This window comes from Oncorhynchus clarkii, chromosome 1 (genome assembly GCF_045791955.1).
Source record: "Oncorhynchus clarkii lewisi isolate Uvic-CL-2024 chromosome 1, UVic_Ocla_1.0, whole genome shotgun sequence".
Classification (NCBI taxonomy): Eukaryota; Metazoa; Chordata; class Actinopteri; order Salmoniformes; family Salmonidae; genus Oncorhynchus; species Oncorhynchus clarkii.
In genome coordinates, this window is record NC_092147.1 from 49,919,156 (window position 1) to 49,991,244 (window position 72,089).

General features: G+C 42.8%; 3 protein-coding genes across 3 annotated transcripts; 2 read left to right on the plus strand and 1 right to left on the minus strand.

The window, feature by feature from the left end:
* The first annotated feature begins 12,166 nt into the window (after positions 1-12,166).
* LOC139416510 (fibroblast growth factor 3-like) lies at positions 12,167-13,709 on the plus strand. The gene is made up of 3 exons (XM_071165208.1): positions 12,167-12,434; positions 12,807-12,910; positions 13,178-13,709. The coding sequence occupies exons 1-3, from the start codon at positions 12,167-12,169 to the stop codon at positions 13,550-13,552; spliced, it is 747 nt and encodes a 248-aa protein (XP_071021309.1). The 3' UTR covers positions 13,553-13,709.
* Positions 13,710-17,944: 4,235 nt separating this feature from the next.
* On the plus strand, positions 17,945-19,839 carry LOC139416517 (fibroblast growth factor 4B-like). The gene is made up of 3 exons (XM_071165220.1): positions 17,945-18,245; positions 19,177-19,280; positions 19,663-19,839. The coding sequence occupies exons 1-3, from the start codon at positions 17,945-17,947 to the stop codon at positions 19,837-19,839; spliced, it is 582 nt and encodes a 193-aa protein (XP_071021321.1).
* A 25,388-nt stretch (positions 19,840-45,227) lies between these two features.
* LOC139408449 (G1/S-specific cyclin-D1-like) lies at positions 45,228-56,834 on the minus strand. Its single transcript, XM_071152365.1, has 5 exons — positions 56,301-56,834; positions 55,050-55,265; positions 54,500-54,659; positions 51,836-51,984; positions 45,228-47,644 (listed from the first exon to the last, which is right to left on the minus strand). The coding sequence occupies exons 1-5, from the start codon at positions 56,496-56,498 to the stop codon at positions 47,489-47,491; spliced, it is 879 nt and encodes a 292-aa protein (XP_071008466.1). The 5' UTR covers positions 56,499-56,834; the 3' UTR covers positions 45,228-47,488.
* Positions 56,835-72,089: the final 15,255 nt, after the last annotated feature.

The following is a 72,089-nucleotide window of genomic DNA, read 5'->3' on the forward strand; positions in this document are numbered from 1 at the left end:
CAACATGAGTATAACATTTAATAGGTGTTAAAGCCCCCCCCTGAATATCTTTATGAAGATTCCCAGTACACCGTAGATAGTGTTCTTTGTAGGATAGGATGTTTCATTGTATTGCAATAGCTTTGCAGGCTGTCTTTGTTGTGAGGGGAAAATGGCTCAAGATGGAGCCATACTGGATGGCCGTCGTTTTACAAGCTCCAACCCAACTTTGCCCTTTTGTGATAATTATTTGGTTTATTATTTCTTTAGTTTCATGGAATGTATACGCATTTTTTTTTTTTATAACCGACAACAACCGTTGAACATTAGATCGGAAGTTGCCCCAGTTCTACTTAGGCTTTGACTCATCTGCCCGGGGCTCTCTCTGCAATTCCGACCCAATTTCTTTGGCCTACCCAAGAGGAAACGCTGGCATTATAGAGGCAAGAGAGGGGGGATCCTGGTGAGATTAAGGCGGAGGGAAAACCGGCCACCTCTTCCTTCCATTCACTTGATAATAAGATGGATGACCGCTGATCGCAGATGTGCTACCAACGGGACTCTCGGGAACTGCAATATTCTTTGCTTTTCAGAAACACGGCTCTCGGACAAGATACCCCCCCACGGCTATCCAACTCGAAAGATTGTCCGTTCACCGGGCGGACGGGGGGGGGGGGGTGTTGCCTCTTCATCAACTCCAACTGGTGTGCTAATTCCAGCTCGGTGGAAGTGTCAACCCACTGTTCACCTGTCTTGTAATACCTGATGATCAAATGCCGACCCTTCTACCTCCAGCTGTTATTGTGACCGGTGTATACATTCCACCTCAGGACAGTAAAAATAAGAAGCAGGTGCCTAAAAACTGTACAAGGCTACAAACAAGCAGGAAAACCTACACCCAGAGGCTGCCTTCTGGTTGCCAACTTCCATCAACACCTCTCCTTCATCACTAGGGGCGATAAAGTTCTAGACCACTGCTATTCTACCCACAAGCAAGCATGCAAGGCTCTCCCTCGTCCGCCGTTAGGTTAATCAGATCATGACTTCGTTCACTTGCTTCCTGTTTAAAAGCAGAAGCTGAAACAGGAAGTACCTGTGATTCGCTCAGTTGAGAAATGGTTATTCAGAGGTTATTCTACAGGATTGCTTTGCTCGTGCTGATTGGTATATGTTTCAAGACTCCGCTGATAACATTGACGAGCTAACCACCTCCGTCACCGGCTTCATTAGACAATGCATAGGCAACGTTGTACCCTCGGTGACGGTTCGCTGCTTCCCCAATCAAAAGCCCTTGATTAACACAGAGGATGGCACTAAAGTAAAGAACAAGGCTACCGCACACAGAGCTATCTTAGACAACCCTGATGCCACAGCCAAGGACAGGAATAAGTACAATAAGTCCTGCTATGACCTACGCAGAGTCATCAAACGAGCAAAAGGACAATATAGGGATAAGGTGGAATCATATTACACAGGCTCCAATGGCAGCCGCATGTGGTAGGGACTATAGTCCATTACTGATCACAAAGGAAGGCCCAACCGTGATCTGTCCAACGATGCCTCTCTGCCAGACGAAGTCAAGTCATTTTATGCACGCTTTGACAACAACAACATCGAGCCTGGGGTGTGAGGACTGTCACCGACCAAGAGGATTGAATGATCTCGCTCTCTGAGGTCAACGTGAGAAGAGATTTTAATCAGGTCAACACACGCAAGGCAACTGCAGTATTCCAGGGCGAGTTCTCAGAGCATGCGCAGAACAGCTGGCATGCATATTTTCACCCTCTCCTTGTCCCAGTCTGTAATCCCCACGTTTTAAGATGACCACAATCATTCCTTTTCCTAAGAACTCAAAGTCTTCATGCCACAATGACTACCGCCCTGTAGCACTCACTTCTGTAATCATGAAGTGCTTTTAGAGGCTGGTTATGGCACACATTAACTCCGCCATCCCAGCCACCCTAGACCCACTGCAATTTGCATACCGCCCCAACAGATCATAGACAACGCAATCTCAATTCCTCTCCACACTGCCCTCACCCACCTAGATAAGAGGAATACCTATGTGAGAATGCTGTTCATTGATTACAGCTCAGCGTTCAACACCATTGTCCCCTCCAATCTCGCTATCAAGCTCAGGACTCAAGGTCTGAACACCTCCCTCTGCAACTGGATCCTGGACTTCCTGACAGGTCGACCCCAGGTGGTGAGGGTAGGCAACATCACCTCTGCCACGCTGACACATAACATAGGGGTCGCTCAGGGGTGTGTGCTTAGTCCCCTCCTGTACTCCTTGTTCACCCACGACTGCATGGCCATGCACGACTCCAACACCACCATCACGTTCGCTGACAATACGTGGGTGGTAAGCCTGATCACCGGCGACAATGAGTCAGCCTGAAGGGAGGAGGTAAGTGACCAGGCAGTGTGGTGCCGGACCAACAACCTCTCCCTCAACGTCAGCAAGACCAAAGAGCTGATTGGGACTTACAGGAAATGGGGGGGGGGGGGGGGGGGGGGGGGGGGAGCAGGTAGACAGCGTCAAGTTCCTCTGTCTCCAAATCTCTAAAGACTTAGAATTGCCCAAACATACACACGCAGTCGTGAAGAAGGTGGGATAGTGCCAGGCTGAAAATGTTTGGCATGGGCCCTCAAAACCTCAAAAGGTTCTACAGCACTACCATTGACAGCACATTGACTGACTGGTCACTGCTTGGTATGGCAATAGCACCGCCCTCGATTGCTTGGCGCTACAGGAGGTTGCGTGGACAGCCCAGTACATCACTGGGGCAGAGCTACTTGCCATCCAGGACCTCTGTATCAGCTGGTGTAAAAAGAAGGCCCCAAAAATTGTTAAGGACTCCAGCCACCCAGTCCATAGACTATTATCTCTGCTGCCACACGGCAAGAGGTATCGGTTCATCAAGTCTGACAAGCTCTTGAACGCCTTCTATCCCCAAGCAATACGACTGATAAATAGTTCACAAAATAGCTACATGGACTATCTGAGTTAACATCGTATCTTTATGGACCTTTAATTTCAATGTTTGCACTGTCTCTATGCACACTCACAGGGCCCTTCACACTCACACACACTGTCACTCCAACACACACACAAACACGCCATAATTTGCCCACTTGCTCATAATATGCACATACATGTATACTGACTCTACACACCTGCACACCCACTGACATACAAGCTGCTTTCTACTCTGTGTATCTTACATCCTGTTGCCTAGTCCCCTTTACCCCTCTACATACGGTATCTACCTCCATCACTCCAGTATTCCTGCACATTGTACATATGGTATTGGAACTGACTTTAAAAAATGATTTCCTGTATGTAGTATGCTTACTTACTTACTTGATTGTGTATTCCATATTTCTTATTCTTATTTCTCATGTGTTTTCTTCTAGGGATACATTGATATTGATTACTGCATTGTTGGGTTTTGAGTTTGCAAGGAAGGCATTTCACTGTACGTGTGCACGTGACATTAAAACTTGAAAGTTGAAATCTAAAATGTGTGCGCTGTTAGTGTAATGAGTAATAAATAACACGAGTGGATAAACATCTGTCAGTGGATACAGGGTGCCTGGGGCTTCCTGCACACTTTATCACACACAGGGAGAGAGAGAGAGAGAGAGAGAGAGAGAGAGAGAGAGAGAGAGAGAGAGGTCTGCTTCTGAAGAGTAAGCCAAGAACCAAACCAATAACACATTAAGACTGCGTGTACAGGGACGTCTCTCTCTGTTTTCCTCTCTCTCACTCCCTCTCTCTCCATAGCAATGGCAGACACTAGGAAGCAGTTCTGGAATATTTGAGATGCAACTAGTGTTAAAGGGATAGCTCACACAATTCATTAACGTGCCTCGTATTATGGACACCTAGAAAGTAGTCTTCCCCGAAGAATCAGCAATCCAATATTTTGTGTTTTTTTTGTTGCTAAGCCACATGTTGGCTACCTGGACTATTTGCATTGTGTGCCCCCCCCCACCCCTCTTTTACACTGCTGCTACTCTCTGTTTATCATATATGCATAGTCACTTTAATTATACGTTCATGGACATACTACCTCAATTGGGCCGACCAACCAGTGCTCCTGACCAACCGGGCTATCTGCATTGTGTCCCACCCACCACCCGCCAACCCCTCTTTTACGCTACTGCTACTCTCTGTTCATCATATATGCATAGTCACTTTAACCATATCTACATGTACATACTACCTCAATCAGCCCGACTAACCGGTGGCTGTATGTAGCCTCACTACTTTTATAGCCTCACTACTGGTATAGCCTCGCTACTGTATATAGCCTTGCTACTGTTATTGTTCACTGTCTTTTTACTGTTGTTTTTATTTCGTTACTTACCTATTGTTCACCTAATACCTTCTTTGCGCTATTGGTTAGAGCCTGTAAGTAAACATTTCACTGTAAGGTCTACTGCACCTGTTGTTTTTGGCGCACGTGACAAATAAACGTTGATTTGATTTGATGTTAGCTGGAGAGTCACTGAATATAAATCAATGGAAGTAGTAAAAAAAAAAAAAAACGTTTGATTACACTCCAAATATCAAGCCTAAATCCCAAACAGATTGAATTGAGCAGCTGGGAGAATCTTGGGTCGTTGAACTGAAGCCACACGACAAGTGATGAAGTCCAAGAGCAAACAATGTCCTCAAAGGTCGCCACCCACAAGTGTTCACGAAGGTGACTGCAGTGAAGATTTAGATGAAGTGATCTGTTTTCAGTCCTCAACATTCCTTGGTACGAAACGTGCCAGAATAAAAGGTCATGAGGGAGCAGACAGTAAACTACAGTCGTATGTACGGGAGTATGAAGCAGCATGTTGAGTATGAAATGTGCCATCTCACAAGAAAACCCAAGTGATTTAACAGCTGGATTTCGACAAAGAGTACTGTCTCTATTGCCCTGGCAAGAAAGGGCAGCAATCCAAAAGACTCCCTACGCCGCTGTTGACACATTCTAAATATGGTTCGAATTATTCTCTATCGTTGTTTATGTTCGTTTTCTGTGCCAACCATTTGTGGAATCCGAGGCAGAGTGAAATAAAACCATAATACTTCCAACCTGCAGAATGGTAGACCTTAGCACACTGTTGTGAAATGTGGCTTCCTTTGAAAGCTGTGAACGATTTCTGGCATGCGTACTTGCATTCAACCTCCTCTTCTTTCAGTGTAGCCAAGAGGGTCATTCTCTCGCTTACAGCTGCTGAAGCAGAGGGACTGTGTGAGGCATATTGTTCAAACTATTATGTAGGTGGCTGTTGTAAAACCAACCAGAAACCATTGTAGGTGGCTCAGTATAGAAATCCCTGTAGGTGGCTCAGTATAGAAATCCCTGTAGGTGGCTCAGTATTCTCAGCAGACTGAAAGAGCAGACCAACTGGGCACACCACGTCATCTCAATGGATAATTGGATAATTGGGATAATTGTGGATAATTGTGTAATATTTGGTTGAGACGTTGACCAATGAGACTACAATGAAACCTACATTCCAAAAGTTAGTTTCATTTCCAATGTGTTATCACTATGCTTTTCAACCATTCGAAAGCACAGCAAAGTTCAAATGGGAATACAATGTCAGACAGTTTGTATATTTATACAGCAGATTGACGTTTATTCACAGTGCTTCTTCTAATGACCTGGATTGGAGTTGAGATTACATTCGAAATCCATGGTTCAAGTGATCAATGCTGTTCGAGATTCTGCACAGCCTATTACAGCAATTGTAAAGGTCTCCACAGACCTGCAACAACCTATGCATGCTATCTTGAACATGCACGCTTTATATGATCACGTAAGAATAAATGTATAGTTACAGTAATCTCAAAATGTGCCCATGGATGTGTTACTCATTTTAAAGTTGAATGTCACATAGTTTGTAACATTACGCTACGTTACACTATTTACTGTATTACCAAAAGTAATATTCAATTATGTTCGGTTAACAACACAACCAAATAACAACATTTAAAGGAGATGAATCTACAGCTTGGATAGTTCTGTGCCACTAGCTTCATTTCCATTCTTTAACTTAGTTTATTTTGTTAAAGGATGGGAGAATTGAATCCAGACAAATGTAATTTGTTACAGTAATATTCCTAAAGTTCTCTGACAAATGATATATTCCTGGCTTGTGTGGATATTTGACTATATGCTGGTTATTTAGAGTCGAGACTAGGGTGTTGCTCCTGCCCTGACACACTGAAGAAGGGAAGGAGTTGGGCTGGAGGGTCGTAGATGCAGCTGCTCCTCTCTTTCTGCCTCTCTCTCCTGCACATAGGCTATCAGCCATAATCAAAATTAAGACATCAATGGGAAGCTATAAAATGCTTTAAAAATATCAGTGAATGGGGTAATTAAGATTGGGCAGGGCTCTGTAGTAAGTATGAACACCGGATCTCTATTGAGCTGATAAGTAGAGCCTCTCCATACTTAGGATGCATCCCAAATAGCGCCCGATTCCCTATACAGTGCACTACTTGTTACCAGAGCCCATATGGAGTAGGGTTCCATTTGGGACACGCCCTTAGACTATGGAGACAAAGGCAGTGTCTTTGTAAAGCTGGAGTGGATGATAATGTACTGTGTATGCAGTACTTAAGCCTGCTTGGTTGGCATGTGAATTAATACTGTTTGAACATTGAGTGATCTTAATTGCATTGAGAATGGAGGGGTTCGGTGCACTACGTACCAATTAAGTCTATGGGGGGGGGTGCCGGGTGGGGAGGTACTTTGCCCCCGAGGGCCACTGTGGAGGCAATAGTTATCCCGACTGTATCATGGCTATGCTATGTTTACGGATGACTTCAAGAGACAAAAATCAAGGAGGTATAATACCATGTATGAGTAGTGAACCTGATGACAAACCCCCTTTCAGTCATACTCATATCTGTGATATCAAAGATCCCTCCTGAAATGATTTATATTGCATTGCTGCGATTTGTGAGACAATCTGTTTGAATTCTCACTTCCAAAACCATTATAATGTTCTGATAATACTGTAGGGACACCAGGATGTGTCATCATTTCTCCTTTCCAGATGACGTTCAGAGAGAGGAGCCAACCAACCGGTTGAGAGAACGCAGAGCATCAAAATGTAACACTTCCTTAATTACAGATTAGAAAGCATCTGGTTCATTGAACAACGTTCTGCTTCTTATTTAATGTCAGTCCTCCCCCCATGCTGGGTGCATGCTCCTGCATTCTCCCTGCAGCTCAGATCAGATCTGCCTGAAGGAGCAGACCAGATGGATATGATCATTTACCACATCCAAATCAACCGCCTCTATATGAGCTGTGTACGTGCGGGTTTGTTGATTGTTTCACAACTTTTTTTCCAAAGCAGAGGTGTTAGTCTATAAGCAACAAAGATTCATATTGATAATCTTTATAAATATATGGATCATCAAATCATATTAAAATGTATATAAATGGAAGCATTTTATGTAAGATATACTAAAAGTTTGATCCAGGGTCAAAGGCCAAATATCCATGAATAATTTGTCATAATCAATAGACCTGAAGATGATCAAGATGAACGAAGCTAAACTTCTCAGGCAACAAATAGCTCATCGACCATTTCAGAGTCATTTATCTAAAATCAAATCCAATCAAATTGTGTTTGTCACACGTGAATACAACAGGTCTTACCGTGAAATGCTTACTTACAAGCCCTTAACCAACAACGCAGTTCAAGAAATAGAGTTCAGAAAATATTTACGAAATAAACGAAAGTAAAAAATTATATAAAAGTAACTCAATAAAATAACAATAACGAGGCCATATACCGGGGGTACTGGTACCGAGTCAATGTGCGGGGCTGCAGGTTAGTCGAGGTAAGTTGTACATGTAGGTAGGAGTGAAGTGACTATGCATAGATAATAAACAGCGAGTAGCAGCAGTGTAAAAACAAAGGGGGGTCAAGGGGGTCAATGTAAATAGTCTGTGTGGCCATTTGATTAATTGTTCAACAGTCTCATGGCTTGGTGGTAGAAGCTGTTAAGGAGCCTTTTGGTCCTAGACTTGGCGCTCTGGTACCGCTTGCCATGCGATAGCAGAGAGAACAGTCTATGACTTGGGAGACTGGAGTCTTTGACAATTTTTAGGGCCGTCCTCTGACACCGCCTAGTATATAGGTCCTGGATGGCAGGAAGCTTGGCCTAAGTGATGTACTGGGCTACACTTGTATAGTTTCCTGCTCCTTAAGATAATTGTCACTGTGCCCTGGGGGTGTTGGGCATTTTCAGCTAGATAACCTGCAAGGTCGATGATCTGCCTGTATGTGCATTGCATGGGTTTATTTGTTAAGTCATTAGCCTACTATTTTTGTTAATAGGGGTGTTATTCTCTGAGACAATATAGGGAATCATTTGATATAATTTTTTTTGTTGATATTGGGATCATCTCTATTTTGGACAAAGTTGATGACTACGCAAGATGTATACCAATCATTCGATCCAGGGCCAAGGGCCAAAGCTCTATAACAAGCTAACAACATTTAACCCTTTAACCCTGGAGGTGTTGTGTTTCCACAGCCTGCCTGCAGTTTATATTCATACATAGACCCGTTCAGAACCATTTATCTCAGGTGATTTCCTACTCCGAGTGATAATTGTTGCGGTGCCCTGAGGGTGGTAAGTATTTTCAGCTAGCTAATCTGTGAGGTCGGCGATCTCTATCAACAAGTGTTTATCTCTTGCAATCTGGAACCCGTTAAAACAATTCGACTCGACGTAAACACTTTTGACTTCTCTCTCAAGATTAATCTCCAATGACAGACTTCAGTAAAGGAGACAAATATTGTTTTGTCCGTCATCCAGACTGACCGGATGAATAACAAAGAAAATGACAAAGAAATGACATTACTCTCTTTCAAAGACAGACAACCCCTATACAGTCCTAGCTCAATAGCCAGATGGGCTTACAACTCTATAGCCTTCCAACCCTACAGCCTCACAACTTTCCAACCCTGAAGCCCAACAGCCCTGATTCTCTACAACCCTAACCGGGCCCTCAGATCAAAAATACTTCAAAGTGCCTCATCTAACTATACTCTCAGTCCCACCACATCAGACAGACACAGTCACCAGCAAAAACATGAGACGATAGTCCGTTTTTAAGGCCTATGAGCTAAACAGTGGAACAAACTACACAACAGATTTCCCTGGTAAACAGTGTGGCCAACAGGCATTCTATAAAGGGCCGGGCAAATTATTGACACCATCCAGTGAGTACGCTCTGTGCAATATGCCATGGATCTATGGCTTTATGAGCAAGCGCCCCACTCTCACATAACGCCTAGGGCATGATGTATATCTAGCTTAACGATGGGGTGCTAATTATCAAGATTGTGACCACAACGCTGTCGAGATGGAAGCAATTTTAGCAGGAGTAATTTGCGGGTTCAAATCTTGGCTTCAGCAAACTTCAATATCTTACGGTGAACTAGGATCGTGTGAGAAAGAATGGAGAGAACATGGAGTCCCAATCTTCTGTCTAACGTCCAAGTGAGGTGAATGGACAGTAACAATGAGCCTTAGAGAAACAGGCCAGTAAGCAGAGGGTTGCCGGTTCAAGTCCCAGTGCTGACTGGACATATTTGGTGGGAGTGAGCTGCTAACCGAATCTGCCATCAGTATAAATCTGACTATATCAGGTGCCACCAACTACCATTGTGCCCTTAAGCAAAGCACTTAACTTGCTTCAGGGGCGTTGCTCTGTGGCTGATCATGTGTTGCCTTATCCTGGTGACCAGGGACAATCTTAGTAACACTGGCTTGTGTAGCAGATGGGGATCTGTGAAACTCAATCGTCACCCTGAACTGTCTCCACTTGCGATGCTTGATAGATAGCTTTTTCGCGGAGCGACTGGTTCAGACTCTTCAGGAGGGTGGTCAGATGTGTTTGAGAAGCAGAGATCCTGTGTTCAAGCCTCAGTATGACCCGAATCAGGAGGAAGCGGTACTCACCAAGAAAGCAGCGTGACGTCCTTTACACTTGCAGTCAATATCGCATCAGTGGTGTATATTCATGCGCGCCGAGGGAAGTCAGGCTTCCCACAAAAGAATGCAAGAAAACAAACAATAATAACATAAATCATGTATCGTCCATCTCTCCGGGTTTCATCATTTTCCTTCAATTCGCAAGAGGGTGAATGTATCTCACAGGAGAAAGCATCCGAGCGAGAGGAACAGCGCCCCCTGTCTCTCTACGTGTAGGCCATCTATCTGATACTGTCTGGTCCAAAAAAGTACGACATTGTTGCCACCTGTAGCGTTGAATGCAAGGGAAGCCAGCGAGTATTTTGCCACCTCTGACAAAAAAAAAAGTATTACAAATTTGCCGATCTGCGTTGAGTTAAACTGAGCGAGCTCAACTGTGAATGGTCCTAGCGGGGAAAATAAAAGTGTCATGGGAAGCCAGCTTGGATTTGGCATTACTCCTATCAAATCACTCTTATCAAATTGCTTTGATGGGCATACATCATTAACAGAAACAACTTGAATTGTTGCACCTCGTTGTTGTTGTTGTCCTCCGGTGGCTAGCTAGCTAAAATTGTCCCTTTACGAAATTAACCAAGGACACAGATTGGAATTTGGACTTGTGGTTTTACTTAATTCTCCATACTGGCCAATGATTATAATAGCAATTCTGATCCAACCATTAATTCATACATTGTCCTGCCCCTTTCCTGAGAGGATTTAAGTTCAATATGTACAGTAGCTGGATGTACAGTAGCAGACAAACGTTAACTAGGGTTTCTAGTGAGCAAGCATTTTTAGAAAGGTAGCCTAGGACACATACAAATATAGGTGTGTACTGTATGTACTGTATGGCATAGTGGTAGACGTTTCCTCAACATGAAAGCAAGGAGGATGGCATTGGCGGTTCTCTACAAGTAGGCTGGATCAACATGTTTTCTACTTGCAGGAACGCGCGCGCACGCATGCACACACGCAAGGAGAAATCAGAACCATGGACAGCCACGTCATATTTAGTTTATATTGATAGGACTAAATTAGTTTCACTGTATCAGACTAAGCAGAGGTGATTTGGTGATGCCGAAATGTGGAAGTTGCTGGAATAGTTCAGGCAGCTGCTGTTTTCTTTGCAACTTGCTATGGTTCTAAATCAATAGTTGTTTGGTGGTCCGAAAATGTCGGAAACAACTGTCTGGTACATGCAATATGCATCGTGGACTTCACCGGAGAGAGGCTGCTATTCGGTTTTGAGATAAACCAAAGGTGTGGTTGAATTTATTCTGCCACTGTCTTATTATTGTCTCTGACTTTAGGCCTATATATCATGGTCGCAAGGTATATTAATTAACAGCAAACAACGCTGGCTTCCCCAGTGATTTTAACCACGCACCGTTACTGTATGGCATAACCCATAACTCTACTCTATACATCCAACTCTTCGAAATATACATTTGTTATTCAGTCAGATGTATTTTGACACTGAAAAACACGCAGACAGACATCAGTCATAACATTTACCAATATCATGTTAGGGGTCTAGCCTATGCATTCGTTGTATGAATACTTGATGTAACAATATGTATGTATATATGTTGTATTACTATGTCTGCCCTCTAAATAACGTTTTAATGTCTAGCTGTTTAGAATTTCAAACAATTTCTGCTATCTTCGCAGCCGATGTCCTCGTTTAAGCTTATTCTCACCAAGTGGCCAAGAATGGAATTGACCAGGGGAATATTTATGTCGAAACCCAGTGTCTAATTTGGGAATGTCTAATTGGCATTTTGGATCCATCAAAAGTAAAGCTGAGAGGAGAGCCCTGCCCTTAGATGGCTGGCTCGCCCTTTGTGATGCGGCTTTCAGCAATGAGCCTCTGTGTGTAATGTCATGTAATTTTATCCATCCATAGCCTAGCATACTGCACACACAGCTCACACAAAACGGTACCTTGCCTTGAATGATGATAATTTGATTTTTGCGCGCAACTTGGGCATTCTCTCTTGCGCGCTATATTTGTCACGAGAGGCTGTTTCAATTAAAAGTAGATGTTTGAAAAGTACCCATTTTTTCGGGGTGGATTAATCAATGGACCTAATAAGACTTCGATGGAAACTATTGATTCCGATTTTGGCACTCATGGAAAAGGACTAAAATACTATTTTCGGCCATGCCATAATGGTTATAATACTGGTTTTGTTATTGTTGAATTTGATGCATCCCAGTCACCAAAAGCCCCGTTATTCTATGACGCTTAGGACATCTACTCCACAGCATCAGAGCTTTAACCCGAGGCAGCGCAGGGATGCTGCGGGGCGTGGGGGAGTGTACGAGCACCTTGGGGGAGCACCGAGACACAGAAAGTTGTACTGTGCCACAAAGTATCACTTACAAATACATCCCAACGGGAGAATAGACGGGACCCTGGAGGAGAATAACCCTTTCAGTGAGTACAATATAACTTACTCTCGTATATTTATGCCTTGTTAAATGCTATGCATGTGAAGTTTATGTTCAGCCACTATATAGGTTATAGCCGAATAAGAATAGCCTATACAGAAACACTTTTAAAGTAGGCCTGGATATATCATGTAAACAAGAACACTTCTTACCAATTGCGCACGTTATTATGCTGTTGGTTTTTCTGCCCGTCACGAATGCATTGGTAAATTGGAGTGATCAGAAGGCAACTTCAAAAAGTGAAGACAGAAGCATGGTTGTAGAGACACTACAACTCTACATTATAATAGCATTGTTATTACATTGCCATGGCGTTTGGTGTCGCAGGAAATGAGAATGAATACCTTTTTCCGTCCAGGCATATTGGAGATAGCAGCAGTGGATGTGGGAGTGGTGGTGATTAAAGGACTGTTCTCTGATAGATATCTGGCCATGAACGAAAAAGGAGGACTATATGCATCGGTAAATGTGGCATGATCGCTGAGGTCTTTCTCTGTCTGTCTGTCTGTCTGTCTGTCTGTCTGTCTGTCTGTCTGTCTGTCTGTCTGTCTGTCTGTCTGCCTCTCTCTCTCTCTCTCTCTCTCTCTCTCTCTCTCTCTCTCTCTCTCTCTCTCTCTCTAATAATTGGATAATTGACTACCATTCATGTTCAGTCTCATTTTAATATAACATCTTCATAAAGCTTTCGTTGTAATGCATTTGGTTTCAACTAAATGTCTCTTTTCTCAGGCTGCCTTCAACCAGGAGTGTGAGTTCATGGAGCGGATCCATGAGTTAGGCTACAACACGTACGCCTCTCGCAACTACCAGACAACCCCTCCCTCCAGCTCAACAGGAAGCAGCAGCAGGCGAAGGGCGAGCGCTGAGAGGCTCTGGTACGTGTCAATCAATGGAAAGGGTCGGCCAAAGCGTGGCCTGAAGACTCGCAGGACAGAGAAGGCCTCCCTCTTCCTGCCCAGGGTCCTTGGCCACAAGGACCATGACATGGTTCACCTGTTGTTCAACAGTAGTCTCGGGTACAGACAGACTGCCCTCAGACTTGCAGGAAAGGCAGGGCCACGGAGACAGAGACATGTTTCCATATCCAGGCAGTTTGATGACTAGTCTGACTCATGTCATTCCACACTGCCCAAAGCCTGACTACCTACCTGGTGACTGAGAGATACCAGCACGCCTTTCCCTCCTTTAAACTGGCATAATGATACTGTTGGAATAATGTACAACCTTATATAGAGATTGCATGCATCATACTGTCTTGTGAATAAAGTGGTCAATGTCTTGAATGTATCTTTGTACTGTTATTGTTAACTCACACTATCGGAAATACATGCAGTTAATGTCCTGTGTAATTATTCTTGAGGACCATTCCATACAAAGATGTCTGGAAGGATGCATGTGGATTACTCAATAATATGTTGTACAAAAAGCACTTTGGTCTAATAATTGTCCTCTGTAGCTCAGTTAGTAGCTTTTGATGCATTCAACGCCAGGATTGTGGGTTCGATCCCAGCTGGGACCACCTATATGAATGCAGGCATGACTGTAAGTCACTTTGGATGAAATCATCTGCAAAATTATGTATATACAGTATATATATATTGTGCATTCGGAAAGTAATCAGCCCCCTTTTCCACATTTTGTTAAGTTACAGCCTTTTTAAAAAATGTATGAAATTAAAAAAAATTGCATTAATCTACACACAACACCCCCTAATGACAAAGCAAAATCGCTTTTTATAATCTTTTGTCAATTTAAAAAAACAGAAATACCTTATTTTATTTAAATAACTATTCAGACCCTTTGCTTTGAGACTCGAAATTTAGCTCAGGTGCATCCTGTTTCCATTGATCATCCTTTAGATGATTCTACAACTTGATTGGAGTCCGCCTGTGGTAAATTCAATTGAATGGACATGATTTGGTAAGGCACACACCTGTCTATATAAGGTCCCACAGTTGACAGTGCATTTCAGAGCAAAAACCAAGCCATGAGGTTGAAGGAATTGTCCGTAGAGCTCCGAGACAGGATTGTGTAGAGGCACAGATCTGGGGAAGGGTACCAAAAAATGTCTGCAGCATTGAAGGTTCCCAAGAACACAGTGGCCTCCATCATTCTTAAATAGAAGAAGTTAAATAGAAGAAGAACCATCAAGACTCTTCCTAGAGCTGGCCATCTGGCCAAACTGAGCAATCGGGGGAGAAGGGCCTTGGTCAGGGAGGTGACCAAGAACCCGATGGTCAAGAACCTCAGTTCCTCTGTGGTAATGGGAGAACCTTCCAGTAGGACAACCATCGCTGCAGCACTCCATCAATCAGGCCTTTATGGTAGAGTGGCCAGACAGAAGCCACTCATTAGTAAAAGGCACATGACAGCTCGCTTGGAGTTTACCAAAAGGCACCTAAAGGACTCAGACCATGAGAAAGAAGATTCTCTGGTTTGATGAAATCAAGATTGAACTCTTTGGCCTGAATGCCAAGGGCAAAGTACAGAGAGAACCTTGATGAGAACCTGCTCCAGAGTGCTCAGGACCTCAGATTGGGGTGAAGGTTCACCTTCCAACAGGACAAAGGCCCTAAGCTCACAGCCAAGACAACACAGGAGTAGCTTTGGGACAAGCAACTGAATGTCCTTGAGTGGCCTAGCCAGAGCCCGGATTTGAACCCGAAGATCTCTGGAGAGACCTGAAAATAGCTGTGCAGCGACGCTCCCCATACAACCTGAAAACCTTGAGAGGATCTGCAGAGAAGAAAGGGAGAATCTCAGAGAATACAGGTGTACCAAACTTGTAGCATCATACCCAAGAGGACTTGAGTCTATAATCGCTTCCAAATGTAAACGTGATATTTCAGTATTTATAAAAAAAAGTGCTAAAATGTATAAAAACTTGTTTTTGTTTTGCCATTATGGTGTATTGTGTGTAGATTGATGAGGAAAGAAAAACAATTTAAGATATTTGAATAAGGCTGTAACCCAACAAAATGTGGGAAAAGTAAAGGGGTCTGAATACTTTCCAAATGCACTGTGTATAGACTGCCATTGTGTTGTTAATTTATTTATTTGCCTCCATTACTTGTTATATCATAAACACGTTTTCTGTGTCTTTTTGTATATTGTTTTTTTAGTCTATGAAACTCAAGTTTCAATATTAATTATTCAGTCTCCCGATGTATTTTAGCCTACATTTTTGAAGAATTCTCTTTAAAAAAATTGTAAATATATCTATAAAACAATTGAATAATAAAGACTGCCAGACTGAAAGTGTTGGGATATGCAGTGTTGAGATTTTTCTGAACACAGGGCTACAGTCAGTCAGTTATCAGTTATCAGTTATCATTGCGTTTCATTGGCATGTGGTCTGTGTGATTTCGGAGTTAAGCATAGGATTGGTTCTGTTCTGTTCCTTTGTCGACACTGCACTCTAGAGGCAGCAAGTCAAACATCTTCTCTCTCTTCAGAGGTTCTGTACCCAAGAAATTACATTCCATGAGAGCAACATTACTTTTATCTAAATCTATTGTTCCCCAATGACAACAAAAACATAAAGGTAATTTGTTGTTGTTGTTGTAATGATACAGCAAGAAAGTTGTAGGGCCTGTTAATCTGTTAATCTCAGTAAAGTATTCTCACTTACAAAATGTAACAAGGACGTCACTGATGCAGCACCCTGGCCAGCACAGTGAGGTGATGATAACGCAAAACCACGTGACTGAAATGCAGCACCTTGGAGAGCGGCTGAGAACAGGTGGTCTGGCCTACATGAGAAAACTCTGACGATACTATCAGAAATTCAATAGCCTATCTTAAATTATTATTGCGATATTGGCTCTTCATTGATACAAAAGATGGGTAGACTACTGTCAACAAACGCTATAGAATATTTATGATAATGTATTAATTTTAGTCTACTTGAGAGTGTAGAAGTTAGATTTTATTTAAAAACATATATATAAGTATTCAACTTTCAGCCCCAAATAATAACGATTATTTTGAATCTATTGAATAAAAAATGTAATATTTTGAAACATCAAATGAAAGAAGACGTCTATAATTTGAGATTATTTGCCACACAAATTCCCGAAATGGTTAGTTTTAGGTATAATTTAACAACAATTAGCCGCGTTGTTTCCACCAGTAATTCCCCAGTTCGAAAGAAAATAATAAACTTGTGAGCAGGTGCAAAAGTCGTTGCTCCGTGCGTGTCACTTGATACCTCTATGTCATCTCGGTTGGTGGTTGTGTATTACACTGGCTAAGTGACAATAGGCTTTTCATGGTGTGGATGGTCACACATGGGGTTCAAATCTCGAGTGAACCTTTGATATGGGTGTTTTACGCATGGGTACTTCACTCACCGTGGGCCAGAAGTTCAGTCTAATAACGGACATTTTCAACATCCTATGCGTAACGGCTTAGTAGCCTACATTGTACATAAGTGCTTGGTACAGTCTACAGATATTACATTGTGTTAGGTTGATCAGATAGGCAAAAGAGAACTGTATCCGATTAATTTATATAGCTCATCTTCATGGAACAGTAGGAGTTGGGTTGATAAGGCCACTAACTGTTTTAAGATGAAACGTATTTTTGCCTTGCATCAACATATTACACGTTTTGTTGATATTGTAATCTTGAGATACTTGCACCATGTTATATTGTGTCTGATGATTATATGCTGTGCAAGAGAAGCCCGTCCAATATTTTCGGTAGTCAAAAAGTAGAAATTCGTATTAAGAAAGCGGTTGAATTACTTATGGATTCACTTATAGAACTGTCCCCTGTGTAACAGTCTGTTGGCGTTTCAGCTTCCTTTTCTACATCCTGCAATACATTATTTTATTTAATTTATTTTATTTCAGTCGATATTGGATGGTTTTAGACAAAGATCTCATGCGTAATCCTCCCTGTCGCCTGGACACATCTTGAGGAGTCTGAGAAGTTTGCGCGGCGTCAAGACACAATAGACTAAATAAAGGATGAGCAAAACACGTTGTAGAGGCTACATGTGTCAGCTCACACTAAAATTACAGTGGCAACTACTGCGTTCATTGAGATGTTGTGCATGGTGCGCCCTGCCACTCGAGATCAGAGCGCACAAGGGGAGGTGGTTTTCTGAGTGGCTTTGCGTCGGAGGTAACTAGCGTGCATGTGGATTGAGTTGAGAGCAACCTTTTGTTACAGTAGGTGGCGTGTGATGTCATTTCGGGGCACATATAAGTATCATCAGGAGAGGGACATGGCTATGTCTTGCAACACGACTGACAATTCACAACTCGATCTAAAAGCATCTCGGAATAGAGTAATTCAGCAGAGCCATTGAAGTAGCCTACAGAAAATACTTCATGCCGACTCAAAAATAAGTTCACTGGAAGCTCAGTCAGTCCCACAGTCTCCACAACTTTTCCGTCAACCTGTGAGCACCACGGACAGGGGAAAGAGGGGTTTGGGCAAAATTGTAAAACAAATTCAAACACGTGAGACCGCACTGACCACACAAGGATGTCTGTCCACGTGTCCTGGCTACCAGTACCGCTGCTGGTGTGGGGACTGGTCTGCAGCTCAGTGCGCACTGCCCCGTTAGCGGGTATGCAGAACGGCGCTCTTGAGCGGCATTGGGAAACGCTCTACTCTCGATCACTGGCTCGGAACCCATGGGAAAAGAGAGAAATCACCCGGGATGGTGAATATCTTATGGGCATCAAAAGACTTAGGCGTCTCTATTGCAACGTCGGCATTGGGTTTCATATTCAAGTTTTACCAGACGGAAAGATAACTGGAATACATAACGAAAATAGATACAGTAAGTTTAGTTTAATACTTTTATTTAAACCAGCATCTTTGGGCACACGTGTTGGACGCCCCTCTCTTATACTGGAAAACTGTTAGTGCCATGTGCCACCACTTTAGAACTTCATATTGTGAGTTTGGGTTGTGTGAATGGGCACCATGCCAACTTCAACATAATATTGTGTTTAGATTAGGCCACTAGTCAATTGACGTCACGTGTTAGTATTTTCGTCCGATGGCCATGAGGACAGAGGAAGGAGTGTTTTAGCCAAGTAAGATTTCGTCTTCTTTGGGCAACATTGAAAATCGTTTGCGGCTCTGTTTCAACGACAAACAACAAACAAGGCTTTAGTACATGTTTCTGAAGAGTCCAAATAAATCACGGATAGTACAAGATCTGGGGGTTTGGACTTGACGATAACTGTTGGCTACCAGTATATTGGGGTGCAATTGGGTTAATTATTCTTTACTGACTGTCCAGTATAAAGTCAGGACAATTTTCGACTTTTTTTTTCTTCCTACCTAACACATTAGTATTGTATTTTGATACATACATTTGATACATTCCTCCAAGAGAATAACAAAGACTAGACAACATTATTATTATTATTATTATTTTGATCTTATGTAAACCGTAGACATAACAGTTCGAAGTTTTCTCAGAACTTCAAACTGCCGAGAACTCATACTGGGAACTTTAGTGAGGGGAAGTCTATATCATATGTAGCCTAGTTGTCATCTAATGCCAAGGGAGAAATGCACCAATTTCCTTGCAGGGTGTTTTAGTAACAGTTTGAAAATAGATCTAAATAGATCTGTGTCTACTACAGACTTCCTTATCTACTGGATCTATTTTACAAGACTGGCATAAACAATGGATTATACACAACTTTGCTATGGTGTACAGAATAAACCATTCAGTAATATTCTTTATCTCATTTCAGGTCTCCTTGAGATATCACCTGTGGAGAGAGGGATTGTGACCATCTTTGGAGTCCGAAGTGGTCTGTTTCTAGCCATGAACAGCAAAGGGAAGCTCTATGGCTCTGTAAGTGTACATGATGTGTGTTCTGGGACGTATTTCTGGGTCACAACATACTTTATTGCATGAAAGGTCTCCACAGCAAAATGACTGTCAATGTCTTGGCGGGCCTTTACGTGTTTGTAGCTTATGAACTTCATTATAAGCTACATCACAGGTGCATTCAAAATAACCTTTCCTTTCCTTAGAGTCCATGTACAGTATATGGTATTTCAAAGTAAAGTTGAATTGGGCCACAAAATCCCTAAGTGTTGAGATTGATCTGTGTGATTTGGGTCATTTGCCAACAGAGGTTCGACATCAGCTTCCATATGGCCTGCTGTTCATTGCGTTATTTTATTGTCTCTTAACGTAGACCGTAACCTCTCCTCTCTCATCCTTTCTCTAGGGTCATTACAATGACGAGTGCAAGTTCAAGGAAAGCCTCTTGGCAAATAACTACAACGCGTATGAATCTGCAGCCCACCCAGGGATGTATATTGGACTGAGTAAGACTGGCAAAACCAAAAAAGGAAACCGGGTAACACCAGCAATGACAGTGACACACTTCTTACCGAGGATCTGAATGATTCCAGACAGACTGTGCCTTCAACAGAGGGCAGAGGAGAGAGAGAGGAAACAATGCACTTTCAAATGGTTTTTCTAGAGTGAGATATTTAAATAGTTTATTTATGATTCTTGAGACTTTTTATATTTTGGGAAAGTGGAATTACCTAGAAAGGGAACATGAAAAAAATGACAATAGTTTTTTCATTTTTTATTTTTTAAATCTATTGAATGTGCGCTGCTATAAGTGTCTTGAGAGGAGTACATTTTCTTTTTAAACGTCAAATGGATTTTGCACTGTTTTTAAGTTATTGTTGTGCGGCAATGGTTGTGCAGTACGTGTCTTACTTGTGTTACTTTGAAAGAAGTTGCTGGCCCAAGTTTGTCAGAGTTGTCTCTCGGCATCAAAAAGATAGACAATGACGGCAAAGGTCCAAACCATTCAAAGTTAATTACAGGTCCCATGATTAGTCATTTATTGGCCGATACAATGACAATTGGGACTTACAAAAACTCAACAACACAGAAATGGGTTTCTGCATTGAATTTGTCGTGTGGTCTTGGTCAGAGTTGTGTGTGTTATGGCAGTATTTCTACGTAAGAAAGACCACTTGTTATTTTTCCATTCCTAATTGATTTAGTTTTTTACTACCTCAGTGTGGACGTGCAAGCTCTAGGGATTGTGTTGTTGTTTGTTCTGTGTCTTCTACAGTATGTTGTTCTGTCATGTTTCTGAGCGTGACATATGACGTTGCCACACTTCTGTGTTTTACAAGTTACAACTTAACCTACACTGTATACCACCGATAAGGTGAACTGGAGGAATTGAGAGGAACCCATTCAGAGAGAGGGAATCTGAGGTTAGAAGGCACATCTATAGTGTTAAAAGTAACTCTGGTCTAGGGTTGAACTATATTTTTAGTTGTATGCATGTATGGTAAAAAACTCTTTCATAAATAGTACATGCAGCACACAAATGACTGGACGGTACTTGATTATCAGTAATTTATGACAATTCCACTTTCTTATGTTTTCTGTATTTCAAATATATGTATTGTTGTACTCAATGCCTGATATGTGGTTTTGTAAATCCTTGTGAATTGACTTCCCTTGCAGTTGTCAATAGTAAGAACCCATATTAGCTTTGGGAGTATGTTGCTATTTCAGTTTTTTTTATTCATGCAAACTAAACCAAGAAGAATGTCCTTTCTTGCTGGCACAAAGGATGCAGAAAATGAACAAAAACTGAATACTAGATGTGTTTCTTACTGTGTTCATTCATATGATCCCTTGTGACCTCCTGCAATCAGTTCAACATTATATTATGTTCTCTGTTATGCGTTTCATGTGTATAAAAACTATGTCTGTAGTTTTATACAGGTCCTGTTCAACTTTGTGGTGTATGTGCTGTGCACATTATCAAAAAACGTAAAGAAAGTCAATAAATGATGTTCTGCAGCATAGACTATGTAGTGTGGATTGCTTTCTTCCAGAAAGGAGTTCATTGAAAAGTGGAAACGTCTTGATCAACATCAATCTACAACAGACGTGTCTGTGAATAATGCCCCAATTTCTTATTAGCGCCTATATAAAATATAAACATATCACAGATCATTTGTCCACACTCATGACCCACAGCACTTTGAGAAATGTAGAAAGCCTTTTCAAGTACTGATTGGTGCAATACATAGCCTGGGGGACATAGGCCTATCACACGGTCCCATAACAAGGAAGTGTTATGCAGTGTGCTCTTCTGAATGGTGACTCACACGTATACAGTTCTGACTTCAAACTATGACGCTTCAGTCAGTTTCACTAAATAATGGGGTTCCCCAACTGTGACCATCTTGCAATGCATTTTCAAAACAGACCAAAACAATTGAGACGTGAAAGATGAATAACGATGCTTTTAAACTATCCTACCTCGCATGTGATTTCCATGCATTTTCAGACCTGCAAAATAACATTAATTTAACCTAGAAATTCAGATTGAATTCAGATCTGTTTCACGCTTGTTTCACTCATTGAAACCACAGTGAAACATAGCAGGGTTGATTTCCAAGCTAACTTTCACTGACACTTGAACTCAATATCAACGGCAAATCCACACTGGAGGTCACCATGCAGGGTGCGGAGGTCGCCATGCAGATCACTGAGACAATGGGGTAATTTGTATGCTTGGATTTAACATGTTAAAAGCCTGTTGCATTCACACCTCTCTAAAGTGGTAATGCTGCTGAAATCTCATCGGTAAATTGGCTATGCTAATAGGGATAAACACGACTAGATTGTTTTCCTTGTGGCAGGCTGAGACAGTGTGAATGGAGGACAAAGCATTCGTCAATATGAGAGTGTGATTTCAATGAATGAATGCATGTACAGTAGGACAGTAGAGCACCAGTCCCGCCTCCCTCTTTGGGCCCGCTCAGCTTCTATACATACTCTACTTGATTAATCCTCCACTCACTATGTAGTCATAGCTACATTCATAAGGTTACACAGTGACCAGCTCATGTAAATTAGCCTTCTGACAGTTTACCATGCACCATCTACAATGGCCCTAAGCCTTTAGTACATTCAGAAGATCACAGAGAGAAGTGTCCAATCCCGACACAAGCATTTTGGGCGTCTTCTCTTTTCCACCATAAAGATGACAGTACACTGGTACCTTCCCAGCCCAGATGAGAGACCACTAAAAACGGTGTCATTTCTGCACCAATCGTACTGCCATCATCAACACCAACATTTGCACATCACTAGGGTGCTACTTCTACATTGAACAATTCACCTCGAGGGTCTGTTTTATACCCTATAATCCTTTCATGTCCTTTAGATGCACAGAGGTCTCAGCAAACTCCAGACAATCCAGGAAACTAGCAACAATGTGTGTGTTAACAGAAAGTGTATTGATTGTAATTGATTGGTGGTTAAATTGATGGCCTTGGTAAACAAGATGCAGCATGGCTTGGGCAACGGCTGGTAGTTGCTAGTAGCTATTTTCACATGATTTTGTCCCTCTCTCTTTTTCAGTGCTAATGCACACACACTGGCTGGGAGGCTAGCAGCAGGGAACAGACAGCCAGGCCTACACATTGACAGCAGGCAGTTGTGAAAGGGCATGTATAATGCAACCGTCCTTTCGCCTCTGTGTCTGAGAGCTCAGGTGTAAAAGGGGGAGGTCCTAAATGCTTACTCCTTTGATTCGAGTCTAATGTGCTGCCGTCAAAGGGAACACGGAATGGTAATTCCTGAATGCAGTAGTGAACTAATTGCTACAAACTAATATCATCGCTGTAATCCCTAAATAAAGGGCCAACAATAACACTCCCAGGCCAGGAAACTAGTTAACGATAGTGGATGAAAAATGAAGGATATGTTAAACTAAGCATTTGTCTTAAACTCTTAGACCCACTTAATCTTCCTCTATCTCTACTGCTGTGAGTGACTGGAAGGGGAACCTTTGACTATTCATTGTCCCATTAGAGTCTCAACATCCACAATTGTTGAAATCATTAAATTACCGTTTTTTTTTAATCCCCCTATTTATCCTCCTTTAACAGACAAACAGACACACAGCCTCTGCTTTTGGAATAGGGTTATAGGCTCAGCGCTGGGAAGAACTCTCCAGGACAGGGCTTATGTCTAATTCTCTGTTATGGCCTGTAGGCCTGAGCAAATAGAAGAAGAGCTGTGGGAGGAGGACTGCAAGTACACCACAGAGAGGGAGGTTGTGGGTTTGGTAGTTTGGTGAGAGGTCAGGTTTACTGCTGAAGACTCAGAGCATCTCACATAGTTCCTCTCTGGACGTGACCCCACTCTCTAAAAGGGTCTCAGGGGGAGTTGGGATATGCAAAAAAAACACATTTTCAAATTCACATATGCATATAATACTCACTTGTACATGTGTGAAACAGAACAAATATAAGCATTATTATTATAGTGCAGTGATGATAATATGGACACTGGAGTGTAAAACCATGCAGCAATTTGGTGAATCCAGTCAGACTTTAGTTGCTGGTTTTACCGGACACGTTGCTCGATAATTTACCTTTCAACAGGTGCTTTGGGGACAGGAAGATACAAATGCAATTTATGCTTCAACACAAATTCACTTGCCTTAAGATTATATCAAATGGAAGATTCACAAGCACTATTTGAGCCACACAAAGCTTGTTTTGCCTGTGTTAAGGTTTTGTTCTCTAGATCTCAGATATTGTATATGTATATATATATATATATATATATATATATATACATTTTAAATGTGTGATAGCCCGGCCTCAGTTTATTGTTTGGCTTTGCTACTGTTTTGTCTGTCTCTGTCCCTTTATCTAGTCACTTCCCCTTGAGTTAAAACAAAACACTGAGCAGATGGAAGTCTTTCTTTCCCTAAGGTCAGACCACATTGCACACAACAAGCTATAATATTGTAGCAAACGGCGACAGAGCAGCACTTGTTGGTCTCTAACCCGAGTCTCCAAGCCCGTAGCCAAACACTCTAACCACTGCTACAATATTGTCATGTAAAAATGAATGTTACAAATATTTTTTTTAATATTATCGTTTGCGTGATTTCTTCTTGTATGCATTGAATCCAGGCGAGTCTTAAGCGAGTTTGCTGTCCATGTTTGAAATAAGCAATTCTCAATGCAAACAGCACATTAAACATCAAAGGGGAATTACTCATGGCCAGACATGAAAGAGGCGCTCATTTAAGAGTGAAATCGCATGATATACAGTCAGGGCTGCTGTGAGATGCCACATGCTCTGGTCTGTTTGTCTGTAATCATTTCTAAGCACGTAATGGCCAGCCTTTTCTTTGGTTGGAATTCACGATCTGGGAAGTCATAGCCTAGCTGTTTACCTGCCTCTCTTTCTTCTCCTCCCAAACTAAATGGCCACTCATGTGAAAGTGTGCATTTCCTGTCTGAGCGTGCTCTCTATATGTGTGCGTATGTCTGCTCCAGTCCCGTGCAGCAATGCCGGCCCAGGTTTGGCCTGGATCCATGGTGCGGCAGGCCCAAACCTGCAGCTGGGAGAACGAGGCCTGGCCTAGCGGATGGAGGGAGGGATGTATTTAGCTGGCGCGTTTGTGCCCCTGGTCTCCTTTGTAGAGCCAGCTGTGAAGTATGTGTTTGGGACAGTGGTGCAGTGCGGGCCTGCAGATGTTTGGCCATAAAGAGCAGCACTTCAAAAGAGAAGAGACACCCCCCCCCCCCCCCCTTCCTCCAGCCCCTCTCTTCTAGGACACAGCTCCACTCTGGAGGACTTTCAGCGAGGGGAAACAATGCAGACTTGGGCCCTGTAATCAGCGGCCACTGACAGGTGTTGTGAAGAATAAAGGGCTAGTTCTGAACTGGAGAAACAAGTTTAGACCCAAGTCACTTTCTATGCTGTTGTCTCACATTATGGAGCAGCAGACTGGTCTGTCCTGGCCAGTCAAGGCTTTATGTCTGTAAACTTGGGACATCTTGAACTTGACTGCTGCTTGCACTCCGTCTGTCCAGGAACACAAGCTGGTAAAGCAGTCTTCAATGTGAAACAAACCAGGAAATGACAACTGAGTTACGTGTGTGAGCTGGGAAAGCTTATGCTAGTATTAACAGTGTGTGTTGTTACAACAGCTGGGAACTGGAGCACTCCAGATTAACCTAAAGTGTTTGGGTTATCTCATTAAGGATCCTTTTCATGCTCTGACAATTATGTGTACATGTGTTTTTTTTTTTAACCAACGTTTTAGTCCTTTTAAACCCCATCTGTTTGAAGCTCTTTAGAGCTGGATCACACACGACTGCAGGGACCACAGAGGGAAATGTGAAGTAGTAGTACTGGAGGTAGCAGCAGAAGTACTGGAGGTAGCAGCAGTGTTGTATTTACTGTGTTATCTCCCGTTTCTTCTCTAGAATCTAGCCAAGTTCATAATCTAATAGAATATCATGTGTTAGATTCAATCAGAATGTCCCATCGTCTAACAACTGTACAATAGGGGTTCCTCAGGGAACTAGCTTAAGGCCTATACCCTTTGGCATACAACGTGTCTAATTAATCCTAGTATCCTATCCTAATAGTGTCATAGCTACTGGTATAATATAACTGCTCAGCCCTCCAGTTAGCTCCATTGAAGCCGCAACTAGTTGACGAGCCCCAGGTGACGAGCAGAATAGGAGGGACATAGGAGGAACTTGTCACACCTCCAGTGTTTATGTGATTAGAATTCTCTCTAAGGGGGAATAGAACAACTTCTGTTCTCAAAGGTCAGTCTGATTTCCACTGCATTCCTGCTACATGTTTTCACATTTGCATCTGCAGTCAAACATTCCCATGATTCTCATCTGGCACTCCCTCACAGCTGAGATGGTGCAGCCAGGGCATGACAAAACAAAAAAGGCATGACATGTTTTTTTTTAGGCAGGCTGTGAAATGAACAAACAAATAAAAAGACACGACAAAAGCTTGCAATTTCTATCAAAAGTTGAACGGTTGTTCTCCATTTCAAGTAGTCAAACACGTAGATTCTAATGGAACATAAAACAATGGTTTATTTTTCTTTCATCAAACTTTCTTTTAATCTCCCTTAAGGTCATGCACAATGTGACACTCCTCTAATGACACATGTGTGTTTTTTCTCTGCACCTTCTCTGAGGTCGTTAAGACCACACACACCTTCATTTGACTGGCTCCTCCCTCTCAGCAGGGCTCTCCTTGATATCTAGTGCTGTGTTGACATGGACCGCGCCTCAGAGAGGATAATACTCCTGTCCTGCCGCTAGACTCCTATCATAGAGAGAGAAGAAGTGATGGCTTGGGGGGGGACGTCTCATCTCATTCATCAAAGCTGCTGAGTTCAAGCCCTGCCCTAACTCACCATGGGAAAGACGTATTATATCTGATCTGTCTGTTGAGCATAAGAAGCCGTCTCCTTTCATTTAGCAGCCTTTTGATCAAACGCTTCACTCGCAGGTATCAGATCCAGCAAAGGTTTGGTTGCGACAGGGAACAAGGTACTGTATCAGCACGAGGGATCACTATGAACTGGGATCTTATCATTTTATACATAATGTGGGACACTTGATTGATCTGCTGCACCACAGCTAACATGTTCCTCTGGATTAACGTTGGTAGTTAAAGGTCTTTGAGATTTGAAGTACTCTGTGAACTGTGACTACACCAGACACACCACTTCACTGTGATTATCGTTATTTATAATGCATTGTGCATTAGTTACATGCATGGTATTCCTTTCACATAATATGACAAATATGTGACGCAGTCAACATTTACTCCTATTTTCCAGCTGATTCCTCCTTTGCCACTGCACTGCCTGTGGGGGTTGATGTCAAATCAATCAGAGACTATCAGTCCAAAACGCTGCCGAAGCTCCCCCCCCCCCCCCCCCCCCCCCCCCCCTCCCCCCCGTGTGAGCTAAAGATCAAACGACCTATTAAGGGAAGACATTAAGCAGTGAGGAGGGTAGGTACACACACTTTGTATCTAAATCAAACTTCACTCAATGATTTAAGTCAACAGAAAGGGGCAATCAGTGAAACTTCGGAAGGGTACAAACATGTGCCCTTGGGACACAAGCTTCCGAAATTGTAACATCGCCCTTCTTTTGTTATGACATAATGTTTGATATCGCTCAATCCCTTTGTGTTTGATGGAATAATGGGACAGATACTTTCCCAGTGCAGTAATAACAATGATAAATCAGTAATAACACTAATAACAGAAATAACACTTGTCCTACAACTGTAGAACTTCCATATAGCTGGATGACCCTGGTTATCTGACAGCATTACAAACTCTCAAAGACAATCTGAGGGGGGTGAGCTGCATAATAAACACTTTAAAAGCATTATTAGTGGAAATAAACATCAGCATGTTGAGAGTTGCACTCGGGGGTTTCTAATCATCAAACAAATGAGTCATCAGTGAGTTTCCCAGCAGGTGAGCAGTGAGTTCTCTGGGTGTTTGTCCTGCGTATGAGTGCGTGTCTGTCTGTGCATACCCGCGTATTTGTGTGTATCTCCCACCCAGCGTGGAGTGACACTACATCTATACGGGCAAAGGCTGAGTGTCACGCCCTGGTCTTAGTATTTTGTGTTTTCTTTATTATTTTGGTCAGGCCAGGGTGTGACATGGGTTATTTATGTGGTGTGTTTTGTCTTGGGTTTTTTGTAGGTTATGGGATTGTGGTGTAGTATAGTTGTCTACGTAAGTCTATGGTTGCCTAGAGTGGTTCTCAATCAGAGGCAGGTGTTTATAGTTGTCTCTGATTGGGAACCATATTTAGGCAGCCATATTCTTTGAGTGTTTCGTGGGTGATTGTTCCTGTCTCTGTGTTTGTTTGCTCCTGATAGGGCTGTTTCGTTTTTTTACATTTAGTGTTTTTGTATTGTTCGTTATTATCTTTATTAAAGATGTATCAAGATAACCACGCTGCATTTTGGTCCTCCTCTCTTACGACGGAAGAAAACTGTAACACTGAGTTATCACTAGGAAGTGTTTCCTAACCCTAATCCTCTGGGATGATGGGCAAGATCTGAAATAAGATACCTTCTACACACTAGAAAACAAACCAATTTAAGTGGGTTGCGTCAGTGGGTTGAGAGACAAGGAGTTAGTCTGAGCGAAGGCTTTTCCTGATGACCACAACACGCCCCTAGCCCCTTTTTGAAGATCCTGTGGCTCTGGTGTTCACAGATCCAAAAATAGTGAAGGACTGGATAGGTGAAAGTAGCACTGTGATGGCCCCAAGCTACAGTGGCCCTATGAAATGCTAAATAGTGCCAAATTGCATTTACCTATCCACCAGTCAGCATATTTAAAAATGGTATGAACTAGAGGTCGACCGATTAATCGTAATGGCCGATTAATTAGGGCCAATTTCAAGTTTTCATAATCAGAAATTGATATTTTTGGACACAGATTTAAAAAAAAAAAAATTACACCTTTATTTAACTAGGCAAGTCAGTTAAGAACACCTTATTTTCAATGACGGCCTAGGAACGGTGGGTTAACTGCCTTGTTCAGGGGCAGAACGGCAGATTATTACATTGGAATCAATCTTGCAAGCCTGTTACGCGACTGCAGTAAGAAGCCAATTGCAAGCTAGCATTAAACTTATCTTATAAAAAACAATCAATCAATCATAATCACTAGTTAACTACACATGGTTGATGATATTACTAGTTTATCTAGCATGTCCTGTGTTGCATATAATCGATGCGGTGCGAATTCGCGAAAAAGGACTGTCGTTGCTCCAACGTGTACCTAACCATAAACATCAATGCCTTTCTTAAAATCAATACACAAGTATATCTTTTTAAACCTGCATATTTAGTTAATATTGCCTGCTAACATGAATTTCTTTGTGTCACTTCTCTTGCAACAGAGTCAGGGTATATGCAGCAGTTTGGGCCGCCTGGCTCGTTGCGAACTTTATGAAGACTATTTCTTTCTAACAAAGACAGCTAACTTCGCCAAATGAGGGATGATTTAACAAAAGCGCACTTGCGAAAAAAGCACAATCGTTGCACGACTGTACCTAACCATAAACATCAATGCCTTTCTTAAAATCAATACACAGAAGTATATATTTTTAAACCTGCATATTTAGGTTCGCAGGCAATATTAACCAGGTGAAATTGTGTCACTTCTCTTGCGTTCATTGCATGCAGAGTCAGGGTATATGCAACAGTTTGGGCCGCCTGGCTCGTTGCGAACTAATTTGCCAGAATTTTACGTAATTATGACATAACATTGAAGATTGTGCAATGTAACAGGAATATTTAGACTTATGGATGCCACCCGTTAGATAAAATACGGAACGGTTCCGTATTTCACTGAAAGAATAAATGTTTTGTTTTTGAGATGATAGTTTCCGGATTCGACCATATTAATGACCTAAGGCTCGTATTTCTGTGTGTTATTATGTTATAATTAAGTCTATGATTTGATAGAGCAGACTGAGCGATGGTAGGCACCAGCAGGCTCGTAAGCATTCATTCAAACAGCAATTTCGTGCGTCTCGCCAGCAGCTCTTCGCAATGCTTCAAGCATTGCGCTGTTTATGACTTCAAGCCTATCAACTCCCGAGATTAGGCTGGTGTAACCGATGTGAAATGGCAAATAGCGTTTCAAACGTCACTCGTTCTGAGACTTGGAGTTGTTCCCCTTGCTCTGCATGGGTAATGTTGCTTCGAGGGTGGCTTTTGTTGATATGTTCCTGGTTCAAGCCCAGGTAGGAGCGAGGAGAGGGACTGAAGCTATGCTGTTACACTGGCAATACTAAAGTGCCTATAAGAACATCCAATAGTTGTATATGAAGGTATATGAAATAGAAATCGTATAGAGAGAAATAGTCCTATAATTCCTATAATATCTACAACCTAAATCTTCTTACCTGGGAATATTGAAGACTCATGTTAATTAAAAGAAACCACCAGCTTTCACATGTTCTCATGTTCTGAGCAAGGAACTTAAACGTTAGCTTTCTTACATGGCACATATTGCACTTTTACTTTCTTCTCCAACACTTTGTTTTTGCATTATTTAAACCAAATTGAACATGTTTCATTATTTATTTGGGGCTAAAGTTAAAATAAGTGTTCATTCAGTATTGTTGTAATTGTCATTATTACAAATAAAAATAAAAAATCGACCGATTAATTGGCATCGGGTTTTTTTTGGCCCTCCAATAATCGGTATCGGTATCGCCGTTGAAAAATCATAATCGGTCGACCTCTAGTGTGAACCAAGTAGTTGGAGCTATCAAAGGAGTTAGGGGAAAATGGGAAGTGGAGGCCTACACAACTGAGACTCCTCAATGTTTGATCCTCAGTTGGTGAGCATTGTGTTGGTGCAGGAGCGGTAGCTCCCACAAGAGGACGGCGTTCTGTGAGAACAGGCTGAATAGGAATTTCAAAGGCTGCGTTTGTAATGCTCATGCTCACCTGTTGCAGTGGACTAGATTTAGAGTTAGGTACACTGGCATTCATGCTTATGCCCTGACACGCATGGAGTTGGATTTTTTTTCTGCATATGCCAATAGTGTAAAATACATACTAAAGGTGTCGTATGCAACTCCCATTTACAAGCTCGGCACCCTTACACAAAACGTCCAGATGCCAATAAGGGTCATTTTTGTGTGACGATAATCACAAACCGACATGGAACACATAGGACAGTACAAATGTATTAACATAAACAAAGGCATTAAACATGTATTTGACACGTATTAGAAAACGGAAGGATCTAACATGTTGAGACTAGCGTGTCCATTTGTCACCAGCCTTGATAAAACAGTCTTCGTAAGGCGCTTTCAAGCCACCTTATTTACCGGCTCCTCCTCTGATAGGGAGCCCTTCAAAGGCAGAGCTGCTGCAGATAAGACACCAGGACACAACATGTATTCTTGGAGGATCACTACACCACAGAGACCAGAGACCAGGGGACACAGATTACCCCGATGCTGGCTGCAGGAATGCCCATATAGAGTAGGGTGTTTTGTAACAGCACGGGCAGAAACACACTGCACTCCAGAAACCCCTATGTACCAAGCTGAACCTCAGAACAATTATTTGTTCTTTTCTGTTTGAGGATTTGAGAGCTTTGAACAGCATGGACCTCAGTATATTCTGCCAACGCTTGTCCCAACCCCAGCAATGGTCATTCTGCTAGATGTGAATAGACTAGATTGGACTGAAATGAAAACATCATGAATGATTCAATAACATCATGATCCCGTAGTAGCCGATAAGAAGGCAAGCTTATAGTTCTATCAATCAAAGCCCTTTTCAAATCAGCAGATGTAGCCTCAACCCGGCCCTAAACCCCAAACAGAAGTCAATGCAGACGTAGAAGCACGGTGGCTGGGAACAAACTCCCTAGAAAGGCCAGAGCATTCTAGATCATGTTAGATGTTCAAACGTTCATAGATGACCAGCAGGGTCAAATTATCCTTTTACCTAATGCTCCAAGGATCATTGGGGTTTAAAAAATATCAGACACTTAGGTGATGAAAGCTGGTAAACCACTTGTTATAGTAAAAGCGACACTTAATCTGACACTTTACTTGAGATCATGATTTGACCCCAGTCACAATATGAACTTACTTTTTGTGAGTTCCAAATGATAGCAAGTAGACCGTATTGGGAAAGTCTGGGTGCCATAGCTAGTAAGCATAATCCAGTAAAGTGCTGCCATCCTCTGGGTAAAATAGAGAACCACAAGGTAGCAACATAGCATTGTTATTTGCCGCTCCGTATCCATTTTGAATGATTTCAGGAAGCATCTATATAGGCCTTATAGAGGGTTTATGACAACGGCATTAAGCGTTTAAAAAGTGTTGTTTATTTAAAGTGGGACACAAAATCCCATCAAGAGGAAGAGGTATGACAGCACAATTTATTGCCTTAGTATCAGACATGCGCTCAAGTCTGTTCTGGACCCTCCAGTAGAGGGTGATATGACCCTTCCTACTGGACCCCGTGACACTACATGACTGCAGTTGGTTCAGAATGAATGAGAGCCACAGAGGCTGTCTGCATAATGCTGCTGCCTGCCAAGCTGGTTTTGTCCTGGGCAGCTGCCTTTCTCTGATTTTCCTTTTCCTAGAAGAGGCCTGGATCAGAATTCAGCGGGACAAAGCAGGCAGGGGCCAGCTGCCGGACAGACAGCTGGCCTATAGCACTCTGCAGCAGGTGAGCATTGGACTGGCGGCATGAACTGAGGCCCACTGATAACATTGCCCTGCTCTCTCTCTCTCTCTCTCTCTCTGCTCTTTCTCTCTCTGCTCTCTTTCTCTCTACTACAAGACTCCACTCTGCAAGCAAACAGCACTTCACTTCAAATGCTGCCAGCTGTACCGCCTGGAAACCCTTGTGCCAACGGCCATGACCCTCCTCTACTGTTTTATAAATCTGTGTCCGTGGAAAATGCAAGAGCATAGAAGCACTATCTGGAAGAAAGATAACGTGAAAAGAAAGAGAAGGAAAGAGAAAGCAATATTCCCTGGAAATCAGTCTTCCCTATTCCCTGGATGGGAGAATGTGATGGAATTTCGGAAGCGACAGGTGGTATCAAAGGTAAAAAAAACAATTAGAAGTCACGATGCTGCAACTGCCATACCATTATAATAGCGTACATTACTTTACTTTACTTTGCAGGCTATGCTACAGGCTACGAGAACAGCAACAAAAGCAGATTTACAAGTTACAATCGTACAAGCTGCTGGCGAGGAAACTTCTCCCTCTACTTTTTGATAAAACACAGTATGCAGTAAGAGGCCGCTTCGGCAGCTGTTCTGTTATGTGACATAGCAGTGGTGGTGCAGTGTGTCCTGAGGCCATAGGCTTAGGCTGACTGGGTTACGCTGACTGGGTTGGGCCGCTGTGTCCTAAATGACACTCCATTCCCTATATAGTGCACTACTTTTGACCATGGCCCCAAAATAATCTCCTTTATAAGAAAGCATTGCATGCATATCATTGTACTTGCAGATCTGAGAAACAATTTATTTTCCTAAAATCATTTCAAGGAATTCTTTGTCATTTTACATGACTGGAGACATTACAATAATGACCAAAATGACACGCTACTCTGACACTGACATAGGGAGATCAATAAAACGAATGACTTTGCCTTAAATGCAACCAATAGTATAAGCCAATGAAAGGAGTGGAGACACAGATTGTACAACATGATTTGTCACATCATGAGCACACAGAGTATAGGCCTACATGGGGAGGAAGTTACAGTCCACCTTTCTAGTGGCACTCATTCATACAAACTTTTTTTCACGCAATTGTATTTTGAAATATTGTGAAAGACCTTTTAGCTACTGCCTGTTGTTCATTGACAGCCACAACTCAACTCAGCTGTTTGATATTTGCTGTAAGGGTTGCACAAATGCAGGCTTTCCAATTGTGGGCTTCTCGACTGTAGGCCTATATGTGCTCGGAATGTGACAGAACGCAATCCATAGCGATTTTTTAAAAGTAGTTATTGTTCATCTGTGGCTAAATTATGTTAAGTATTTTCAATTATTTCATTTATTTCTATACAGACAGGAGTATTTATGTAATTTGGCAAATGTATTTAAATGAATCAACACTTATTATTATTATTATTCAATGGATTGTAGTCAGTAACCCCAATTAGTGCCTTGCAAAAGTATTCATCCTCCTTTGCCTTTTTCCTATTTTGTTGCACTACAACCTGTAATTTAAATGGATTTTTATTTGGATTTCATGTAATGGGCAAACACAAAATAGTCCAAGTAAAATTTACAAAATATTTATTTCAGAAAATTCGAGTACAGTATATACATATGAGATGAGTAATGTAGGGTATGTAAACAAAGTGGCATAGTTTAAAGTGGCTAGTGATACATGTATTACATAAAGATGCAGTAGATGATATAGAGTACAGTATATACATATACATATGAGATGAGTAATGTAGGGTATGTAAACATTATATTAAGTAGCATTGTTTAAAGTGGCTAGTGATATATTTTCCATCAATTTCCATCAATTCCCATTATTAAAGTGGCTGGAGTTGAGTCAGTGTGTTGGCAGCAGCCACTCAATTTTAGTGGTGGCTGTTTAACAGTCTGACGGCCTTGAGATAGAAGCTGTTTTTCAGTCTCTCGGTCCCTGCTTTGATGCACCTGTACTGACCTCGCCTTCTGGATGATAGCGGGGTGAACAGGCAGTGGCTCGGTGGTTGTTGTTCTTGATGATCTTTATGGCCTTCCTGTGACATCGGGTGGTGTAGGTGTCCTGGAGGGCAGGTAGTTTGCCCCCGGTGATGCGTTGTGCAGACCTCACTACCCTCTGGAGAGCCTTACGGTTGAGGGCGGAGCAGTTGCCGTACCAGGCGGTGATACAGCCCGACAGGATGCTCTCGATTGGGCATCTGTAGAAGTTTGTGAGTGCTTTTGGTGACAAGCCGAATTTCTTCAGCCTCCTGAGGTTGAAGAGGCGCTGCTTCGCCTTCTTCTCGACGCTATCTGTGTGGGTGGACCAATTCAGTTTGTCCGTGATGTGTACGCCGAGGAACTTAAAACTTACTACCCTCTCCACTACTGTCCCATCGATGTGGATAGGGGGGTGCTCCCTCTGCTGTTTCCTGAAGTCCACAATCGTCTCCTTTGTTTTGTTGACGTTGAGTGTGAGGTTATTTTCCTGACACCACACTCCGAGGGCCCTGACCTCTTCCCTGTAGGCCGTCTCGTCATTGTTGGTAATCAAGCCTACCACTGTAGTGTCGTCCGCAAACTTGATGATTGAGCTGGAGGCGTGCGTGGCCACGCAGTCGTGGGTGAACAGGGAGTACAGGAGAGGGCTCAGAACACACCCTTGTGGGGCCCCAGTGTTGAGGATCAGCGGGATGGAGATGTTGTTACCTACCCTCACCACCTGGGGGCGGCCCGTCAGGAAGTCCAGTACCCAGTTGCACAGGGAGGGGTCGAGACCAGGAAGTGGGACATCTGAGGTTTGTAGTTTTTCAAAGCTTGGCCTACCGAATACACATTGAGATATGGATGAGGTTGCACTTCCTACGGCTTCCACTAGATGTCATTCATATTTTGAAACTTGAATAAGGATTCTACTATAAAGGAGGGGCTCATGAGACCTCTTTGAGTCAGTGGTCTGGCAGAGAGCCTTGGTCTCACGACGCGCGCTCCCGACAGAGTTACCTCGCGTTCCAGTGCTTTTTCTGAAGACAAAGGAATTCCCCGGTTGGAACATTATTGATGTTTTATGTTAAAAAGCTAAAATTTTATGTTAAAAAAAAATTCCCTACATCGTTTGACATGTTTCTAAAGGACTGTAACGGAACTTTTTGAGTTTTTGTCTGGATGAAGTGCCTGCGCCTCATGAAGATGGATTACTGGGCTGAAAAGTGGCTATTTGGACAAAAATGATGGAACTTTTAAAAAAAAAAGATTGTTTTTTATATTTTCTGGGTCAAGGTTTGGCTTTTTCAAAAGAGGCTTCATTACTGCCACTTTTAGTGAGTTTGGTTCACATCCTGTGGATAGGGAGCCATTTGTTATGTTCAACATAGGAGGGCCAATCAGAGGTAGCAGCTCTTTCAGTTGTTTAGTTGGATGCAGCTTGAAGGTTTAGAAGCCATGACTATTTTCATGAATGTGTCAAGAGATATAATATTAAAAGCTTTGAGTGTCTCCCTTCATCCTAGGTCCTGGCAGTGTCGTGCAGACTCAGGACAACTGAGCTTTGGATAAATACGAAGATTTAAAGAAGATTTAAAGACAAGTCCATAATTTGCTTTCTAATGATCATGATCTTTTCGTCATAGAAGTTCATGAATTTATCACTGCTGAAGTGAAAGCCACTCTCTCTTGGGGAATGCTACTTTTTAGTTAGCTTTGCGACACTATCAAAAATACATTTTGGATTGTTCTTATTTTCCTCAATTAAGTTGGAAAAATAGGATGATCGAGCAGCAATGAGGGCTCTTCGATACTGCACGGTATTGTATTTCCAAGCTAGTCGGAAGACTTCCAGTTTGGTGTTGCACCATTTCCGTTCCAATTTTCTGGACGCTTGCTTCAGGGCTCAAGTATTTTCTGTATACCAGGGAGCTAGTTTCTTATGACAAATGTTTTTTATTGTTAAGGGTGCCGACTGCATCTACGGTATTACGCAAGGTTACATCTAGTTCCTCATTTAGGTGTTTAACTGATTTTTGTACTCTGACATCCTTGGGTAGGTGGAGGGAGTCTGGAAGAGCATCTTGGAATCTTTTGGTTGTCACAGAATTAATAGCACTGCTTTTGATGATCCTTGACTGGGGTCTGAGCAGATCATTTGTTGCGATTGCAAATGTAATAAAATGGTGGTCCGATAGTCCAGGATTATGATGAAAAACATTATGATCCACAACATTTATTCCACGGGACAAAACTAGGTCCAGAGTATGTCTGTGGCAGTGAGTAAGACCATGTTGGACAAACCCCACGTTGGACAAAACCCACTGAGTAAATGATGGCTCCGAAAGCCTTTTGGAGTGTGTCTGTTGACTTTTCCATGTGAATATTAAAGTTACCAAAAATGTGAATATTATATGCCATGACTACAAGATCCGATAGGAATTCAGGGAACTCAGTGACGAACGCTGTGTACTGCACAGGAGGCCTGTAAACAGTAGCTATAAAAGATTATTGAGTAGGCTGCATAGAGTCCGTCACTCCTCAGCAGGCCAGGCTTAGTCCTGTTTGTGGGTGAGTCCCAGAAAGAGGGCCAATTATCTACAAATTCTATCTTTTGGGAGGGGCAGAAAACAGTTTTAAACCAGCGATTGAGTTGTGAGACTCTGCTGTAGAGCTCCTCACTCCTCCTAACTGGGAGGAGGCCAGAGACAATTTCTCGTTGCTGACATATCTTTCTAGCTGATTTACACGCTGAAGCTATGTTGCGCTTGCTGACCTCTGACGGTTTCATCTTAACATCGTTTGTCACGATCGCTTAAATGGAAGGACCAAGGCACAGCATGATTTGAGTTCCACATCTTTTATTCACCTTGAAACTTACACAAAAAACAATGAACATACACGACCGTGAACTACGTGTTGCAACAGGCACAAACACAAAAAATATCCCACAAAGCAGGTGGGAACAGGGACACCTTAAGTATGATCCCCAATTAGAGACAACAAACATCAGCTGCCTCTATTTGGGAACCATGCTAAGAGCACCAACATTGAAATGAAAAGACACCCCCTAGTCACGCCCTGACCTACAACACCAAAGGTGCGAACGCCCTGACCTACAACACCTCCCCCCCCCAAAGGTGCGGACTCTGGCCGCAAAACCTGAAACCAAATGGGGAGGTTGGGGGGGTGACTAGTGTCGGTGGCGGCTCCGGTGTGGGTCGTGGCCCCCGCCCAGACCACGGATCCGGCCATGGAGCCGGGCAGAACGCCGTGGGCATTGGCTCAGAGGAAGGCTCCAGACATGGAGCTGGGTTGGACGCTGTGCCTGGACTGGGCACCGACGCAGAGGAAGACTCCGGACTTGGAGCGGGACTGGACGCCGTGCCTGGACTGGGCACCGGCACAGCGGAAGGCTCCTGCCTTGGAGCGGGACTGGACACCGTGTCTGGACTGAGCATCGGCGCAGAGGAAGGCTCCTGCCATGGAGCTGGGTTGGACGCCGTGCCTGGACTGGGTACCGGCACAGAGGAAGGCTCCGGCCTTGGAGCGGGACTGGACACCGTGCCTGGACTGGGCACTGGTGCCAAGGAAGGCTCCAGCCATGGAGCAGGACTAGACAACGTGCCTGGACTGGGCATCAGCGCAGAGGAAGGCTCCGGCCTTGGAGCTGGGTTGGACGCTGTGCCTGGACTGGGCACCGGCGCAGAGGAAGGCTCCTGCCCTGGAGCGGGACTGGACACCGTGCTTGGACTGGGCATCGGCGCAGAGGAAGGTTCCTGCCCTGGAGCGGGACTGGACACTGTGCCTGGACTGGGCATCAGCGCAGGTTTCACCGGAATGATGACACGCTCCTCAGGTCGAGTGCGTGGAGCCGGCACAGGACGTACCGGGCTGGGGAGGCGCACTGGAGGCCTGGTGCGTGGAGCCGGCAGAGGTGGCACTGGACTGTTGACACGCACTTCAGGGCGAGTGCGGGGAGCCGGCACAGGATGTACCGGGCTGAGAAGGCGCACCGGAGGCCTGGTGCGTGGAGCCGGCGCAGATGGCACTGGACTGGTGACACGCTCTTCAGCACGCCTGCGCTGTAGCATACTCCTCGCCACCACCTCTCTCCTGTGTCTTTCATTGAATTCCTCCACCGACTCCCACACAGGCTCTGGCACTCCCCGCTGCTCAGCCGACCACTCCTTGTGCAGGGAGTAGTAAACAGCGTTATACAAGATCTCAATTTTCTTGGCAATTTCTCGCATTGAATAGCTTTCATTTCTCAGAACAAGAATAGACTGACGAGTTTCAGAAGAAAGGTCTTTGTTTCTGTCCATTTCGAACCTGTAATCGAACCCACAAATGCTGATGCTCCAGATACTCAACTAGCCTAAAGAAGGACATTTTTATTGCTTCTTTAATCAGGACACAGTTTTCAGCTGTGCTAACATAATTTCAGAAGGGTTTTCTAATGATCAATTCGCCTTTTAAAATTATAAACTGGGATTAGCTAACACAACGTGCCATTGGAACACAGGAGTGATGGTTGCTGATAATGGTCCTCTGTGTGCCTATGTAGATATTCAATTAAAATCAGCCGAATCCAGCTACAATAGTAATTTACATCATAAAAAAATGTCTACACTGTATTTCTGATCAATTTGATGTTATTTTAATGGACAAAAAATGTGCTTTTCTTTTATTTCAAAGAAAATTTCCAAGTGACCCCAAACTTTTGGACAGTAGTGTATATATACACCGCTCAAAAAAATATAGGGAACACTTATACAACACAATGTAACTCCAAGTCAATCACACTTCTGTGAAATCAAACTGTCCACTTAGGAAGCAACACTGATTGACAATACATTTCACATGCTGTTGTGCAAATGGAATAGACAACAGGTGGAAATTATAGGCAATTACAAGACACCTCCAATAAAGGAGTGGTTCTGCAGGTGGTGACTACAGACCACTTCTCAGTTCCTATGCTTCCTGGCTGATGTTTTGGTCACTTTTGAATGCTGGCGGTGCTTTCACTCTAGTGGTAGCATGAGACGGAGTCTACAACCCACACAAGTGGCTCAGGTAGTGCAGCTCATCCAGGATGGCACATCAATGCGAGCTGTGGCAAGAAGGTTTGCTGTGTCTGTCAGCGTAGTGTCCAGAGCATGGAGGCGCTACCAGGAGACAGGCCAGTACATCAGGAGACGTGGAGGAGGCCGTAGGAGGGCAACAACCCAGCAGCAGGACCGCTACCTCCGCCTTTGTGCAAGGAGGAGCAGGAGGAGCACTGCCAGAGCCCTGCAAAATGACCTCCAGCAGGCCACAAATGTGCATGTGTCTGCTCAAACGGTCAGAAACAGACTCCATGAGGGTGGTATGAGGGCCTGACGTCCACAGGTGGGGGTTGTGCTTACAGCCCAACACCGTGCAGGACGTTTGGCATTTGCCAGAGAACACCAAGATTGGCAAATTCACCACTGGCGCCCTGTGCTCTTCACAGATGAAAGCAGGTTCACACTGAGCACATGTGACAGACGTGACAGAGTCTGGAGACGCCGTGGAGAACGTTCTGCTGCCTGCAACATCCTCCAGCATGACCGGTTTGGCGGTGGGTCAGTCATGGTGTGGGGTGGCATTTCTTTGGGGGGCCTCCATGTGCTCGCCAGAGGTAGCCTGACTGCCATTAGGTACCGAGATGAGATCCTCAGACCCCTTGTGAGACCATATGCTGGTGCGGTTGGCCCTGGGTTCCTCCTAATGCAAGAAAATGCTAGACCTCATGTGGCTGGAGTGTGTCAGCAGTTCCTGCAAGAGGAAGGCATTGATGCTATGGACTGGCCTGCCCAGTCTGGGACATCTGGGACATCATGTCTCGCTCCATCCACCAACGCCACGTTGTACCACAGACTGTCCAGGAGTTGGCAGATGCTTTAGTCCAAGTCTGGGAGGAGATCCCTCAGGAGACCATCCGCCACCTCATCAGGAACATGCCCAGGCATTGTAGGGAGGTCATACAGGCACGTGGAGGCCACACACACTACTGAGCCTCATTTTGACTTGTTTTAAGGACATTACATCAAAGTTGGATCAGCCTGTAGTATGGTTTTCCACTTTAATTTTGAGTGTGACTCCAAATCCAGACCTCCATGGGTTGATAAATTTGATTTCCATTGATCATTTTTGTGTGATTTTGTTGTCAGCACATTCAACTACAGTGCCTTGCGAAAGTATTCGGCCCCCTTGAACTTTGCGGCCTTTTGCCACATTTCAGGCTTCAAACATAAAGATATAAAACTGTATTTTTTTGTGAAGAAGCAACAACAAGTGGGACACAATCATGAAGTGGAACGACATTTATTGGATATTTCAAACTTTTTTAACAAATCAAAAACCGAAAAATTGGGCGTGCAAAATTATTCAGCCCCCTTAAGTTAATACTTTGTAGCGCCACCTTTTGCTGTGATTACAGCTGTAAGTCGCTTGGGGTATGTCTCTATCAGTTTTGCACATCGAGAGACTGAAATTTTTTCCCATTTCTCCTTGCAAAACAGCTCGAGCTCAGTGAAGTTGGATGGAGAGCATTTGTGAACAGCAGTTTTCAGTTCTTTCCACAGATTCTCGATTGGATTCAGGTCTGGACTTTGACTTGGCCATTCTAACACCTGGATATGTTTATTTTTGAACCATTCCATTGTAGATTTTGCTTTATGTTTTGGATCATTGTCTTGTTGGAAGACAAATCTCCGTCCCAGTCTCAGGTCTTTTGCAGACTCCATCAGGTTTTCTTCCAGAATGGTCCTGTATTTGGCTCCATCCATCTTCCCATCAATTTTAACCATCTTCCCTGTCCCTGCTGAAGAAAAGCAGGCCCAAACCATGATGCTGCCACCACCATGTTTGACAGTGGGGATGGTGTGTTCAGCTGTGTTGCTTTTACGCCAAACATAACGTTTTGCATTGTTGCCAAAAAGTTCAATTTTGGTTTCATCTGACCAGAGCAACTTCTTCCACATGTTTGGTGTGTCTCCCAGGTGGCTTGTGGCAAACTTTAAACGACACTTTTTATGGATATCTTTAAGAAATGGCTTTCTTCTTGCCACTCTTCCATAAAGGCCAGATTTGTGCAATATACGACTGATTGTTGTCCTATGGACAGAGTCTCCCACCTCAGCTGTAGATCTCTGCAGTTCATCCAGAGTGATCATGGGCCTCTTGGCTGCATCTCTGATCAGTCTTCTCCTTGTATGAGCTGAAAGTTTAGAGGGACGGCCAGGTCTTGGTAGATTTGCAGTGGTCTGATACTCCTTCCATTTCAATATTATCGCTTGCACAGTGCTCCTTGGGATGTTTGAAGCTTGGGAAATCTTTTTGTATCCAAATCCGGCTTTAAACTTCTTCACAACAGTATCTCGGACCTGCCTGGTGTGTTCCTTGTTCTTCATGATGCTCTCTGCGCTTTTAACGGACCTCTGAGACTATCACAGTGCAGGTGCATTTATACGGAGACTTGATTACACACAGGTGGATTGTATTTATCATCATTAGTCATTTAGGTCAACATTGGATCATTCAGAGATCCTCACTGAACTTCTGGAGAGAGTTTGCTGCACTGAAAGTAAAGGGGCTGAATAATTTTGCACGCCCAATTTTTCAGTTTTTGATTTGTTAAAAAAGTTTGAAATATCCAATAAATGTCGTTCCACTTCATGATTGTGTCCCACTTGTTGTTGATTCTTCACAAAAAAATACAGTTTTATATCTTTATGTTTGAAGCCTGAAATGTGGCAAAAGGTCGCAAAGTTCAAGGGGGCCGAATACTTTCGCAAGGCACTGTATGTGAAGAAAAAAAGTATTAAATAAGAGTATTTCATTCATTCAGATCTAGGATGTGTTATTTTAGTTTTCCCTTTATTTTTTTGAGCAGTGTATATTTTTTTTAACAAAAATCTGACAATTTGAGTTATTATACAAAAAAAATTCTATATTTTTTGTTATTTATTGTTTTTGCCTTAACATTTTGCCTGGGGTACGCTGTGCAAATGTAGGCATGTTTACATAATTCTGCGCTCACATCTTATGCTCACATCCATTGAACTGTACAAAGCTAGCTAGCTAGCAAAAATAACCTGAGGGACAAATGGACTCTATTGCACCTCCAACAATTTTCCAAGTCGACTGACAGAATTGATACTTGCTCTATCACTGATGGGAGTGCAGATGCTGTTGCCATGGACTCGCCAAGCACTGAAAGACCTGCACAGGAGATATTTCAAAGGTATGTAGCCTTTCATTCTCTGTTAACCGCAAATAACATGGTTTGCTCTCAGAACAGCCTCAATCTGTCAGGGCGTGGACTCTACAAGTTTTTAAAAGCGTTCCACAGGGATGCTGGCTCATATTGACTTCAATGCTTCCCACAGCTGGGTCAAGATTGCTGGATGTCCTTTGGGTGGTGGAACATTCTTGATACTTAAAAAATATCTATATATATTTAACACTTTTTTTTACCAGGTAAGTTGACTGAGAACACATTCTCAATTACAGCATCAACCTGGGGAATAGTTACAGGGGAGATGATTGAGCCAGTTGGAAGCTGGGGATGATCAGGTGGCCATGATGGTATGAAGGCCAGATTGGGAATTTAGCCAGGACACCGGCCTTAACACCCCATACAATAAGTCAAGACAACCATTTAATGCCCCATCTGAAAGAGGACACCCTACACAGGGAAATGTCCCATATCACTGCCCTAGTTGCCTCCTATTGGTCCTCTAACACCTCTTCCAGCATCGTCTTGTCTCCCATCAAGGGGCCAACCAGGACCAACTCTGCTTAGCTTCAGAGGCAAGCCAGTAGTGGAGGGTGGTTTGCTGCTGAGTGTGAAAACCCCAGCAGAGTTGCAGTTCTTGACAAAAAAACGGCACACCTAGCTCCTAATACCATAACCCTTACTACCATACTCCATTAAAAGGCTCTTACATTTTCTGTCTTGCCCATGCACCCTCTAAATGGCACACTTACACAATCCATCTCTCAATTGTCTCAAGGCTTAAAAATCCTCCTTTAACCTGTATCCTCCCCTTCATCTACACTGATTCTAGTGGATTTAACAATTGACATCCATAAGGGATCATAGATTTCACCTGGATTCACCTGGTCAGTCTATGTCATGGAAATGTTTTGTATACTTAGTGTATATCAATCTTTCTAACAATGAATATCAATGTCCTGTGTATTTGCATGTCATTGTGGACGCTACATCAGTCAACATGTCTGAGCTGAGCAGTGTGTAATTTTGTCAGATGATATTAAATTTGCAAACATTAAAGGTTTTTCTATCTTGGCTACAATGGTATTTTCATTTGGTAAAAAGATTTGGTAAAAAGAAGAAGTCAATTTCGGTTATTAATAGCCTATTTCACTCTGGTTGTTGGCGCTATCTGTTGTATGGTGAACATGGGCTTCATCAAGCTTTATTTGTCAGTAAATCTGGCTTTGAGAATAGCCAGTGCTTACCCAGCCACCAACCTCACTTCATGTCACTGGCGCAATGGCGCTGTCCCAATGAAAACGGTGCTGAAATGATAATGTAGTTGAGAACACACAGCAATTGCTTTGCATGTATTATAACGGTTGGATGACTTTGTGAGTTTCACGTAACCACGGCTCTATGAACTAAGCGGTGCATTCAGCTGACTAAATTATTTTTACACCATCGCAGCAGCGCAAAAGATTCAGGGCTGACCACAAATCATTCGAGGCTAAAGCCCCAAAATCCCAATCCTGGTGAGGTCTTTGCCTGTGGGAAAGGATTAGGGTTTCAGCCTTTCTATTCCTCTATACAGAATTCTCCCTTCAAAAGCATTCCATGCATAACAAAACAGAATGTACTGTGTCCCTCTTCTCTCTCGCTCCTTTCTCTCAATTCTCCCTCTCAGTCTCTTACCCCCCACCCCCCTTACATACACACACGCGCATGCATACGCAACCTGATGTCTCTTCAACAGATTTCCCCCACTAGGTAGGAATCAAAGTGATTAGGACCTGGATAGCAGCTTCATATCCAAGCAGATGTATTTACTTTACTTTGGTCACAAAGACCAGAAAAGTATTTACTTATGTTGAGGCAAAACCAACAATATTGCCTCCATATGGAACACTCTAACATACCAGGAAGTGAAAAGAGACAGTAGTCTTTATGGTTATTTATTTTTTATTGTGCTGCAGCAAAAACACATGATTGATAACATCATGTCTCTGGTCGTTTCGAGCTGATGACATGAGGTACATTTTTTTTTTATTATCAAAACGGTGTTAAATCGCTATCAGAAAACAACCTATGGCTTAATAGGTAAACATGCCATTTACAAAAATCTGTTTTCAATTTGTACAAAAGCTTTATAAATATATATATATATATATAAGGGCCATCAACGGCCTAATGGGGGATAGTCTCTTTTAATGAAACAGCTTAAAAAGGAGTTATAAAGGTGTTTTAAACTAGTTATAACAACTTTCTAACATCAGGTTGGTTGTTATGTCACCAGGTTCAATCAATGCTTTCTACTAGCTCCCTGAAGGACCCATTTGGATAATAGTATTCAAATTTTCAAAATGGACAGACAAATAAAAAAAAAGATACAGTCAGAATTAAAGTAAAACTCAGACAAAATAATCAGATATTTTTGTCTGTAGCATGAGGTATAGTGAAGGAAACAGGAGCTCTATTTTTTTACGTTTTCTTTTTTTCTTTTTTGGAATAGAGCAGAAATCATAAAACATAGTAAGAAAAATCTGATCACATTCCAATACACTACAAATGACAATGTCAATAATATCATCATTTTCTATGAGAAATTCTATTACATGGCAGTATATTGACATTTAACTAATACAAATATCCACAAAATAGCAGCAAACACTTTGAGAAAAAGAAGGATTGTTTTTCTTTTCATTTTCATTTCATTTAAAGTCATGCAACTTTGCTGGGAATATTCCTCCATAGCAGCTTGTTGTTAGGAGTGTTAACCATTTTTTTTCTGTCACTGTACAATCAAACCGTTTGCCCACATACCTTATGCCCCCCATCACTCACCTCGCAACCCCATAGCAACTTCAGTTATTTCTTCCAGCTTCAACAATACGCAAAAGACATCTTTGAATATGTGCAAAATGATTTCAAAGCCTTTTCAATTTTCATTTGATGACAAGGGAAGATTTGAGACATTCCTCTTTTGAATTCTAGTTTTTCCTTAATAACATTCAGTACACTAAGCCAATGCAATGATTTCAAAGCAATACTTTTGAGTGTACTTTTACTTCATATGCCTTTCAAAGTAGGGCCAAAATGTTGTATTTTGATTGGATGAAATTACACATATTTGTAAAAAATGTATTTGCAACTCTGAATTGAATGTTTTGAAATATTTACATATATGAAATAGCTTCTGTCATCATGATCCACACTGGCATTGAACAGAGAATACTCTGCAATAAATAGTTCTTAGTGTAACTACAAATTACAAGCCTCAGATGCAATTCAAGCTGTTAGAAAAGTCTGTTATCAACTGCCATGAGGAGAATATTTAGATAGGTGCCTTCTTGCGTGGATGGGACTACCATTTTTCACTGTCTTTACTACTAAGATGTCGGAAAGATGGGTCCAGGAATTTTAGCTAGACAAATAGATTAGATTTGCCCAAAACATTCTAATATGTCCTGCCATTCCCACATAACACCATGTTTAGAAACACTCTTCATCCCAGAAGCTGACGTTGTTCCCAAACCATTCCATTATGTTAGGTCATGTCCCATATGGTTCTTCTCAAAATAGGCAGTAAGGAGTTATTGACCCAAAGTGCTTTTTTTTGATGGAATGGTTTTTAGATAGTAAGACAGAATTACAATTCGATAAAGACTGTGGACTACGTTAGCTTACATAGAGAGAACATACAGGACAGCTAGCTAATTATTCTGCCGCAGAATGCAATGTTGCAAGCATTCAGTATAATATGATCTAGACGTCCTGCAGATATTTTGAAGTAGCTGTACTTCACTGGTTAGCTTGCTGTCTCCGGAAAGCAGTGTGTTAGCAGTTAGGACAGAGGCCTAGGTAATCCACAGACCTCTGATGACAATTGAATAAAGGCTCTATTCAATGAGTATCGCTGAAGCGTTACAGATTGCGCGATCGAAGATGTAAAGGTAATTTCTGATTAAGTCGACATATACAGCGTTCACCGTAAATGCAGTTTCTGCTAACGCGGGAACATTGCCTTTCAATTTCAAACCTGTCGTAACGATGAACTTCCGCGATATGGATTGAATAGAGGCCTTAAGTACGCTAAACAAATTAACATTGTACGGTTACATTCTCCATAAAAAAAAGAAGAGGAGATTAGAAGACTGATTTTCAAAACAATATCTCAAAGTTGGTTAAATGTTGAGGCAAGCATGGCCACACCAAACTAACCAGGGACAACAAAAACGCCCCTCCATTAGAAACGGGTTTACCATACCATAAAACGCCTATGTCATCAAACAACTCAGGACTAGCTTTTTTTACGTGAGAAATTGCAGGTGTATCGTGCTCAATCTGTCCAAACAACAACAACAATACCTAGTTCATTATTCTCTAGTTGTCTATTCTGTTGTACATACAGCACTACATTTCTTTTTTTTCTTATTCAAGTTTGTTTCATCTAAAATACATAATGGGAACCATGCCCAATTGATGCTGCCTCAAACCAGTGAGGGGACAGAGAGCAAGTGTACGCATGAAGCCCGGGCTGATCCCTTACAACACCTGTTAGGAGCCAGACAGGATGTTCAGGCCAGACCCTATGCTACGAGCACAGGTGTGTGAGAGCGCAGTCAGTGGGAGCGGTGCTGCTGAGACAGTGTCAATCAGCGCGTTCTCCTCTATCCCCAAAGCCCTATCCTCCATACATGGCTTCTGCTTAGTGAGCACCAGAAAAGGCTGTCCAACTCAGATGTTCACATCTCTAACGTCCGTTGGCGTGCACGACAGGTCGACCTCCTCATCCATGCTCTTGGTGTCAATGGAAACAGTGTGTTGTTGGGCCTGACGGAGACTGGTCTCCAATAAGGACTCGATCTGTTCTTGACATGCCCGTAGACAATCCTGCAGAGGGGGGAGAGAGAGGCATTGTTAGAGATGACATAAGGACTCGTGTTGGTTCGTCTCTCAGCAACAAGCACCACTTACAGTCATGGACATTTGTCTAACAGGTGACTTTTTTGCCTGCCTAATAAAATAAATCTTCAAACAATCGGAACAATCTAAAAACATATGCAGTATTAGAATGGTATGACCATGGTACCAACGGTATACTGTGTAGGCTTTAAGGAGTGGTGACAACACACAGAGCCAAAGAGGCAGAGTTGCACTCTAATGGGAAGGGCTGTGACTGTGTGAGGATTAGGAGGAAGAGAATACATCCAGAAAGACTGGAAACCCAATCTGCTAGCACCAATTCCTGGACACAAAACAATAGGAGCAAAAGCAATTCATTGGGCGAAGGATAAGAGGGGCAGACCCTCGGTCAGGTGGTGGAAGGAGAGCCCCAGGGACCTCATTCTATTGATTACGGTTCTTATTACCTGGATCAAAGAGACCTGTAGAAACTAGAGCCAGACCAGTGAGTGAGGAAGGTTTCAGAAGTGATTCTATTACTATACAACACTTAGATATTACCCTTTGATTAAAATAATAACAATACACTGAACAAAAATATAAACGCAAGATGTAAAGTGTTGGTCCCATCTTTCTTGAGCTGAAATCAAAGACCCCCGAAATTTTCCCGTACGCACAAAAAGCTTATTTCTCTCAAATGTTGTACACAAATTTGTTTACGTCCCTGTTAGTGAGTATTTTTCCTTTGCCAAGAAAATCCATCCACCTGACAGGTGTGGCATATCAAGAAGCTGATTAAACAGCATGATCATTACACAGGTGCACCTTGTGCTGGGGACAATAAAAGGTCACTCTAAACTGTGAAACTTGGTCCCAAAACACAATGCCACAGATGTCTAAAGTTTTGAGGGAGTGTGCAATTGGCATGCTGACTGCAGGAATGTCCACCAGAGCTGTTGCCAGAGAATTTAATGTTTATTTTTCTACCATAAGCCGCCTCCAATGTTGTTTTAGAGAATTTGGCAGTACGTCCACCCGGCCTCACAACCGCAGACCACGTGTATGGTGTTGTGTGGGTGAGCGGCTTACTGATGTCAACGTTGTGAACAAAGTGCCCCATGGTGGTGTGTGGGGTTATGGTATGGGCAGGCATGAGCTATGGACAATGAACACAATTGCATTTTATCGATGGCAATTTGAATGCACAGAAGTACTTTGACAAGATCCTGAGGCCCATTTTGTTAAGGTATCTGTAACTAACAGATGCATATCTGTATTCCCAGTAATGTGAAATCCATAGATTAGGGTCAAATGAATTTATTTAAATTGACTGATTTCCTCATTTGAACTCAGTAAAACCTTTGAAATTGCTGCATTTGCATTTATATTTTAGTTCAGTATAATAATAATAATAATAATAATAATAATAATAATAATTTGTGACATTCCTTTGAAATAATGAGAGATTACAGTGCCTTGCAAAAGAACTCATCCACCTTTGCTATGAAGCCCCTAAATAATATCTGGTGCAACCAATTACCTTCAGAAGTCACATTATTAGTTATATTGCACACAGGTGGACTTTATTTAAGTGTCACTTGATCTGTCACATGATCTCAGTATATATACACCTATTCTGAAAGGTCCGAGAGTCTGCAACAACACTAAGCAAGGGGTACCACCAAGAAAGCAGCACCATGAATGAGCTCTCCAAACAGGTCAGGGAAAAAAATTGTGGAGAAGTACAGATCAGGGTAGGGTTATAAAAAAATATCAGAAACTTTGAACATCCCATGGAGCACCATTAAATCCATTATTAATAAATGTAAAGAATATGGCACCACAACAAACCTGCCAAGAGAGGGCTGCCCACCAAAACTCACAGACCGAGCAAGGAGGGCATTAATCAGAGAGGCAACAAAGAGACAAAAGATAACCCTGAACGAGCTGCAAGCTCCACAGCAGAGATGGGAGTATCTGTCCATAGGACCATTTTAAGCCATACACTCCACAGAGCTGGGCTTTACGGAAGAGTGGCCAGAAAAAAAGCCATTGCTGAAAGAAAAAAATAACAAAACACGTTCGGTGTTCGCCAAAAGGCATGTGGAAGACTCCCCAAACATATGGAAGAAGGTACTCTGGTCAGATGAGACTAAAATTGAGCTTTTTAGCCATCAAGATAAACGCTATGTCTGACGCAAACCCAACACCTCTCATCACCCCGAGAACACCATCCCCACGGTGGGGAACACGGTGGTGGCAGCATCATGCTGTGGGGATGTTTTTCATTGTCAGGGACAGGGAAACTGGTCAGAATTGAAGGAATGATGGATTGCGCTAAATACAGCGAAATTCTTGAGGTAAACCTGTTTCAGTCTTCCAGAGATTTGAGACTGGGACGGATATTCACCTTCCAGCAGGACAATTACCCTAAGCATACTACTAAAGCAAGACTTGAGTGGTTTAAGGGGAAACATTTAAATGGTTTGGAATGGCCTAGTCAAAGCCCAGACCTCAATCCAATTGAGAATCTGTGGTATGACTTAAAGATTGCTGTACACCAGCAGAACCCATCCAACATAAAGGAGCTGGAGCAGTTTTACCTTGAAGAATGGCCAAAAATCCCAGTGGCTAGATGTGCCAAGCTTATAGAGACATACCCCAAGAGACTTGCAGCTGTAATTGCTGCAAAAGGTGGCTCCACAAAGTATTGACTTTAGGGGGGTGAATAGTCATGCACGCTCAAGTGTTCCGTTTTTTTTGTCTTATTTGTTGTTTGTTTCACAATAAAAAATATTTTGCATCTTCAAAGTGGTAGGCATGTTGTGTAAATCAAATGACACAATTCCAGGTTGTAAGGCAACAAAATAGAAAAAACACCAAGGGGTGTGAATACTTTCGCAAGCCACTGTATGTACTAAAATATGACATTAGGACTGAGTTGTGTCCTGTGTTTGTGATGCAAATATACACAACTGACTTTGTAGTTGCAAGGAAAGTGCATTTATTCATGGTGCCTCTTTCTTTTTTCTTCCTCCTTTCCTTTTGGACTCCACAAGAGCCTGGCCTCCTGCATCAATGACAAAGGGGACAACGAGCGAGAACTTTTGCACGTTGTCGTCGACTGCAATGGAGTGAGGGACTGTTCGCTCGCCTCTCATTTCCTGACCTCATTCAGAGACAGGGTTTATGGCCTGGCTACCTGCTGCTCTACATCCCCTGTCTCTCAGATCTCTCTCTCTCTCTTTCCTCTAGTGCTGAGTGATTAGTACTTTTTGAGGTCGGTTCGGGTTTGTTTTGATTATAATTTTTTTTTTTTAAACGACTCCGGTTTTGCTTATTTATGTTTTTTAAACATTAAATGCAACATGCATTATGGGAGTTGAATGCTGTAACAACACAGAATATTTTTTTTATAAAAAAATTCCATGATGTTAGTGATTGCCCATTACATCACTTATTAACCATCATTTATTCACATTACTTGAACAAAATATTTCAGTTGTTGTGTATATTACACTTGTTTTATTTGATGACTTTACTACTTCATTCCAAGTCATCATCTCATCTCTATAGAGCTGCTGCCCCACGCTGTCTAACAAAATCACTATAATAGTCGTTCTTCAAAGTAAATAAGGCACACTTTTATGACTGCTGAATACCATCTAACAATCACTGAGATCATGTACTTTCAGGTAGAGAGAGATACCATGCGAAGTAACTGCTCTCTATCCTTCTCAATAACGCATTCTTCGGTCTCTTTTACAAAGCAGGTATAGCAGACATGAGTCAGTCATGGTCACATGATGAGGTAACCCTGCCTACGAACTTCAAAACCAGTGTCTGCCCTCGGCCCAAGAGGGAATTTCCTCTTGCTCTAATGATCTAAGATGTTGGTTGCTCCCGTGGGAGACCCGGGCAACTGATACCTCGGGTTAATGCTCAGGACTACTCCTCTCTTGTTCTACTGTCACCCCCTCTCCCCCACGAGTTACCACACAGTGGAAGCAATCCGATCAATAAAAGGAAATCTGTGGAAGATAAAAGACGGCCATTCATTCCATTTGCAAAGCTAGGCAGAATGGTTGCACGTTTACTATATTAGGCTCTCTTGTCACATTTCTAAGCTATATGTTCACTTTCAACATTTTTGCATGAGACTTGGTTGTCCTTGCATACCGGGTCACTTCTGATGACTTGAGACAGGAAGTCAGTGAGTTGCTGGGATGACAGTGCATCGTCCATGCTCTTCAGATTCAGCCCCTGGACAGCAGCCGCCACACTGCCCGCTGCGATCATTGACGGAGGGTTGGCAATGAATTTGACATCTGGTGGAGAGAAAAGGAAAAGAGAGAGAGAGAGAGAGAGAGAGAGAGAGAGAGAGAGAGAGAGAGAGAGAGAGCGGGTCAGAGGCAACAGGTCAAATTCCCGAAGCAAGGCATTTGATCCGCAAATAATTCACACAACAACCTTGCTAATGGGGCAGCTCACTGGCTTCAGAGCGGCAGCTCAGGCCATTGACACGGGTGCGACAACAAAAGAGAGATGACACCCTGGCAGTGAGGGGCGAGGCGGAGGTGTGGGGGAGGGAGAGAGGGCTGAGAGGAAGGAGGTGGGACGAGGCAGCGTAATGTGGCACAACCAGATAATGGCAAGGCAGAGAGGAGAGAGACACTGTGCATCCAACAGAATCAGAACAGAGCCACCATGCTGACATGTGGCAATGTGCCCTGACTGCAACTGAGGAGCTATGCTGTAGGTCCCAGTCACACTGCCCCCTCCCCCATTACACTCCTATAGCCGTCACCCCCTCCTACTCTCTCTATCCTCGTCTCTGTAGCCTCAAATTTGCATACATACAACACTCTGTTAAGAGCAAGGAGGAGCAGATACAACAAATGACAATCAAATAAGAGGTAAGACATATTGCTGGAATCTGATGTTGGTGATAAATGATCTATTCACCCCAAGAACTGCTTGACAATCACACAGAGAGAAAGAGACAAGCTCATGAAATGCAGATGTATTCTCCCCAGACCCTCTTCTCCCCCTCCACCTCAAGCCCAAACCCCCTTTCCCCTTCTCGACAGCCTCAGTATGCAATAAATCACTCTTCAACTCGCTTGGCTTGGACCCCTCTCTGGAAAGATCATGTCTCACTTCCTCTTTTCAAGTGCTTAGAGAGACAATAAATCTACTCCAGGCAGGGGCGCTCACACACGCACCACATGTGCGCACACACACACACACACACACACACACACACACACACACACACACACACACACACAGAGGGGCTCCTCAGACGATGCACATTGTGTGAAACAACAGGTCTAATCACCAGGCTCAGACCATTAATTTTACCATATTAATTAGGGGGCCTCTCAGTCTAGGAGACGAGCCCCCTTTACACCCCCCCCCCCCCCCAGCCCAATGGGTGTGGGGCTGGGGCATCATTGTGAGTGAGCTCCCATTGCAAGGGCCTGCACCACAGAGAGTTTAGAGAGGAGGGTTGAGGAAGAGCGCTGCGAGATTAATTGAACTCGCATAAAGGCAAGCCAGAGAGCCATTATCCAGGCCCATATCCCCACTAGATCTGCCCAATCCTAGCCTCCCTATAAAAGAGAAAGGAAATAAATGCTTGCAACCCTCAAGATGAATGCAAGGAATGCCAGCCAGCAGCTGCTCTTAAGGACAAATATCAGGCAAGAGACTCCACAGTCTCAGAAGAAAAGGAAGATATAAAAAGCGGATACATTTCTTCTATTGCCAGCAAGATGAAGGAAGTAAATGAATGTCACAGAGGTGCATCAAAGAATATTAAAACACACTCCTGATACCAACAATGTTGCAGCAGGTCCGAACTCGTGAAGTGCCTTCCTTTACGCAACGCAAATAGCACATACAGGATCTTCAACATGCTTTCACACACTCCCCCTGTCATTCCCTCCCTCCCTTATTCTGTTTGTCTAGATTATTTCATACAATTGGAGTAAACTGTTGTAAGTGATCCTTTACGGAAAAGCGTTTCTTAATTCCCTTCACTTCCACTACCTAAAGAGAGGCCAGGACCTTTTTTTATTTTAAAAAAATCTCCATGCCACCATGGGTGCACAACAGAACAGGGCAGGGCCTAGGCCAATAGGCCCATTCAATCGATTACATTAAGCACTAACTTCAAACAGCGCGTTGAGTTAAGTCCTCCCCCTGACCTACCACAAGGCAGAGGGGCTTACTCTAACACAAATCAAATGCTGTTGAGGGAAAGCAACGCAAGGTTGGAAACCTACAGAGCAGGACTTCTCTTCAATATAAACCTGAAGTAAAAACCGCCTGCTGTTGGGGTCCAGGCCTTCTATTGTGCAGGCTTATGCTAAAGCTTAGTCCAAAGGGTCGACATTGGACAGGGTAACAGCAGCTACGTCGAAGTATATTGCTGCAGTAAGACAGCTTCGCGGGGCCTGCTCACGAACGAACGCAACGTGTCTGGAATGTGTCCAGCGTCTGCTGTATTTACCAGAACCGTCTTACGCCAAACCAAACCTCTTCCCTTTACCAAAACGCCAAGTCAAGTGGTTCGAATCAAGTTTAGCAAAAGATAACGGCACAACTGTTACACGAGTATGGGAGTTGTCATGCCATTGACAAACGTCAACTCAACCGCTTGCCTTTTGGAACCCCCCCCCCCCCCCCCCCCGTCTTCACAGTAGTACTCCACATCAGTACATCTAAAACCCACGGGGACATGTAGGATTACAACCTCCTCCTAAGTTAACAGCACTAAACAGCAGAGCAGTCAGCAGTGTAACAACAGGCAGGTGGTGGTGGGACTCCAATGCATACCTGTAGCACAGAGAGCCACAAAGGTCTGGGCATGCTTGCACAGGATTTGCTTGGTGTCCTGATGGATGGGTAGCTTGGAGAGGAAGTGGTCTATGAAATCGTGCGGAGTAACTGAGGCTAGATCCCATTTCAGCTTGTTCAATACCAGTAGTTCCATTTGCTGTAGAGGAGATAGGAAGAGAGAGAGAGAATATATGTAGTAGGACACCTGCAAGGGTTCAAGAAACCAACACACCACTAGAGGGAGGACATGCTCCACACAGGCCTATGCTCTGCCATGGTGCCAGTGCCATGACAATGACAATCATTGATGATACGGGAAGTAGGTTTAAGACATTTTTTGTTACAGAATTTCAGTTATTTTCTCGTTTAAAATGATGTATCTCCCAAAGTTAACTTTGGCTAAACTGAAAATAATCCACTTATAATAAATTATAGTCATAGTTCAAATATGTCAAAAACAGCATACTACATTTGTACAATACGTCCTAAACATAATCTACATGTGTTGGTTATAGCTAATGAGAACATGATGCGGAAGTCAAATTACCAGCAACTCGCCCGTCCGGATGGAATTGTCTGTGTATATGCACAACTTCACAGCTGTTAGAGGAATGGTCTCCTTCATTTTAGACGCCAGAAACATGCATGTAGCGCCCAATAACTGTAGTCGAGTCTTCTTTGTGGGTTCAACAGACAAATATCTGTCTAAAAAATTCATAGCTAGGGGAAAAACCTCCTCTTCGCATTTCTGTTCCTCACAGACCTGGAATCAAAAGCAAAACGAGTTAGGCTAAGGTTTAACACATCCAGTCTCTGCAAGGCAAGCGCATGGCTTGCAGAGCCATATTGTCATTCGCCATATTTTCAAAAAATATTTTAAAATATTTCTAAATTGTTTTAGAATGTAACATGGGCGTGTAAACGTTATTATGCTTTTGTTTTATCGGACAGAAGTGTCATATTCCGAATATCTCAAATAATAATGTTCAAAATGAACTATATTTGTAAGCCACTAGAAACTGGACAAGCAGCATGCGCACACATCTCATAACAGCATGCAACTTTTTTTAAAATAATTTGAAATATAATCTTCCACATCATGAAAACATTTTTACCCGGTTAATGTTAATCAATGTGCCGTCTTACATAATATGTCACCTTTATTACAGTCTCTCGAAAGGGATCGAAGCTATTAACCAATTTTAGAGGCGACCCTTTCAAGCTCCCAAATCGACTTGTTCAGTTGCTTCAACTCTTAAGAACAATTATGTAGGCAACGTTTGCTTTATCAAGTGGCAACTTAACAATAGAAACAACGTTTCAAATGCATCCGATGTCGGTGACGATATGGAAAACAGCTGTGACATGGTTATTACACTTTTTAAACCACAAAGTAGTGCTATAAACCACAAGCAAACAAAGAGGGCGAATACTGGCACTACGTGACGGCATACAGTACGTGTACATTGACATTAGTTAAGAAGATAATAATACTAAAGTGTAACATTTTGTTCACTTGAATATAATCCAAGAGGAAATTTTGGCGTCCTTTGCAGCATGCGTCAGGTAAAAATAAGGCTCAATGAGTCACACAGACAACCTCTAATTAAGTCCAAAGTTTAAGCTATCGCTGGGTGAATAATGTAATAAACACATGACATGAACAACACAGGACAAGCAATCGTTATAGTTGCATGGTAGTCATGTATTTTGCCAATATTCCAAAGGGCATAGGCCAGTGAGATGATTCAGATAATTGAATGATATGGATCTGTTAGAAACGGTTTCTTGCACAAACCTCCAGCATCCACGTAGCAACAATTCTCCTCATGCAGGGTACAATCTCTTTCTGTACACATTTGAAGTAGTTCGTTGCGGGGAGATAATTGTCTTCCGCTTTTAGCATGGTCTGCAGAACTCTGTCGTTGAGCAGGTTCGAGTCTTGGTAAGCTCTCCGGATGGTCTCCACTTCACAGCACAGCAACAGGTGTTCCATTCCGGCAGTCGCTCGAGCAATGAGAGAGACTGAAAGAGAGTCTGAACTATTGCTTCCCCCAAAAAGTTCCGTGGACGTTGCTTTGCCTCTGTCTGCTGCGACTGCTGTGTCGAAGCTCTCAGGAGGCCACCAAACTTTGATCAGCTTCCCTCAATAAACTCCCCTCCCCTCCGCGCACTGGGGAAATGACGTGACTGTTGTTATGTAGGTTGGTTATGGAGCAGATCAAAGGCGAGAGGGAGAGAGAGAGAGGGAGAGAGAGAGAGGCCCAAAAAGAGAGGTCCGCCTCAAAGAAGGGGGCACGTTTTAGAACGCTATTCCACATAAGTTTATAGTCCCTTCCCATCGCCGCCAGCGTATGGCCTATTGGAAGTGGGAGGTCTCAGGTCCGTTTCTGGAGGCAGTAGACTAGGCGAGGGTCTGATTGTAGCTACTGCGAGGTACCAGTGGGGGAAGCAGAGATGCTCGGTGGCTGGATTGGAGAACTCATGTAACCTTTATTGTTCGTGTGGCCTCTTTTTTTTTTTTTTACCCCTGCACAACAAGTACTTTGCCTAATATTAACTAGGCCTACAAGTACAAGCATAGTAGCCCCCCCCCCCCCCACATCCAAAAAATAAGAAGTAGAGGAAGGAGGAACCTAGGCTAATAATAGCGTTATTAGTTGTACAATTGGGTTATTCTATTTTTATTTTTTATGTGCATGTATTGTTTTGTATCGTCAGGTATTACTGAACAGTTGGGTGCACCCACGGTAACATCAGCTAAATATGTGAATGCGACCAATACCGTTTGTTTTGAGTAGGATGATGAGGACGATGATGAATATGATGATTATTATTATTATTCTATCTCTGCACACGTGTTCATTGTCATGATAGCAAGGCAAATATTTGTTTTCAATTGTGAATCTGAATCTGAAAAAAAATAAGAAATTTAACAAATATTATTTGGTATATATAAGCCAGCCGTAAAACTCCAATGAAAAGCGCCAACATAACATCTTGTAACTAGACTATTTAGCTAAATGGCAATAATCAGGACTAGACAAACTATTAAACTAAATGAAAACCATAGGCAATGAAAACTAAAGTAAAAAATAGTGTGGAAATCAAAATTGAAAACTTCACACAGCAAAATAGTGTTTTACCTTTTACACTGAGAATTGCAGTGAAAACAGTCCACATCATGTTTACATTTTGGTCATTCAACAGCAGGTAGTGAGGACATTCATTTTCATACATGTTCCTCATGTGAATCGAAGCCACGACCCTGGTTGTTGTAAGCTTCATGCTCTACCAACTAAGTCACACAAGACACCTGTTGATACTATTGTGAAGACATAACTACCTTTTGATTATTCACATTAATACACTGAACAAAAATGTAAATGAAACATGCAGCAATTAAAACTATTTGACTGAGTTACAGTTCATGTAAGTGAATCAGTCATTAGGCCCTCATCTATGGATTTCACATGACTGGCAATACAAACATACATCTGTTGGTCATAGATACCTTTAAAAAAAAGGGTCTTGGATCAGAAAACCAGTCAGTAACTGGTGTGACGACCATTTATCTCATGCGAGACACATCTCCTTCACATAGAGTTGATCGGGCTGTTAATTGTGGCCTGTGGAATGTTGTCCCACTCCTCTTCAATGGCTACGCGAAGTTGTTGGACAGTGGCGGGAACTAAAACATGCTGTCGTACATGTTGATGGGGCCGGATGAATGGCACGACAATGGGCCTCAGGATCTCGTCACGGTAGCTCTATGCATTCAAATTGCCTTTGATAAAATGCAATTGTGTCTGTTGTCCGTAGCTTATGCCCACCGCCACAATGGGGCACTCGGTTCACAACGTTGACATCAGCCCACACCAATGCCATACACGCTGTCTACCATCTGCCCGGGTACAGTTTAAACCGGGATTCATCCATGAAGAACACACCTCTCCAGCGTGCTAGTGGCGATCGAAGGTGAGCTTTTGCCCACTGAAGTCGGTTAAGATCAGTCAGGTCAAGATCCTGGTGAGGACAACAAGCTTGCAGATGAGCTTCCATGAGATGGTTTCTGACAGTTTGTGAAGAGATTATTTGGTTGTGCAATCCCCAAGTTTCATCAGCTGACCAACTGGCTGGTCTCAGACTATCCCACATGTGAAGAAACTGGATGTGGAGGTCCTGGGCTGGCGTGGTTACACATGGTCTGCGGTTGTGAGGCCGGTTGGAAGTACTGTCAAATTCTCTAGAACGATGTTGGAAGTGGCTTATGGTAGAGAAAATCATCTGGCAACATTCAATTCTCTGGCAACAGCTCTGGTGGACATTCCTGCAGTCAGCATGCCAATTGCATGCTCCCTCAAAACATGACACATATGTGGCATTGTGTTGTGTGACAAAACTGCACATTTTAGAGTGGCCTTTTATTGCCTCCAACACAAGGTGCACCTGTGTAATGGTAATGCTTTTATTCAGCTTCTTGATATGCCACACCTGTCAGGTGGATGGATTATTTTGACAAAGGAGAAATGCTCACTAACAGGGATGTCAATCATTTTGTCCACAACATTTGAGAGAAATACGCTTTTTGTGCGAATGGAAAATCTCTGGGATCTTTTATTTCAGCTCATGAAACATGGGACCAGTGTTGTGTTTATAGAGGCTGAATGGGCAAAACAAAAGATGTAAATGTCTTTGAACGGGGTTTGGTAGTGAGTGCCAGGCACACCAGTTTGAGTGTGTGAAGAACTGCAATGCTGCTGTTTTTGTTTTCACGCACAACAGTTTCCTGTGTGTATCAAGAATGGATCCAACACCCAAAGGACATCCAGCCAACTTGACACATCTGTGGGAAGCACTGGAGTTAATATGGGCCAGCATCCCTGTGGAACATTTTTGGGACCTTGTAGAGTCCATTCCCAGATGAATTGAGGCTGTTTTGAAGGCAAAAGGAGGTGCAAATAAATATTAGGAAGGTGTTCCTAATGTTTTGTGCACTCAGTGTACGTTCAGAAAGGCTAAATATTCCCTTACTGTACACTGTTTTAACCCGTTTTAACACAGTTACAGCCGTCAGTATTTTTCAGTGACAATACTTTTGCGGCGTCCATCTTCCCATTACACACAGGTGTTCGGAGAGGCAGATTGCTAATTAGCACAGGGGTGGCAGGTAGCCTAGTGGTTGGACTGTTGGGCCAGTAACCAAAAGGTTGCTCGATCGAATCCCTGAGCTGACATGGTACAAATCTGTCGTTCTGCCCCTGAACAAGGCAGTAAACCCACTGATCCCCTGAAGGCTGCCATTATAAATAAGAATTTGTTCTTAACTGAATTGCCTTGTTTAATAACAAAATAATAATTGTTCACTCTGTCTTCGGCCTGTTCTGCGTAAACAAGCGTTGTAACATGGACATATGCCCGTGTGGCAACCCTAACCCTGTAAAGTTGTGTCGTAATTTAACCTTTTGTTTTTTGAAAATGATTTCTTGCTGACATGAAACATTACATGTTTCCAAAGCCGTACCGCAAGCCATGCGTGTTCATCTTTAGAGCAAGCTTTGGCGCTTTTAACTAAACTCCCCTATTTCAGAAGATACTATCGTCAATTGGCCCTAAAGCAGTTAGCGTCTATGGATGAGGATAGGTTAGGCTACACAGAGTGATTCTTCCTGTTGGTATGTTCAGGGGGAATAGACCAAATGGGGGTAAGACAGTACAATTGAGAGACTACTGTGTACTTCTCTTATTTCACCGTGACTTCCTGGTCTATTGCCACATATGAGCAGCAGAGGAGGTGTGGGTCTCTGTGACAAAGCTGGCCCTGTGTAGGGCAGCTTGACTTCAGTTCCAGGAGAGTAGAGTGGGTGAGGTGGAGGTGGCAGGGTAAGGGCGGTTTAGTTTTCCCCGCGTTCCTGCTGCATCCCAGTCAGTGGATGGCTTGTTAGAGGCCAGAGACCATTGACGACTACATGGTGTGTGGAAGGAGGACTCGTGGAGAAAGAGAACATTCAGGATGCACAATCAACAATGTGTAATCATGTGATCTAATGATATTTATTCTGCCACTGCCCTGGCGTCTTCCTCTGCACTCTCTGTGCCATACACATGTAGGTGTGCTTGAGGAATCGCTGCTCATTCGCTGCCAGCGGGGCTGGCTGTTTTTAGTTGCCATGGATAACAAAATAAACTCAAATGGAATGTGAAATTATCGTCATTGCCAGTGTTGATGTGAAACAACATCAGAATAAATTATTTATGAAAGAGCACCCTTTGGGCTAAATCTTTAGCCATACCTCAGATCTCCATGTGAATATAAATGACAGTTCCTTGAAGAAGTCTGAACCTTTGACAACCCCATAAATCACACAGCATAATGGAAGGTCAATTACATAGGGAGTGGTAAGAGTACCATGTAACGGCAATACGAGATTAATGTCCACTACTCTCAGTCTTCTGACCACGACACCGTGACCCCATTAGCTGTGAATCAACTCTACTTGAAGTGATTCCAAACCCAAAGAATCTCGAACTCGTAGGAGGGAGTTTGAATTTCTCTCATAACCTGTGTCAAAGGTTCCAAGTGAAGTAAGTATTTAAAGAGAAAGGGAGTGACATTGGCCCGTGAAAGCAACAAAGGCAGTTACATTTTGATGCCCGGATATCTTTGTGCAGCATGGCCTGGATCATCTTGGTTAGGGTCAGGGTTATTTTGGTCCTGTCCTAAGCGCGCTCTTAGTTTACTGGACCCATATAGGTCTTGAACTGAATCTTTGTCTTAGCAATCTTTGTCTTCATTTTATCAGTGTTTACCATGTTCTTCATTAGTTGTTATGTTTCTGTTAATAATATCATTATTCAAATGGGTAAGAAGTCACTAGCAATAATGATTAGCAGTCATTAGCAATAGTTAGGACAAGAGTCTCTGTCAATGCTTACAGGAGGGACTATCATCACACTTTCCCCAGTGCAGTGTTGCTTGTTGAAATGAACTTTGTTTTTTGTATTCAAGCTTAATGACTTGATTATGTAGTGAGGTTATGCCGTGGCCTGTGGGTGAGAGGTTTAGTATATACCTTCATTCCTGCTGTAAGTTTCAACTGACCTCTAGGGCTACATTCTCTCCCCCGTCTCTCTGTACATGCGTCCCAAATGCACCCTTTTCCCTTCATAGTGCACTATGACAAGGGGCAGAGGTGGAAAAAGTACTAAATTGTCATACTTGAGTAAAAGTAAAGATACCTTTAATAGAAAATGACTCAACTAAAAGTGAAAGTCACCCAGTAAAATACTACTTCTGTTAAAGTCTAAAAGTATTTGGTTTTAAATAAGCTTAAGTATCAAAAGTTAAATGGAATTGCTCAAATATACTGAAGTATCAAAAGTAAAAGTATAAAGCATTTCAAATTCATTATTTTAAGCAAAACAGATAGAAAAACAAAGGGAGGGTATATTACTGTAATCGTTAGAAGTTTGCCAGTAAACTACCAGAATGCTGGTAGCTTTGGGTGGGAATTTTATAAGATGACATGTGGTGGCCTTTTGGGATACTTGAGATTATCACAGGTATCTGTAATTATCTCTGGCACTCTGTGTGGCCTTATAACAAGTAAAATATATAAAATTATCAAATAATACCAAAAATATGATCAAAATCACACAATTATCTTTTTTCCCTTTTATTTACGCATAGCTAGGGGCACAATAAAACACTCAGACATCATTTACAAATTAAGCATTGGTGTTATGTGAGTCCACCAGATCAGAGGCAGTAGGGATGACCAGGGATGTTCTCTTGATAAGTGTGTGATTAGGAAATGTTTTCTTTCATAATGTAACAAGTACTTTTGAGTGTCAGGGAAAATGTATGGAGTAAAAAGTACATTATTTTCATTAGGAACATAGTGAAGTAAAAGTGAAAGTTGGCAAAAATATAAATAGTAAAATAAAGTACAGATACCAAAAAAACTACTTAAGTAGTAATGTATTTTTTTTATGAATTTTTACTTAAATACTTCACACCGCTGACCAGGGGCCCATTGGGCTCTTGTCAAAAGTAGCGCGCTACATAGGGAATAGGGTGCCATTTTGGATACATCTATGTGATTCATTCCCAAGCCGCCTGTGCCTTTTTGAAGCCCCTGTGCTGGAAATGTTTAATGTTTGTGCCTTTCTAAGAACACATTTCTATGGTCTATTCATGTGCTTTTCTAATAACCATTTTCTGTGTTCATGCAAGTGATGCAAGTGATTGACTGAGACTGAACGAATCCTCACTATCTGTAACTGCAATTTGGCAGTACGCCCAGACTTGTTTTCAGAACGAATGATATCTCAGTTTCAAGGTCTCAGTTTTGAGAGAAGAAGGCTCGTGAGGTATTGGTCTGTCACACGTTATGAACCAGTATTGGTCGGTCACATGAATGAGACAAAACGGTAATGATGAATTAATTATGCTAAATCATGCAAATATAACTTGTCTTGTGTATAGCTGCATATAAGACAACTGCTGGGACTGCCCCAGCAGAGCTCCTGATTGACATGTGTACTATGGTGCATAGAGTTGGTTGGAACCTCTCCAGTGTGGTGATAATAAAGGATGATTAATTTAAGATTGACTTTGAGTGTCCCTGGTGGTCAATTCCACAACATGGTGGTGAATTTCCACGACACATCTCTCCTTTTTCCCTGACCAGTGTTTTATGCAGTAATGATGATGAAGATACATTCAGTGCCAGGCAGAAGAAATGGCTTTTTGAGAAACATCTGGCATTTCCGTCTTTCTGTGAAGATAAAGATGAAGTGAGCCGACCTGAAAGCTTTAGTTTTGTGGCAAAGTCTGTTATCCTGTGAGGGAGGAGGGCTTGTGTGTCTTTATCCCTCACTCACTGGATCCCTAATCTCAAACCCAGAAGCAAATCTTGCGTGCTTGCTGGGCAGCTACTCGATTTTAACATTAACGTTAGCAACCTGTTATGACTGGATCCCTAATGTGTTTAATCTTGTCAATCAAAATGAATATAATACATTTATAATGCATGTGTGATTGTGCATGCATTGCTGAATCACAGAGATTTAGAATTTTCAGCAAATTGAGATATGAGCAAATAAATATTTCCCAATCATTACTAATGGAAAAAACACTATTTTGTGCTCTTGAAGAAAACCTACTCAGCCAAGTCAAGGCTGTTCCCCGCTCAAATAAAATGTTTTCATACACATTCCTTGTCTCCACAAATTTCACGAAGAAAGTAATGGCGCCCAGGGGGATAGATGCCGTTTTACAGGCTCCTCATCAACTGTGCTATTTTGTTTGTTTTTTCACATTGTTTGTAACTCATTATGTACATAATGTTGCTGCTACTGTCTCTTATGACCGGAAATAGCTTCTGGACATCAGAACAACGATTACTCTCCTCGAACTGGATGAAGATTTTTCTTTAATAAGTCCGACGTGAAGGATATAATACTTTGTCGAGACGAGGCCCAAATCCCCGTCATCAGCGTGGAGAAAAGATGGAGAAAATGGGGGGGAGGCCGGGGTGACTTGTAAGAATTTGTCGACGGGCAGGTAAACCACCACTACCCTCTGTATTTTTGGCCAACTTGCAAACATTGGAAAACAAACTGGGCGATCTACGATTAAGACTATCCTACCAATGGGACATTAAAAACGTTAATATCTTATGTTTCACCAAGACTTGGCTGAACGACGACGCGGATAATTTAGAGCTGGCTGGCTTCTCAGTGTTTCGTCAGGACAGAGCAGCTACGTCTGGTAAGACGAGGGACGGGGGTGTTTCTATTTGTCAATAACTGCTGGTGCGCGATGTACAATATTAAAGTCTCGAATATCTACCAAGAGAGTTCTCATCTATATTATTCATAGCCATCTATTTACCACCACAAACCGATGCTGGCACTAAGACCGCACTCAATGAGCTGTGTAAGGCCATAAGCAAACAAGAAGATGCTCATCCAGAAGCAGCGATCCTAGTGGCCGGGGACTTTAATGTCGCCAAACTTAAATAAAATTTCTACCAGCATGTCACATGTACAACCAGAGGGGGAAAAAACTCTAGACCACCTTCACTCCACATGCATACAAAGCTCTCCCTCGCCCTCCATTTGGTAAATCTGACCATAGTTCTATCCTCCTGATTCCTGCTTACAAAGCAAAAACTAAAGCAGGAAGTACCAGTGACTCACTCAATACGGAAGTGGTCAGATGATGCTTATGCTACGCTACAGGACTGTTTTGCTAGCACAAACTGGAATATGTTCAGGGATTCATCCAATGGCATTGAAGAATATTGCACCTCAGTCACCGGCTTCATTAATAAGTGCATCGATGACATCATCCCCACAGTGACCGTACGTACATTTCCCAACCAGAAGCCATGGATTACAGGCAACATCTGCACCGAGCTAAAGGCTAGCGCTGCCGTTTTCAAGGAGCGTGACTCTAATATGGACGCTTATAAGAAATCCCGCTATGCCCTCATACGAACCATCAAACATGCAGAGCGTCAATACAGAACCAATAATGAATCCTACTTCATTGGCTCTGGCACTCATCAGATGTGGCAGGGCTTGAAAAGTATTTTAGACTATAAAGGGAAACCCATCCGCGAGCTGCGCAATGACGCGAGCCTATCAGACAAGCTAAAGGCCTTTTATGCTCGCTTTGAGGCAAGAAACACTGAAGCATGCATGAGAGCACTAGCTGTTTCGGACTACTGTGTGCTCACACTCTCCATAGCCGATGTGAGCAAGACCTTTTAACAGGTCAACATTCACAAAGCCGCGGGGCCAGGACATGTACTCAAAGCATGTGCGGACCAACTGGCAAGTGTCTTCACTGACATTTCCAACCTCTCCCTGTCTGAGTCTATAATACCTACAGTACATGTTTCAAACAGACCACCATAGTGCCTGTGCCCAAGAAAGTGAAGGTAATCTGTCTAAATGATTACTCTCCCATAGCTCTCACGTATGTAGCCATGAAGTGCTTTGAAAGTCTGGTCATGGCTCACATCAACACCATCATGCCAGAAACACTAGACCCACTCCTAATCGCATAACGCCTCAACAGATCCACATATGACACAATATCAGTTGCACTCCACACTGCCCTTTCCCACCTGGTCAAAGGGAGTGCCTATGTGAGAATGTTGTTCATTGACTATAGCTCAGCGTTCAACACCATAGTGCCCACAAAGCTCATCACTAAGCTAAGGACCCTGGAACTAAGCACCTCCCTCTGCAACTGGATCCTGGACTTCCTGATGGGCCACCCCAGTCGGTAAGGGTAGGCAACAACACATCTGCCACGCTGATCCTCAACACTGAGGCCCCTCAAGTGGGTGCGTGCTTAGTCCCCTCCTGTACTCCCTATTCACCCATGACTGTGTGGCCAAGCACGACTCCAACACCATCAATTAGTTGGTAGGCCTGATCATTAACAATGATGAAACAGCCTATAGGGAGGAGGTCAGAGACCTGGCAGTGTGGTGCCAGGACAACAATCTCTCTCTCAATGTGAGCAAGACAAAGGAGCTGATCATGGACTATAGGAAGAGGAGGGCCAAACAGGCCAGGACGACGGGACTGAAGTGGAGTGGGTCGAGAGTTTCAAGATCCTTGGTGTCCACATTACCAACAAACTATCATGGTCCAAACACACCAAGACAGTTGTGAAGAGGGCACAACAACATCTTTTCCCCCTCAGGAAACTAAAAAGATTTGACATGGGTCCCCAGATCCTCAAAAAGTTCTACAGCTGCACCATCGACAGCATCCTGACCAGGTGCATCACCGCCTGGTATGGAAACTGCTCGACATCTGACCGTAAGGCACTACAGAGGGTAGTGTGTACGGCCCAGCACATCACTGGGGCCAAGCTTCCTGAAATCCAGGACCTATATACTAAGCAGTGGCAGAGAAAGGCCCAAAAAATTGTCAAAGACTCCAGGCACCCAAGTCATAGACTGTTCTCTCTGCTATCGCATGGCAAGCGGTATTGGAGTGCCAAGTCTAGGACAAAAAGGCTCCTTAATAGTTTCTACCCCGAAGCCATGAGACTGCTGAACAACTAATCAAATGGCCACCCAGACTATTTACATTGCCCCCCCCCCACCCCCCTTGTTTTACACTGCATCCACTCGCTGTTTATTATCTATGCGTAGTTACTTTACAAATTACCTCGACTACCTCGACTAACCTGCACATTAACTTGGTATGTTATTGTTATGTACGTTTCTTGCTACTTTTTGATTGATTCAAAAAATATTTACTTTAGTTTATTGAGTAAATATTTTATTAACTGCATTGTTGGTTAAGGGCTTGTAAGTAAGCATTTCACGGAATTCGGCGCATGTGGCAAATAAGATTTGATTTGATTTGATTTTATTTGAAGTCCCGTGTGATTTCAGAGGAATTACCATCTGACAGTCAAGCACCTAATAACCCAAACACAGAGCACTGCCTGCAGCAAAATCCCATTGAGGAAAGTCACCATTGAAAAAGCCAGGCAGCACACCTCCACTGGGATTCCTCCCCTGAAGCACATCAGTGAGAAAAACAAGTCCTTTCAAGCAGGGGAGCCTAGATTATGAGCTGTTTACACAGGGTAATCCCTCACCAGGGACGGATGTGCTGCAGTCAAATCTGGGTTCAAGTAGTGTTTGAAATCATTTCAGATACTTTAACCGGTCTTGATTGAGCTTGCCTGTTCAACCAGTAGAAGTGGTCAAAAAGGTGCAAATCTGGCACCTGGCACCATCTAGCATTCCAGGAAGGCTTAATGCAAACACTCAAAGTATTTGAAAGATTTCTAATCGTTTTCGAACCCAGGGCTGACTGCAGTAGTGCTTCAGGACCTCTGACTGAGGGGGTAGAGGGGCAGCAGGGGGAGTATAGGGGGACCAGGGGCAGGGTAGGGGGCAGGGGGCAGGGGTGGGGGTGGTGGTGGTGACTTGTAGGATCATTCACGCCTCTCCTCAGGTTTTGTGAGATGCACCGGTGACAGACACTTATGGTGTCAGCATGCGTCAGTCCGGCTGGTGATTTGCCGACCTCAGCTAGCCGATCCAAACAAGTGTGCTCGCATACGCCCTTAAAAAATCTTCACTTGAAAAATGAGAAAAAAGTGGCAATAGCACTGTTTGTCCATTTTTAGACACGGTAGCCAGTATTTCCTCAAAATAGTCTGAATTAATCTAAAGATAACAAGAAAACTGTCATTAATTTTGACGATTTAGTTGCTCAATTTGACATCTAACTAAATGTTTTGCAGTATTTTTCACTGAAAACATTTGCATTAAAATGAGTCGTCTCTCATTGAATGACAACGAAGACTTCCCTACAGTTAACCAATCACTGACGAAGGGGCGTAGACTTCACCTCCGATACTTCAGCTTGCTTCCATAAAAAAATGTGTGTTTCAAAAAAAAAACATGACCAAAGTCTAAAACAAACAAAAACGTCACAAAATGTCATCATAATATAAGCAGGAACTCTACCCGAACTGTTTCGGCTCGGAAGCATGTGGACACCTTTAGTTGCCCGTTTAATTCCGCCCTCTGGGCATGCCATCATCTCTCCAACTAAATGTAAACCATGGTTATGATTAGTACGTCCTACTCAATTTAGACAGGATTACGATATCACTTTTATGATCTTTTATTAAACCAGGCTCATAAAACAGTGGGTGTGAAGTACCTGGACGAGAAAATGAGCTGAGAAAAAAACGCTTTAGTCTCTGTCACAACAGGTTGCTGACAGAGAGACAGGAAGTTTTGGGATCTTTTGTGAAGAAGGTGCCAGAGCCGGAGCTTATACGGAACAAGAGAAGGGCGCATTTTGGTGGATCTAGTCTTGCCACTTTTGATTGGCAGGATTCAGTGTAGTTGTACATGAAGAAAATGCATTGCAAGTACTGTATGAGCACACATTCAGAGCATATGATCACTTCATTGCGAAAGAGTACAACATTTTTCTCAACAGGTTTTGCTGCAGGCAGTGCTCTGTGCTATTTGGTGTATCGCTGTTTGAGTGAGTAGTCTACATTGAGTACTTGACTGCTGGTGCTAATGATGGTAGATGTCTTCTCAATGACATCAGGATATCTCAAATTCAAATCTGCATATGATACTGCATCATCACATGATGGGTATACAAAAGTCCTATGACTCGAGTTTTAAGGAAAGTTACTCACTTTCATTTACCCACAGCAGTGTGAGAGCAGAGCATCACAACAAAAGAGTAATTCAGAGAACTAGGGGAAGCATGCAGACTTTCTTTAAAGTCTCTGACTAACCCAGGGATATGTGACACAACACATTCCTGCTGCATCCCAGTCAGTGGATGGCTTGTTAGAGACCAGAGACCATTGAAGACTACATGGTGTGTGGAAGGAAGACTCGTGGAGAAAGAGAACATTCCGGATGCACAACCAACTATGTGTAATTATGTGATCTATGGTCTTTGTTAATTATTAGACCTAGACAACTCAGTGAAACTTTTGAAACAGGACTTGGCGTAGTTGGCGTATTTTGTGTAATTCTGCTATATAAACTAAATGTCACAGACTACGAATGGCTCAAATCTGTAACAACGTAACAATGATTTGTAACACTTATCTTTTAAGAGTACCAACGTTGGACTTCATAGCACATGAATAAGCTGTACTTAACAAATTCATAAGCAGAACATAACCTTTAATGAAAGCTGTTATATTAGTCTGTTAATGAGGTAGAATTTCCCCAAATCCACCTATTCTGTCCATCCAAGGGAACGCTGCTCTTTCTGGCTGCCAGCCTATCAGCTGCTTTGATGTCCCACGGAATACAATTCAAATCAAATCAAATTGTATTTGTCACATTTGCCAAATACAACAGGACCGTGAAATGTGTACTTACAAGCCCTTAACCCACAATGCAGTTCAAGTTGAGCTAAATAAACTAAATACATTTTTTAAATAAAAGTTGCTTCATTTTCTTCTTCTTCCCTCACCTCCGCCTGCGGAAAAAAACGGAGGAGAAGAAAGAGGAGAAAGAGGTTTCCCACTGAAAGAAACCCTTTCTCTACCCAGGGTGTCTCCACAATGGCCCACAATGAAAAGATGGATATAGCAATTGTCCTGTTTAGTGATCCGCAAAAGGGAGAGGAGGGGGGTCCTCTGTGTGGCAAAGGCCTGCACCGGACCCGACCTGACACAGAGGTGGCAAGACAATGAGAGGCCAAGGGTGCTAAAGAGAGGAAAATCTGGAGACAATAGGGGCCTCCGCCAGAGCAGCGCTGTGGCCACGCCAGCCACCGAGCAGCAACATTAAGTACTTTAGACACCAGAAGGCCAAGTGGAGCATAAGGAACGCAAAGTTTCCTCCACCGAGAAGCGGAGAGAACAGAAGCAACCAGTGTGGGCTGCCGTGTGGCCTCCATCGTTTTGGGTTTGGAAATATACTTAGGGACTGGACTCCACAGGTCTGCTCAGTGACAGTTGAGTTAGACACTATCCACTCGGATCTAAAATGACGAGGATTTGATTTGACTAGAAAAGGAGGGTTGGCGTTTAAACGTGGTAATGAATGGGGTCTGTGTTCTCCTAGCCTGATCGGTCAGCAGCTAGGGTCATTCCTCTTCTCCATTCCTCTCCTCCATTAAGGCCCTGCCACTGTTCTCTCAGTTCTCTCTCTCTCTCTCCTCTTTCTGCAATGTTGTTTTATGTTGTCAGCCAAGAAAAGGAGCAGATGGGAAATTAGTCAATTAGAATAGAATTATGCCGTCATCAATCTTCTTTTCTAGGCACGTAGGATACCCCACAACAACATAGGGTCACAACAGATCTAACAGTCTAAACAGGAGGTCCTGTTCAGAATGACTAATCAAAATATTGTTTTGTTTTTGAATGACTGACTGGCCCTTCATGCCTCATTGAACTGACTGCACCAAAGCTGTGTGTCTGATTTCTTTTTTCTTATCTGAAGAGGCAGAGAGCCAAAGGAGATATGAGAAAATGTTTATCTCGTTTATCACAGCACTTGGAATGCAAGTCAAATAGAATGTTTCATTATGGTGACCAAAATTAAAATAGTTAACTCAATTATTCTGATCCCAGAGCAGCCGATAAGAGTGTTTGTTTGCCAACAAACGCAGATTCAGACTATTCAAGCGAATCAGAGTGTTTGAATCGTGGTTCAATCTGACCTTACTGCTGACTTACACTCGTCCACACTCATTCATTTCCAACCACAATTACATCGACAAAAGCCTCCACACACATAAATGTTTCCCATTTAGCTGATTTCTAAACGGTTACATTTTCCAACTAAATTAGGACATTAACCTTGCAAAAGCACTCTGTTACTCCATATATTTATTTGTAGTCAAGATTCAGTCATGAGTCATGCTTGCTAAAGTGCTTGATACACAGAACTTTGTGACTCATGAATACGCATGTTCTGACCAAATGATCCGCGATGCAAATATGGCTTTTGAGAAATGATATACTTTACAATATCATTTACTTGACATTCATAATGTTTTAGATTTCTTGGTCACAAAATGACCTAGGGGATTTAAGGGCCTCCCATTCTATCTAGATAGTATATATCTACAACACTGTCCATGTTTTGATGTTGAACCTTTTGGTGGAAAATAAATCATTCTGGACTTTCTCTGCCCAATCACTTTGAACTCATTGTATGTGGTTTGAAGAAGGCCTGTTCATATTTCAGCAAAGGGTCCCAGTCCTCTATAGCCCTGTGCAGGCGTTATCTATATTCATAAAGATCTGATCACAGAGAGACTTAGGCCTACTACCCCACCCATTGCTTTGGAAATAAGTTGTCTAAAGTGTATATGTGGCATCGACTGACAAGACATTTACACCATCTACCAGTGTAAAAACTATTCAGTAACAATTAGCAACAGAAAAAAAATGTATTTTTGAGGATGTGTCTCAACTCTGATGAGGTTATGTGAAGTGAAAAGAAACATAACACCCATTACTGATAAACGAATAGTGCATTTCCACTGGTGATTTACCCCGGTGTTTTACCAAAAAGCCTCAGACCTTTGTATTTCCACATCCACGGCCTGACTCCTGGGAATCACTGGGCCATGGCCTCAATGGACCATCTCTGACATGCAGACCCATATACAAGGCTCTGGGCCTATTCGGGTGGCATTTTAATAACAATGGCTAACTGTGAACATGGGTTTACTCCTTCGATGGTTAGCACCTTCTCACAGCGCAACCGTTTTGATTATGCAGAGGATGTCGATTCTGATCTTCACAAGCCCTCACTGTCAGTCCTAGCTATGGAAACACAATTTCCCTAGTAAGACATCAGGGTATATATACTAGTGTAACACTGGTCTTACAGTTGAAAAGAAAATTAATTTACCCTAAGTGGTGCTTTCTGGTCACCCCCCCTCCAGCCCTGACTCCGTAGTTATATAATAGTGTTACCTAACATATTCTAGCTACATGTTATTCATCCTCTGGGAGTTTTCTCCTCACACATGTCATCATGTGCTGGACAGGACCAAATGGCAGGAGGAGAGGAAAACAGAACAGACGTCT

What these genes read in the sequence shown, in the direction of transcription:
- LOC139416510 (XM_071165208.1), top strand. Translation starts at nt 12,167, where the DNA reads ATGGTTATAATACTGGTTTTGTTATTGTTGAATTTGATGCATCCCAGT. An exon ending in GGAGGAGAATAACCCTTTCA is followed by an intron (nt 12,435 to 12,806) that starts GTGAGTACAATA and finishes TTTTCCGTCCAG; the next exon opens with GCATATTGGAGATAGCAGCA. An exon ending in AAGGAGGACTATATGCATCG is followed by an intron (nt 12,911 to 13,177) that starts GTAAATGTGGCA and finishes CTCTTTTCTCAG; the next exon opens with GCTGCCTTCAACCAGGAGTG.
- LOC139408449 (XM_071152365.1), bottom strand. Translation starts at nt 56,498, where the DNA reads ATGGAACACCTGTTGCTGTGCTGTGAAGTGGAGACCATCCGGAGAGCT. An exon ending in TGTGGCTCTCTGTGCTACAG is followed by an intron (nt 51,985 to 54,499) that starts GTATGCATTGGA and finishes TCTCTCCACCAG; the next exon opens with ATGTCAAATTCATTGCCAAC. An exon ending in AAGTCATCAGAAGTGACCCG is followed by an intron (nt 47,645 to 51,835) that starts GTATGCAAGGAC and finishes CCCCCTCTGCAG; the next exon opens with GATTGTCTACGGGCATGTCA.
- LOC139416517 (XM_071165220.1), top strand. Translation starts at nt 17,945, where the DNA reads ATGTCTGTCCACGTGTCCTGGCTACCAGTACCGCTGCTGGTGTGGGGA. An exon ending in ACATAACGAAAATAGATACA is followed by an intron (nt 18,246 to 19,176) that starts GTAAGTTTAGTT and finishes ATCTCATTTCAG; the next exon opens with GTCTCCTTGAGATATCACCT. An exon ending in AAGGGAAGCTCTATGGCTCT is followed by an intron (nt 19,281 to 19,662) that starts GTAAGTGTACAT and finishes TCCTTTCTCTAG; the next exon opens with GGTCATTACAATGACGAGTG.